The 61,294-nt window shown below is 34.9% G+C and overlaps 1 pseudogene; it reads right to left on the minus strand.

Annotated features, from left to right (window-relative positions):
• Nucleotides 1–56,556: 56,556 nt before the first annotated feature.
• LOC102540692 (importin subunit alpha-1 pseudogene) lies at nucleotides 56,557–58,155 on the minus strand (annotated as a pseudogene).
• Nucleotides 58,156–61,294: the final 3,139 nt, after the last annotated feature.

The following is a 61,294-nucleotide window of genomic DNA, read 5'->3' on the forward strand; positions in this document are numbered from 1 at the left end:
TTTTGTATATTTTCCCAAGAAATGAAGGTTATAACAATAATCACCAAAGCCTCGTTATCAGAATGTCTGCATCTTTGTAAGGAGGCAGAGAATTTGTTGATTGATTGCTCCCAAGTTCAAGACTAGAAAAGAAATACGAAGTTGAGTGGGACAGAAGCAATCTCTAATTTCCCCATTACTGCTAGCAGATCTACTTCTGTTATTTGTGAGTAATATTTAAATACATGTCAGGAGACAGGCATTGAAAATCTTGCCCTAAAAAAGACTATGTAGTCTGTAATATATTTTTAAATATTTTAAGATTAATGTAACAACCATACAGAAAGTAGAAAACATAAATACCTGAATCAAGAAATGTAACATGACTGGTTCCACAGAGGCTCCCCTTTCAATCTCACACTTCATTATTTTTTAATGTGTGTCATAAATTCCTAGAAATTATACTTTCCCTTTTATCTATTTTTGTAATTCATATAAGTAAAACCATAGAATTCATTTTTTTTGTGTTTGGTTTCTTTCTCTTAATATAGTTGGTTGAATACAGCTGTAATTTGCTTGATTTCATTGCTGATGATGTCCTCCCATATGAATATACTATAATTTATCAGTTTCAGGCTATTATAAAAATGCTAAAATGAATATTCTTGTACATAGATCCTGGGTCTTTACATGCCTGTCTCTCTAAAGTATGTGTTTAGGCATGAAATTGCCGGACCATCAGATAGATGCATCTTGAAAATTAATAGATAATGACAAACTATTTTTCAAAATACTTTAAAAATTTAAATTCCATGCAGCATTTCATGAGAATTTTCATTGTTCCACATCATCCCCATCACTTGGGTATGTCATATTTTTAATTATGGTACAGAGATAGCCCATTGTTGAGTTTACCACTTCCCTGGCAACTAAGGTGAGAACTTTTTATGGTTTTATTGGTCATTTGGTTTCTTCTTTCATTAGCTGCTTGTTTAATTTTTTTGCCCACCTTTTTTCCAGCAAGATGTCTGTTTTTTTTCTAATTATTTCGTAGGAGTTCTCTATTTAAGTCACTTGCCAGTTGTGATGCAAGAAAACGGATGTGAGGCGTGAGTACCGAGTCCCAGGTCTCGGTTGAGCCCCTGGGACGTGCCCTGCCAAGTGTGGGTCCTTGGTTTCGTGCAGGAAAGAATTTCAATGCGAGCCACCGTTGAGTTAAGGTAGATTTATTTGGAGAGATACACACTGCATAGAGTGTAAGGCAAGAGAAAGGCAAGTAAGAGGTGTGGGAATTGGGTGCTCAGGTTGAAGTAAAAGTAGGCACACTCTCCATAGACAGAGTGCGGGCCGCCTCCAAAGGGGAGAGAGCGAAAAGGACCACTAGGCATGGTGGTGTCACTTTTTATGGGCTCAGTAGCTTCACACGCCTACAGGTGGGATCAATCCAACTGCCCTGGGGAATGGGATGGGATTACCAGGAATTGGGCCACAGCCCATTCTTTGACCTTTTGCGGTTAGCCTCAGGGCTGTCATGGTGCCTGCGGGCATGTTATTTGATCACACTGTTACAATGAGCATATAATGAAGCTCAAGGTCTACTAGAAGGTAAACCTCTTAATCCTCAAGGCCAACTAAGAGGTGAATCTTCCACCATTTTGTTGTTAAATTGCTGTCATTCCTTGAATGGCTGTGGCCTGCCCCCTTCCCTCCTGTCTCAGTTGTATATATGACAAGTCTATTTTCCTATTCTGTGGCATATCTTTTCATTCTTTGTCTTTTAATAAACAAAAATTCTTATTTTAATATTTTCAAATTTATCTAATCCTATTTCTGAGTGACTGGTGCAATTGTGTCTTATTTAAAATATATTTCTTTTACAGAATTCTGAAAGATATTCTACTATATTTTAAAAGCTTTATTATTTTACACTTTACATTTAGGGCACTAATCTATGTGGAATTGACTTCCGTTTATTATGTGAAGTAGGAGACCAATTAACTTTTATTGAATGAAGATAACCAAATTTCCAAAAAGCTCTTATTGAAATGACCTAACATTCTTTGCTATTTTTATGCAAGTTCTATGTCTGTCATGAATCAAGTGGCTACCCATATGAGTCATTTTTGGTCTTTCTAGTCTGTTCCCTTGGTCTATTATTCTATCATTGTGTCCAAAATTATCATTTAATAACTATATTTCCCAAGTTACTTATCTATATGTGTCCTTTTTTATTTCAAGGATAATGGAGAGACAGCTAAAAAAATTCCATGAAAATTCTATAGGGATTTTGACTGAAACACATTGAATCTATAAATAAATTTGGGGATAATGGGTATCTTTACATTACTGAATCTTCCAATTCATAAAACAGAGTGTATCCTTCCATTTATGTATGTTCCTTTAATGAGCTGTAAAATTATACAGTTTTACATGTACACATATTGGATAGCTTTTGTTTAGATTTATTCCTATGCAGTTTTATTTTTTATTTTTTTAACATTTTTATTGATTTATAATCATTTTACAATGTTGTGTCAAATTCCAGTGTTCAGCACAATTTTTCAGTCACACATGGACATATACACACTCATTGTCATATTTTTTTTCTCTGTGAGCTACCATAAGATTTTGTGTATATTTCCCTGTGCTATACAGTACAATCTTGTTTATCTATTCCACAATTTTGAAATCCCAGTCTATCCCTTCCCACCCTCTGCCCCCCTGGCAACCACAAGTCTGTATTCTCTGTCTATGAGTATATTTCTGTCCTGTATTTACGCTTTGTTTTTGTTTGTTTGTTTGTTTTTGTTTTTATTTTTCAGATTCCACATATGAGCGATCTCATATGGTATTTTTCTTTCTCTTTCTGGCTTACTTCACTTAGAATGATATTCTCCAGGAGCATCCATGTTGCTGCAAATGGCATTATGTTGTCGGTTTTTATGGCTGAGTAGTATTCCATTGTATAAATATATCACTTCTTCTTTATCCAGTCACCTGTTGATGGACATTTAGGCTGTTTCCATGTTTTGGCTATTGTAAACAGTGCTGCTATGAACATTGGGGTGCAGGTGTCATCCTGGAGTAGATTTCCTTCTGGATACAAGCCCAGGAGTGGGATTCCTGGGTCATATGGTAAGTCTATTCCTAGTCTTTTGAGGAATCTCCACACTGTTTTCCACAGTGGCTGCACCAAAGTGCATTCCCACCAGCAGTGTAGGAGGGTTCCCTTTTCTCCACAGCCTCTCCAGCATTTGTCATTTGTGGATTTTTGAATGACGGCCATTCTGACTGGTGTGAGGTGATACCTCATTGTAGTTTTGATTTGCATTTCTCTGATAATTAGTGACATTGAGCATTTTTTCATGTGCTTTTTGATCATTTGTATGTCTTCCTTGGAGAATTGCTTGTTTAGGTCTTCTGCCCATTTTTGGATTGGGTTGTTTATTTTTTTCTTATTGAGTCGTATGAGCTGCTTATATATTCTGGAGATCAAGCCTTTGTCGGTTTCACTTGCAAAAATTTTCTCCCATTCCGTAGGTTTTCTTCTTGTTTTACTTCTGGTTTCCTTTGCTGTGCAGAAGCTTGTAAGTTTCATTAGGTCCCATTTGTTTATTCTTGCTTTTATTTCTTCTAGGAGAAAATTTTTGAAATGTATGTCAGATAATGTTTTGCCTATGTTTTCCTCTAGGAGGTTTATTGTATCTTGTCTTATGTTTAAGTCTTTGATCCATTTAGAGTTGATTTTTGTATATGGTGTAAGGGTGTGTTCTAGCTTCATTGTTTTACATGCTGCTGTCCAGTTTTCCCAACACCCCTATGCAGTTTTATATTTAAATGAAAGTTTTATTTAATTTTTTCAAATTTGTTGGCATTGTAGGGGAGCAACATTTGCCACCCCAAAATGTGTCTCTTTGGCATGAGGATTGTTTTAGGCTGATTATTTTAAGAAACAGAAGACTTAGGAAGTTGTTATTTTTACCTCCCACTTAACTGCTTAAAAGAGATAAGGATCCCTAAAAGAGAAGAAAGCTATTACCAAAGATAAGTTGGGTTTACATGAGAAAGACTTCTCCAAATGGTATGACAAACATTTGTTTTGTACCAAACATTTGCTTTTCTATCTCCGCGTGAATTGCCCTCCTCCTTTTTGAAGTCCCAGATCCTTACTCCTTCTACCTAGCTCAGAATAATATATCCATCCATTGCCTGACTGTCCTTTGGACTTCATATTCTTATGGAGCTCCAGTACATAACTAATTAAATTTGCTTTTTTCCTGTTAATCTTTGTCATATCAATTTAATTATTACACTAGCCAGAAGAACCTAGAAGGTTAGAGGAAAATTTTTTCCTCCCTAATAACAAAAAATTATTCAGATATCCTTTTTTTTCTGTAACTATGGACTTTGTAGAGATACCCCCTTTTCCATTTGTATATTTGTGTTGTCTCACATATAGGATTTATTAGTCTCACTGAATTTTTTCAGTTGTGTTAGTTATTTCAAAGGGTCAACTTTTGGCTTGTTTGTGATCTCTAATATATATTTTATATTTATTAATATATGACATTATTATTATCATTTAATTTCTTCTAAACTACATAGGCTTACTTTGCTAATTTTTCCCTACCATATTGACATGGTTATTTAGTTCACTTAATTTTTAACCTTTCTTTTGTGATATATGTATTTAAGCCTCTAAATTTCTCTCTGACTACAGGTTTAGCAACATTCCAAAGGTTTTCATATGTAGTATATTTTTCCCACACTTTGATAATATTATTATACTCTTTTCTGTCACTGTTGAGAAATCACCTGTGAGTATAACTGCTGTTCATTTGAAGGCAATCTTTCATTCCACGCTATGTTAGTATATCACATTTGCCTTTGTAATTCTGAAGTTTCACTATGACGTAACTATGTGTGTGGGGGGAGGGGTTAAATATTTTTTCTGGTTTAGAATTCATTGGATTTGTTGAATTTATGTATTATAATCTTTTATGAATTCTGTAAAATTCTCAGACATACGCACATGAAATCTTGCTTTGGTCACTTCTCGCCTAACATTTTGGGATTCCAATTAAAGATACACTAGACCTTCTTATTGTATCTTCTCTGATTTTTACTCATTTCCCCCATCTTTTTTGTTTTTCCATGCTAAATTCTTTTTTTATGTTTTCTGTTTTTTACATTTTTTATTGAGTTATAGTCATTTTACAATGTTTGTCAAATTCCAGTGTAGAGCACAATTTTTCAGTTATACATGAACATAACATATATTCATTGTCAATTTTTTTTTTTGCTGTGAGCTACCACAAGATCTTGTATATATTTCCCTGTGCTATACAGTATAATCTTTTTTATCTATTCTGCATATGCCTGTCAGTATCTACAAATTTTGAAATCACAGTCTGTCCCTTCCCACCCCTCACCCCCTTGGCAACCTCAAGTTTGTATTCTGTCTATGAGTCTGTTTCTGTTTTGTATTTATGTCCTTTTTTTTTTTTTTTTAGATTCCACATATGAGCAATCTCATATGGTATTTTTCTTTCTCTTTCTGGCTTACTTCACTTAGAATGACATTCTCCAGGGACATCCATGTTGCTGTAAATGGCGTTATGTTGTCAGTTTTTATGGCTGAATAGTATTCCATTGTATAAATATACCACATCTTCTTTATCCCCATGCTAAATTCTTGATATATTCTGCTGAATTATTTTTTGATTCACTCATTCTCTCCTCAACCATTTCTAATATGCTTTTGGTATTTAATTCTCAGTCAGTTTTAATCTTATTTAATGTTCCCAATAACCTTTGAAGCTGTTTCCTAAGATTATCTGCATTATATGAATACAGAAACCATGGCTCTCAATGATTAGGGGATTTGCCCAAGTTCACACAGCTAAATAACAGCCAAACCAGCATTATCATCAGCTGATAAGATTCTTGAAGTTCACTTGGAAAGAAACAAACAAAATGCTAATTGAAGTGCAAAGAAAAGCATAGGTCATGACTTTGCTAATTCTTTGTTCCTTGATGAAAATATTGCTAATGATAGAACCAACTGATGCTAGTATGTGAAACCAACATATAAGATGTCAGTGTTTATAACTGCTTGACTTTTATATATTGTACATTATGTATATATTTATTTATAGTTTACACATTGTATCTGTATGGATAGGTGAAAATGCACAATTTCTCTGCAGGCCTGATATAAGGAATTGCCAAAGTTTGTGCTAAAATTATGTTGGCTTTATATTAGTTAAAATTGCATCCACTATCTCCAAAAGGGAGAGAAAACCCACTAAAATCCAGAGCTTGATGTATATATACTCTCGAGGAGAAGCTGAGGAGGAAGGGGATGAGGAGGAGGAGGCAAGGAGAGGAAAGAAGGGAAAGAAACAAATGAGAAAACTGAAAAAAAAAAAAACCTAAAAAAAAAAGAACCTAAAAAAAAAGTTTGGCTTAAACTTCCTCTCTTTTTCCACCTTGCAAATAGATAAATAACTCAATATTCCTTGTGATATAATGAATGGAAAGACACAAGCAAACCTAAAATCAGAAGAGGGAAAGAATTTATAAGTCTTTACCTATCTACAGCTCACTGAATTAGAAAATATTGACACTTCAGCTGAAACATGCTAAATAATGGATAAGCAAAGCGCTTTTGTGAATAAACACATCACCATGTTCTTTGCTTTTCTGAAGCTTACTACAGATGTGTATTTTCAGAACTCTCTCCTGAGCATTTTTTCAGCACAGTAAAATCTTGCTGTAAAGCACTTTATTAAAATATCAGTTTACATATTTGGAGAGTTGAAGCTTATATCCCACATTCTTAGTAGTCGTGTGCTCTCACTATAATAGATGAAGCAGGAGTATTTGTCTTTATTTTCCAATATCTGAATTAGGTCAGAGTTTTATAGAACAGCCCTTGTTTAGTGACTGCTATTATCTCTTAGTAGGCAACTTAGTAATATTAATCAATGTCATTGTTTTGTGCCTGTTTTTAATTGAACATTTACTGCTTACAACTGAGTATGATCTAAATAAGAATCAACCATGAATAGATTGCTTACACAGAACAACTTGTAGTAATAAAAACTTTTAGAATTACAAATGTTAGTTTATTAAAATTTTGAATATACAAAAGCTTGCAATAATAGAAAGTTGTGGAGTTCCAATGAAAGAGTGGATGCAACATGCAAAAAAGGAAAAAGAAAGAAAAGTTATAAAGTGAGGTGTTATTAAAATACTAAAAATAAAAATCCAATCTCAATAATTACTTTTCCTAACATTAGTAATAAAATAATAAATTAATGAAAGCAAACATTTCTGTGACTAGTTGGAAAAAATTCCACATTGTGATTTTATAGAATGAAAATTTATCAGTATCAATAATGTATGCCAGTATTTTTTGAATGATTTTAATATGACATGTGTTTATCTTGATTGTCTCTTTCCCTCCTACCAATGAATTTGAAAACAAAGTTTTCAGTGTAAATGTGCATATCTTCCAGATTTGATATTGGTCATGCTTTCATATTAAACTCTGACCTAAAAATGCAAAATCAACTTATGAAAATATAATTAGTTAAAAAACTGTAGAAAAATTCAAGTGAGTCTTTGCACATAAGTCCAAATGAAACATGACTTTAATTTTCTAAGTACAAAAGTTTATTTTTGTTTATTCAAATAAAATTAACTCTACATAGTTTTTTTCGAGATAAAAGCAGAAGTGATCCCTACATCATCCACTTAAAAGACATGTCAAAATTGAAATATGCATTACTGTAACTGGAAGGTGAAGTAGATTTTTCTGTTTCTCATCATGATTGTGTATGGGCTGATAATGGAAGGGGGAAAAATAGCTATTTTAAGGAAAAATAAGATATGCCACATGACACCAAAACATCCAACTGCCTGAATGTCTTAGGCTTTGCTGACATTTTCCATTTGGGAACACTGCATATGTACACTCCATAATAACACTTTACCTGTTGTAACTTGTTGGGGCTTCACACTCAGCTATGGCATAAAGAAAAGCTTTAGTTTTAAATTCCTTGGAGACAGCTACCTGAATTTAAACATAAAAATTTTGAGGAATGACAACAACAACAAAAAATAGCTATATAAACCTTTTAAAAGCGAGACAGAGAAAGAGAGATTCACTTATGAAGCAGCATCTAGATAAAAGTCATTATGGGAAATTCCATAATTTTTTTTTCCTTTTTTTTTTCTTTTTCTTTTTCTTTTTTCTTCTTCTTTTCAGTGGGGGGAGGTAATTAGATTTATTTACTTTTTTTGGTGGATACTGGGTATTGAACCCAGGACCTCATGCATGCTAGGCATGCACTCTACCACTGAGCTATACCCACCCCCAACCATAGGTTTAAAAAAAAATTTTTTTTTAAGTGCACACTCTGAATGCTACAGAATCCTCTCTTTTTTCTATGTATTATTATCAAAGTCTAGGGCAATATACACAAGTCAGTTTGAATAAATAGTAGAATATAGTCAATCGATTACTCACATATTATTTTAAAACTAACCATTGGTTTGAGCAATTTAGTTCATGCTTGATTTTCCAAAAGCTGTATATGAGTAGGCACAGCCAAAAAAGAACTTAAAAGTGTTGTTACTTTCTGATGTCAGAATTTGTTTTGATTACATTCTGTTCAATTTTAATAGCCCACAGCTGTGTGACTATAAGGGCTGCCTTCTCCTTTCCCAAAAAACAAACTCTACATGGTAGAAGATAATTTCCTTTTGTGTCACTTGGAACCACCAAGTAAGAATATAAAATCATAGCATTTAGCCCCAACTTCCTTCCACTCTCTCAGTTCTATAGGAAAAATAAATTCACCAGAGGAACAGTATAAAAAAAAATCTTATGGTTGTCAAAAAGCAGATTACTGAGGTTACTGTGGCAACCAGTTTTTTAAAAAGCATTGCAATACAGTTTAACCTGAAAGAAGATACTCAAGGTGCTAAAGCCTATTGATTGCTTTGGAGCTGTTATACTTTAGCTACCACTTTTGGGCTATTTTCTTAGAATTGTGAAGATACATCCAAGAAGAGTAGCAACCTTCGATGGACAGTTAGGCTAAGCATCCAGCAGTTCAGGTATATATGTTGTGTAGAAAAAAGATTGGAAATGAAATTTAGGTTTTAAAACTGGTTTAACTTTGATAAAAACTTACACTAACTAATTCTTTTTGGCTCATTCATTCCAGCTTCTCTTGGCTGTTGGAAAAAACATCTTTCCTTTTTCTGCTTTGCCTTCCATGTCAGGTTGGGGAAATCATTTCTATAAGAATTATCTTCCAAGATAATAAAGTAATTTATAGGCTGGCCAAGAATAACACTTGAGGAAAGTGGATTTTTTTTCCTTCTGCATGACTAACTGTATTACCTTAGGTAAATGATTTAATCTCTATGTGTTTTTTTTTTTTTAAGAACACCTTATATTCTTTTTTTCCATTTTTATTATGTAGAATTATTACAGTTCGACTGCACATACACGTTATATTGCATGTAAATACATATAAACAGTATACTGCACTTTTTTTAGTTTTCATATAGGTACTAATTATTGTTTCTAAGAACACATTAGATCTTTAGCTTTTTAAACTTACATAGTTATGAAAGGAATAAAGGCAACTACAAAATAAGAATCAACAGAATGTGGTAATCCAATCAGAAGGGACAGTGAAATGTGCTTACACATATTCAAGAAATCAAAATAATAATTAGTTCATTTGTACCCTTATTATTATTGTTATTATTTTTTAGATTCTTCATATAAATGATGTCATATGGCATTTTTCTTTCTCTTTCCAGCCCACTTCACTTTGAATGACAGTTCAGGTCCATGCATATTGCTGCAAGTGGCATTATTTTATTATTTTTTATGGCTGAGTAGTGTTCCATTGTATACATGTATCATATCTTCTTTATCCAGTCATCTGTTGATGGACATTTGCATTGTTTCCATGTCTTGGCTATCGCAAACAGTGCTGCTGTGAACATTGGGGTGCATGTGTCTTTTTGAATTTTATTTTTCTCAGGATATATGCCCAGGAGTGGGATTGCTGGATCACATGGTAAGTCTATTTTCAGTTTTTCAAGGAACCTCCATACTGTCCTCCATAGCAGCTGCACCTATCTACACTCTCATCAACAGTGTAGGAGGGTTCCCTTTTCTCCACACCCTCTCCAGCATCTATCATTTGTAGACTTTTCAATGATGGCCATTCTGGATGGTGTGAAATGATATCTCATTGTAGTTTTGATCTGCATTCCTCTAGCAATTAGCTATGCTGAGCATTTTTTCACATGCCTATTGGCCATTTGTATGTCTTCATTGGAGAATTACTTGTTTAGGTCTTCTTCCCATTTTTGGATTGGGTTACTTGTTTCTTTTATATTAAGGTGTATGAGCTGTTTGTATATTTTGGAGATTAGTCCCTTGTTAGTCACATCATTTGCAAATATTTTCTCCCATTCTGTTAGTTGTCTTTTCATTTTGTTGATGGTATCTTTAGCTGTGCAAAAGCTTTTAAGTTTAATTAGATCCCATTGGTTTATTTTTGCTTTTAATTCCAATACTCCAGAAGCTGGTTCAAAAAATATATTGCTGTAATGTATGTCCGAAGGTGTCCTCCCTACGTTTTCCTCTAGGAGTTTTAGAGTATCTGATCTTACATTTAGGTCTTTAATCCATTTTGAGTTTATTTTTGTACATGGTGGTAGAAAATGTTCTAATTTCAGTCTTTTACAAGTAGCTGTCCAGTTTTCCCAGTACCACTTATTGAAGAAACTGTCTTTTCTCTTGTATATTCTTGCTTGTTTTGTCATAGATTAATTGACCATAGGTGCATAGGTTTATTTCTGGACTTTCCTGTTCCATTGATCTGTGTGTCTGGTTTTGTGCCAGTACCATACTGTTTTGATTACTGTAGCTTTGTAGTATAGTCTGAAGTCAGGGAGCTTGATTCCCCCAGCTCCATTCTTCTTTTTCAAGATTGTTTTGGCTATTTGAGGTCTTTTGTGTTTCCATACAAATTTTAACATTTTTTGTTCCAGCTCTGTGAAGAATGTCTTGGTAACTTGATAGGGATTGCACTGAATCTGTAAATTGCCTGGGGCAGTATGGTCATTTTAACAATATTGATTCTTCCAATCCAAGAACATGGTATATCTTTCCATTTGCTTATGTCGTCTTCAATTTCCTTCTTTAGTGTCTTATAGTTTTTGGCATACAGGTCTTTTGCCTCCTTGGGTAGGTTTATTTCCAGGTATTTTATTCTTTTTGGCATGATGGTAAATGGTATCATTTCTTTAATTTCCCTTTTTGCTATTTCATTGTTGGTGTATAGAAATGCAACTGATTTCTGTATATTAATTTTGTATCCTGCAACCTTACCAAATTCATTGATGAGTTCTAGTAGTATTCTGGTTGCTTCTTTAGGGTTTTTCTATGTATAGTATCATGTCATCTGCAAATAGTGACAGTTTTACTTCTTTGTTTCCAACTTGGATTCCTTCTATTGCTTTTTCTTCTCTGATTGCTATGACTGAGACTTTCAAAACTATGTTGAATAAAAGTGGTGAGAGTGGACATCCTTGTCTTGTTCCTGATCTTGGAATGCTTTCAGCTTCTCCCCATTAAGTATGATGTTAGCGTAGGTTTGTCATATATGGCCTTTATTATGTTGAGGTATGTTCCGTCTATGCCCACTTTCTGGAGACTTTTGATCATCAATGAGTGTTGAATTTTATCAAAAGCTTTTTGTGCATCTATTGAGAATATCATATGATTTTTATTCTTCAATTTGTTAATGTGGTGTATCATGTTGATTGATTTGAGTATGTTGAAAAATCCCTGCATCCCTGGGATAAATCTGACTTGATCATGGTGTAGGATCCTTTTAATGCATTGTTGGAGTTGATTTGCTAGTATTTTGTTGAGGATTTTTGCATCTATATTCATAAGTGATATTGGCCTATAATTTTCTTTTTTTGTGATATCTTTGTCTGGCTTTGGTATCACGGTGATGATGGCCTCATAGAATGAGTTTGGAAGTGTTCCTTCCTCTGCAAGTTTTTGGAATAGTTTCAGAAGGATAGGTGTTAACTCTTCTCTAAATGTTTGGTAGAATTCACCTGTGAAGCCATCTGGTCCTAGACTTTTGCTTGTTGGGAGATTTTTAATTGCTGATTCAATTTCAGTACTGGTAATTGGTCTATTCATATTGTCTACTTCTTCCTGATTTAGTCTTGGCAGATTGTACCTTTCTAAGAAATTGTCCATTTCTTCTGCATTGTCATCTTTTTTTTGCTGTATAGTTGCTCATAGTATCCTCTTATGATTCCTTGTATTTCTGTGGTGTGATCTCTCTGTTCTTTTTTTCCCAGTTTACCAATGGGAGTATTTCAGGACACAAGTATGAAAATAGAACATACTGTAAGTCTTCTGGTTGGATATAATAAAGTTGGAGAATTTTTGATATATATCCTCTTCTCAAATCTCTTCATAAGGTAAATGTAAAGATCAAAATGGAGAATAAAAAATATGACAAATAGTTGCCTCAGCCTCATGTAATCAAGAGTGAGAAGTCAGAACTGAAACAATATTGGGGGTTACCAGAGACACCTGAGACCTCTTAAAAGTTAAGAACCAACATTCTGAAAGGCATAACCAGTAATCCTTTGATTAGAACACAGTGAGATCCAGAATCACAGGAAAGCTTGAGGACGTCCCTGCAGAGGCCCCAGTATGAGAACACAGCACCGCAGGTGAGGGGAGTGAAAGGAAAACATGTTTCCTGACAGACCATAACCAATTTCTCTTTGATGGGGAGCAGAATTTGCCACCCTAAAATATGTCTTTGGCATAAGGATTATCTTGAGCTGGATATTTTTTTAGAAATAGCAGACACAGGAAAATCTTGAAAAACCAAGTAGAAGTTACTCATTTTAAGGGACACTTACATTTATAGGAGGAATCTCCAATCATAAGGGTGTCTCCCTCTCTATACCAGGAAGAGAAGAGGCATTTAGAGTCATATAAATGTCTAGAAACTTTTCAGTGGAGAAGACATGGACTTAAATCTTACCCTTATTTACTATGCTTTACTTGGTTACCTCCCCTAACTAGCTTCCCTCCCTGCCAACATGTTCTGTCTTTAGCTGGAGATGGTATTTCAGGTTGTGGCTTGGGCCATTTCAGAGTTATTCACTTTTCCTGGGTATCTCCCTGGTATTCAGGAGGAATACATGTTGTTAAACTTTTGTGGGTTTTTTTTTTCCTGTTAATCTTTTTATTATAGGAAGTCTCAGCCAAGAACCTAGAAGTGTAGAGAGAAAATCATTTTCCTCCCCCATAGAGCATACAAGATCAGACTATGAAAAGCAATTGTACTTCTTTATATTAGCAATGATCACTCTGAAAATCAAATGAAGAAACAATTTCATTCATAGTAGTATCAAAAAGGATAAAAACTTTAGAAATAAATGTACCAAAAGAAATGTAAGATTTATATACTGAAAACTATAAAATATTTCTGAAATACATTAAAGAATATCTAAATAATGGAGATGGTCATAAATTGGAAGACTCAGTAGTGTCAAGATGGTGATCTTCTTTGAGTTAATTTATTAATTCCTGGCTATTCTTCTTAAAATCCCAGCAGTTTTTGTTGTTGTTGTTGTTGTTGTTGTTGTTGTTGTTGTTTGTGGTTTTTTGGCAGAAACTGGCAAGCTGATCCTACAATTTTAATGGAAAAGTGAAAGATCTAGAATAGCCAAAACAATTGAAAAAGAACAAAATATAGTTTAATTTTAAAACTTACTATAAAGCCATAATAATCAAGGCAGTGTGGTATTAGTTCAGGGATAAGTAAATAGACCAAAGAAACAGAATTAAGAGTCCAGAAAAAAAGTTTACATTTATGGACAATTGATTTTCAACAAAGATATTGTTGCTGAACAAAAGTTTCTGTGCCCAATGCACAGTGAGTCCAAACAAACAGAAATGTTGTTTGGATCAGAGTAAGGTTTATTGCAAGGCCAAGCAAGGAGAACAGGTGGCTTGCACTCAAAACCCTGAACTTCCCAAAGGTTTTTGGGGAAAAGTTTTTATAGGCAAAATTTGGGGTGAGGACAGCAGGGTGTGTGACTTTCTTCTGATTTGTTGGTGTTGAGGTAACAGGGTAGTGTTCCAAGAATCTTGTGCTCAGCCTGAAGTTGCCATCCTTCACCTGATTGGGGCCTTAATTCCTACAGAAGAACTCAAAGATATTATTATGAATATCTCTTGAAGAAGAACCAGGACCCTGTTTTAATTGCTGCACTATTGTTTCTTGATTGTTCCTCCTTTGTTTCTGCATTCCCTCACTTCCCTGATGAGCATATGTTTGAATCTGCCCCTTGGAACTCAGGGAAGGTCTAAGAGGCTGAATGAAGCCTATTTCCTATAAATAAGAGATTTGGGACAGAGAAAGTATTTGTACCTGGGAGAGCCCCACAGGGTCCTGCTCCATTTCAATATGAATGTAATGCAATGAGGAAAGGATAGTGTTTTCAAGAAATGATGCTGACCTGAAACTAATATAATGTTACATGTCAGTTATACTTCAATTAAAAAAAGGAAGGGAGGAGGGAAGGAAGGAAGCGAAAAAAAAAAAAAAACTTAGACTCTTGTAGGGCAGTGAGATTTGCCACAGTATAATGTGTGTCTTTGGCATCAGGATTAATTTAGGCTGAATATTTTTAAGACACAGAAGACTTGGAAAGTTTTCCTTGTTACCTCCCCTTGCACTGCCTAAAAGAATTTAAATAAAAGACCCCTTCCAGGAATAGAGCTTTACCAGAGATATCTACAAAGACTATGGACTAGGTGTGGTGGGGGAGACTGGATAGGGCTTAGAGACTGAGTCCACTCCATGTCCCATCGTCTCTGCCTGACCCAGAAAATATTTATTTACCAAACATTTGATTTCCTATCTCTGTGTGAATTGCCTTCTTCCCCTTTGAAATTCCAAAACACTACTGCCAACATCTTCTTTCATCTTTAGCTGAAGATGGTATGTAACTTGAGGATGTTGACCATTCTGGCAAGTTATTCAATCTTCTTAGGTCTCTCCCATGTTATTAAACTTTGTTTGATTTCCTCCTGTTAATCTATCTCATGTCAATTTTATTATTTTTAGACTAGCCAAAAGAACTTAGAAGGGTAGAGGAAAAACGTCTTCTTCCCCAACACATCCAATGATTGAACAATTTTTGAGCATATATCAATTTTATATTAGTAAACCAATTATTTTAAAAAGGTTTTAAAATAATTTATGTGAAAATCAAGATGTTTTCAATGACATTATTGTTACTAGTAACAAATCTAAGTGGAAAGGCATTTAAAAAAATCAGTTTTGAATCTATGGTATATTGATTTCCCTAAAGTTGTTGCCAAAAGATTGGCTCCTGTACCTGATGAGCCAAACTGAAAGTCAGAGAATGGATCTTAGAGCATAGAAGAAAAGAGACAGCTTTATTACTTTGCCAGGCAAAGGGGACTCACTGCAGACTACTGCCTTCAAAACCATGAACCCATCTTGGGGATGGGGTAGGGTGATTATATAGCCATAGCTCAAATAATAAAACATCGCTAACAATCAACAGAATCATTTTTCCATCATAAGATTTAAAGTGGTGTCATGATGCCTCCAAGCAACCAATTCTACAGAGACTGGTGGTTGTCATTTTGTTGTTTTCAAACTCTTTATCTCATAAGCACTCAAGGAGTGATCTTCTTGGTAATTCAGGTTATTTTCTAATGTTACAGTTCCTTGACTTTCTCCCTGGAGAACAACTCAGAAACCAAGTATGATTATTACTTTCAATTACTGGAATAAAGCAAAAACAGTAAAATTAATAGCTTTATTTTGACAATGCGCCTGGAGCTGTGAGTAGCAACTGGTCACTCAGGTTAGTTGACCATTTTAAGGGCAAGCGTAATAATAACCAATCTGTTAGCTTAAGTGTGGCCATTTTATTAATTCTCCTTCAGTCAGGTAGGTAATATTATTCTTAAAAAGTAGACCGAGAACAAAGAAATCTATCTTATCTTACATTTTTAAGAAAATGTTGCAAAGAGACCTTTTTTTTTTTTAATATTCTTGCATTTGGTGTTGACTACTTATACTAGGACAAGAAATGCCTCAATTTAGGGCTTAATAGTGCCATACACACACATATACACAGACAAATATATGTGTATATAAAATAAGCATTGATTTTATTCAAACTCTATAAATCCAGTATAAATAAGATTTTAAAACTATATATAACAGTATAACTAAGTTCATAAAAACCTTACACATTATTTGATAAATTTTGGTTACTTTCCTTTTCCTGCAGATGGTACCAATAGTTCCAGCTTACAGCTATCTTTTCCCATACCACAGTTATATTCAAATAGCCATGATGGAGTAATCTCATGAACAGTTTTCATCAGTTTCCTTAAAAGGGTCCTTAATCTGCAGCAGTAACTAGCCAAGATTTTCCTGCTAACCAAAATGTTTCCTAACTTCACAAGTAGTTAAAGAACTATGGTTCCCAGATTAGCAGCATCAGCATCACCTGGAAATTTGTTAGGGATAAAAATGCGGGGGCCCCATCTCAGACCTACTAAATTAGAAACTTATGTGTATAAAGTTTAACACTGAGCCCTCTAGTTGATTCTGATGACTCCTTAACTTTGAGAACCCCTGCTCTGGTCTTTAACCGACTCTGTTCCCCAAAGCATTTTCTTACCTCTTTTTCCTTTCTCCTCATATGTCTTATTCTAACCAGCGGGTCCAAAGGGGTTATTATTTGTCCTCATGACAGTACTTAGCACTAAGGCTCTATTTTTAACTCTAGGATTATGGGGTATACCAGTTTACAGTTTCACACATTCAGAAGAAAAGAAACCAATAGACTTCATCAAGATAATAACATTTATTTACACTGGAGTCCAGACCTCTAAATGTCCATGGTCTGTTTTGCCCTCTAAAAGAACATGATTCTGGAGATTTTACTTCTTTGTTTCCACAACACTTTTTTCACTGCTCTCCTTTCTCCTAGAACAGGAGACAGAGGGAATGGAGATTAAAAATCAAAGAAAAATTAATGGTTCTCACAAATGAAAATATCTATGGTTGTATACTTTGAATTTTTTTTCTACGATTTATGTATTTTTAGTAATACAAAACAGCTATCTGAACTATTTGGAAACTTTGAATTTGAAAAAGATATTTGAAATTCTTTCAATTTGAGCATCACCATCACTCGATTAAGCTATATTCCTCACATTGTTTCTAATGAAGCAAGAATTACTGTGGTTAACTTTGCAGCCACATATATTAGCCAGTGCATTATTACCTTTTTTTTTTTTTGCTTTTTTGCTTTTTTGCTTTTTTATATGTATTTTCCCCCTCAAACTATTAAAAAAAGAAATATGGAAGGTGCATCTTGGCATTTCTGTGAAAAAATCAGTTTATAAAATTCCATTCTCTGTACTTATATGACATGCAAATCATTCCCTATTTCCCTGGAAAGATATACTGCTTTCAGGTAAATTAACATTTTCTCTGGAAGAAACTATACTAGTTTTCATCTTCTTAAATTATATTTATATTCTCATTTCTAGAGCTTCAATTTATTGAAAATTTATTGATTTGGGTTAAAAAGTGACCTGAAATATATTTCAAAATTGATGTTTAGAAATCTGTAAGTTTTGAAAGAAAAAAGCACTAAGTAAACAAAATATCTTTTTCTTGTTAAGAAATAAAATTCCTGTTATTTTTTATGCTTTAAAAATATCTAGCTGTATTAGTTATCTATTACTATGTAACAAATTTCTCCAGAATTTAGTAGGTGAAAATAACAAAATTTATAATCTCAGTTTCTGTGAGTTAGGAATGTGGAAGGAGCTTAGCTGGTTGCCTTTGGCTAAAGGTCTCTTATGAGACTGCAGTTAAGCTTTTGTCCCATTGGCTAGGGCTGCTCATCTGCAATGTTAAAAGATGTGAGGATGGGGATCTACACTCATGTGGATGTTGGTAGGCCTCATTCCCTTTGCAGGGAAGCTTCCCCATAGGACTTCCTCACAGCATGGAAGCAGGCTTCCTCCAGGATAAGCAATGCAAAAAAAAAAAAAAAAAAAAAAGTAAGATAGAACACTCAAAACAAAAACCACTATCTTTTTTATAAACTAGTATCAGAAGTCACATTTCATCACTTCTGCTATACTCTATTAGAAGTGATTCCATAAATCCAGCACAGTCTCAAGGGGAGAAGATTGCACAGGAGTGTAAATACCAGGAAGCAGGGATTATTGGGAATCAATTTAGAGGCTACTCACCACATTAGCATACAAACAAAATTATGTCATTCTTTCCTCTCCAGATTCACAAAATTCCCCAGTGAACTAGGAATAGTAGATTCTTCTTCACAAACTCTGGATTTGCTTTGTTGGGAAATTACTTTGTACATAATTTGATATTGTTGAGCTATAACTAAAAGAAGGTGCTACAAAATTCCATGTACTTTTTTGAAGCATGAAGACTGGAATTTTAGGAAGAGATAGAAATAGAGACAATGGTGGAGATGAAGAAAGCAGAGATAGAGATATAGTATGTATATAGCTATCAACATAGATATATAGATATTAAGATAGATAATATATGACTGCATCATTAATATATGTCAGGAAACAGACTGTATACTCAAAAGTGTTTAACTGGAAAATAGATTTTTAAAGGGTCTATTTTTAGAGATGTGAACAGAGTTAGGGGATCTAACAAGGGACTAGTGACAACAGAAAGCCATTATGGTCCCTGGGCCAGAATAGAATGAGGAGGAAAAGGTGTTATCTTAATTTGGTGAAAGCTAGAGCCTTGAAAGAAGGAGTGCATATTAAAGATGATATGCATATGAGACACCTGGGAATCTTATTTAAATGCAGATTCTGATTCAGCAAGCCTGGAGTCAGCCAGAGATTCTGTGTTCCTAACAAGTTGCCCAGTGATGCTGATGCCCCTGGTCCAAGGATCACACTTGGAATAACAAGAGCCTAGCTACTCAATCCTTGCAGAACCTCAAATGGGCAGGGAAGAAATATAAAGAATGAACACACCAGTTACTCTCTCCTCTCTGCCCACTTTCTAGATGTGCCTCTCATTGTCTAAATCTAACCAAAAGCCAAAGGCAAAGACTAGGTGATTTAGTTTATGAGGATAGTCTTCCTGGGGCCCAGAGCAGAGTAAAGAGAGCCACAAAATATATAGCCTTGCACAGTTTCCTCACACGTGCACATCAGTACTGGGCTAAATACCCAAGAAGACCCATCCGTGGAGCTTCAGTCTTCTCTGTCTCTCTGTAGTCTAAGGTAGTCTGTCCTATGAACTCTAGCAGCTTTGGTTTCCCCAGATTCTCACCTGTGTCCTCAATTGAGGGAGTCTGCTGGGCCCACCCAGGTTCCCTTCCCTTAACTATGTTTTTGTTATTTCTGGTTTTGTTATTATTGTTGCTACTTTCAAGATTTTCCATTTTTGTATAATTTCAATACACTGGTTATTTCCAATAGATTGTTATTTTGTTATTTTAGATAAGTCCAGTCTGTTACTACATCTTGACTGGAAGTAGAAGTCCTTTGCATGAGTTATTGTTCGTGATCTATTACCTTATCAGAGGTATTCTTGGTTACAGAATCATATTTTTGATATACGGATTGAATCTAATGGTACTTCTCTTTGAAGGAGGATGAAACCAAGAGGTTGGATAAAATATTGTCTTTTGAAATTTAAAAGGCAAGATTATATTAGTATTTCATATTTATTATTTAAAGTCAGAAGTAGGGGGAAGTGTATCAGTAACTGACCTCCCAGTTTCCTACATTCCCATTCAACTCTCATTTCCTTAGTAGTTTTACAAATTATTCAGCCCTTGTTAGGGATATTTTAAGACCTATCATGGTCCAAGTTAAGAATTCAAGATATCTTATAGGTATAAGTAAAATAAATCAAGAATGTGTAATTTAGAGGTAGGTAAAGAAAAATAAAGTCAAAGCAAAAACAAGAATAATTCATATAATGTGCCACAAATCCCATACAAAATTTCACATTATATACTGATTAGAATAGTGGTTATCTTTTGTGGGGTACTGACAGGGAAAGGATATGGAGACAAAATTTTGGGGTGTTACATTCTCTATTTTGTACTGGGTGGTAAATTTGTGGGCATAAAAACTCACATAACATAAAAATTCATCAGTCTGTACACTTAAGATTTGTGTACTTTATTGTATGGAAATCATATCTCATTGAAAAAGTAATTCAAAGTTACTTGATTCCTGCATATTTACCACAGATGTAACTGAAATTTACCTCTGAGCTCCCTAGCGGTCAATAAATTATAAAGGGACATTTATTTAATTTTACAAATCATAGCACAGAAAAGAAAAGGAAACATATTGTATCATAATTAACTGTAACCTAGTTCTTCAAAATATTTGTCTATAAACAACTGCACACAAATATCTGCTTTTGTTATCTATGTTCTGGTGGAGGGGGAGAAGGAAAGAGGTTACTGAGTGTAGATTGAGTTATATAAACAATATATAAAGTTAATTAACCAAACTTGCTTAATATTATTTCTTGTACCTTTCTTAAATACACTCTAAAACCATGTCCTAATTGTTTCAGGAAATAAAGGGTCATAGCTGTCCTGGGACCAAACAGGAAATGATTCACCCAGCTATTGTGGAATGTATTGAACATTCCACAAAAATTCCTTTCCCCTTTCTGAGAGTGATACCTTGAATCAAAGAGCTCATAAACGGCCGTGTAAGGCTTCCTGCAATTTCCTGTAACATTATATAGTGTGTTACACATTCATGAAAACTCCCTTATCATTTGTAACCTAATAATGTAGAGAAAGTGTTAAGTAATCAGGAATGTCTTAGCCTCAATTGAATCACCTATCCACACAAGCAGAAGAAATGACTTAAAAACTGGAAAGCATAATTGAAATAGGCTGGCCTAGAGAATTTATAGAGCTATAAAAAAGTATAATCTCTTGGAATAAATGTGAAGATTTGTGTGTATTTGTCAGCATTAAAATCACAATCCTCAAAGCAGTACTAATCTGGCACCAATAAAAAATGATGTCAGAACTGTTCCTTTCTCACTCATTTTCTCCTCAGTGTTGAGATGATAAAATAAATTTGTTTTAAATTAAGCCTTTAACTAGTTTTAGACAATATTCAGAACAACAAGGGGCTGGTTGCTCATTAACAAATATTGTGGAATGGGATAGGAAGAAGCAAGTAAAACTCAGAAGGAAATTAGATTTCTTCTAGTACTTTCCCCTCTCCTAAGATAATCTTGCTGTTCCTTGACCTCCTGAACTAAAGTTTCATTAATTTGTTATGAGTTCAGAAAGCAGGAGACCTTTCAACTGTGTTCCTAAAATAATAACTAACAATAATATTTATTTTTCTTTCAACAACAAAGTGATTTTAAGTAAAATTATTATAATTTTAATAATAATTAAAAGCAAACAGAAACTGCTTTCAGTTTCACAGTTAGTAAAAAGTCACTGCTTTTAATATAGTAACATTTATTGTCAGTGAGGATAATTTCCTTTTCTTTCCAAAAGAGCATTTTAACAAAGCTATTCAAAGTGATTGTGATCACTGGAATGTTTTGCTTTTGAGCAATATTTATGACAAGCAGAGATGCAACCATGTAATAATAAAAGGTGTTGTACTACATTACTTCAGGCTAAATTGCAGTGTCCTTCTTATGGAATTACAAACTCTACCTCAAGCAGTGAGTTATCCTTTTGTTCCATTGGCGTTTAATATCATACCCCAACCAGACTGAATTAATCTGTTGTCCGCCATGTAACATAACCTCAAACAATTTCTGTAAAAATTACAACTTAACTTACATCTTTAGATTCATGGACCCAGTTTTAACATAAATTAGAAGAGTACTTGGGATAATTTCTTCCAAAATTTTTCCTCTTTAAAGAAATTTATTTCACACCATCAATTATAACAAAAAGATATATTTTTTAGACTTGAATGGATCTTAATAAGTTCTTCAATTGACCTCCCATTATATCTCTTTTTTGCTCTGAGAGAGGTTGAACGCTTTTTTTCTTTTGCAGACAGTCTAATGTATTTGTGAGTTATATCATCTAAGGTTGATTTTTTTTTCTTTAAAAGAGGATGATAAGTACTCATGAATATATATTTTTTTTCTTTAAAAGAGGATAATAAGTATACATGAATATATACCTGTTTATTCATTCTTTGGGAGTAATCTTCCCTTTGTTCTTCAAATATAATCCCAATTAATTCTACTTGGAGTTTTGCACATGTGTCAGACTGAGAATTTACCCTTCTAAAGGAAGGAACAAGAGTGTTCTAAACAGCTAAGCAGATGATTAATGCTTACCATGCCTTTGAAAAATAAGTGTTGCTGATCAGAAGCATGTAAACAAAAAATTTATTTCTAATAAATTATGTGATTGGTCTGATATCCCTACTTGTTTCTTAAGAGAAACATTTAGAAAATCCTGGGCAATTTATATAATATAGTAGTTTAGAAATATCTAGATTTTTGGGGAGAAAAATTTTTTCTTCTATCCTTCTAGGTTCTCTGTGTGGTCTAATAACCAAATTGACATAAAACAGATTAACAGAAAAAAATTTTAATTACATAGATATAGGGGCTACACAAAGACAATGAGACCCAATAACAAGATTGCCAATTACGGCTTATATGCCATCTTGAGCTAAGGAATGGAATGGGGGCCTGGGACTTTAAAGGAGAGGAGGGTGGTTTACAGGACGATAAGAAGAGCAGATGTTTGGTAATTAGATGTTTGCCCTGTCATACAGATGGGTCATTCAGAAAAAAATTATCTCTTGGTAATTACTCTCTTGCGGCTAGGTCCCTATCTGAATTCTCTTAGGTAGTTAAGACAGAGATAAAGTTTTTCTTGAGTCCTTTGGATCTTGATTGCATTCAGCTCAAAAGAGTCCACATGCCAAAGTGGCACATTGGTGGGGAGGGGGGTCATTCTGAACCCCTTCGTAAACATGTGATTTACTTAGAAGAAGCAAATGATACCTTCCTGCTGTGAGTACAGTTGATTGGCTATCGTCTTTGTGTCACAAGTCGGAAATATTTTAGGCATGAAATCCTGATTGGAAAAAATTGTGTTTTACCTCATCACTTGCCTTTAAGTTTCCGTTGGAAGCATTTGCTACTTCCATCATTACTAGTTTACTATCTGATTTTCCTTCCTTCAATTTCTACTATTTTATTTGTGTATGCCTCCTTGATTATCTCTAAAATATTACTTTTACATTTTTTACCAGATGATTATGTGCTGTGAAATGATAAAACTAAAATAATTTAAGAATGAGTTTGATGTCATTTATTCAAGGGAAAATAATCCATGGATTGAGGGAGTATAGTGCCTTAAAAGTAGTAGAGAACTTTTTCTGAGGGATTTGGGGCAAGAATGAGGTTTATATAGTATGGGAAACATGGAAATAGGGCATGATTGTCTAGAAGGTAAGGGATTTCCTTAGAAGGTGAGCAGGTCCTGTTTTATAGGGTAAGGTGAGCTAGCTAGAGCTGAATTGGAAAATTACAATTGGTGAATGTTAGGTTTCCTTAACAGATGCTTCCCAGAAATGCAGGCTGATTTCAGTTTAAATTTGTGAAGTGGGCTAGGCCATTGGGGCAGCATCCATTTTGTGGTTCCTGATGTTACCAAACATAAGTTTTTGTGCCTGATACAGAGTGAGGTCAAGCAAACTGAAACAAGAGTTTGGATCAGAGAAAGGTTTATTGCAAGCAAAGCAAGGAGAATGGGTGGCTTGAACTCAAAAACTCTGAACTCCCCAATGGTTTTTGAGAAGTTTTTATATGCAAAATGTGGGGAGAGGGCAGCAGAGTGTATGACTTTCTTCTGATTGGTTAGTGGTGAGGTAACAGGGTAATGTTCCAGGAATCTTGTGCTCAGCCTGAAGTTGCCATCCTCCACCTGGGTGGGGGCCTTAGTTCCTGCAGTACAACTCAGGAGTGTACTGCTGGGACATGTAGGAGATCTCTTACAGAGGCACCTCTCCAAGGTCGAGAAACATAACTAACCCACCTGAAAATAAAAATAGAAAGTTAGACAGTATGAGGTGGCAGAGGAATATCTCCCAGGCCAAGGCACAAGATAAAATCCCAGAAGAAGAAGTAAGTGATGAGGAGTTAGGAAATTTATCTGAAAGAGTTTGAAGTAATGATGGCCAAGATATTCAGAGAACTCAAGAGGAGTATAGATGCACAGAGTGAAGTTTTTAGCAAAGAGTTGGAAACTATAAAGAATACCCAAACAGAGTTGAAGAATAAAATCACTGAAATGAACAACACACTAGAAAGAACCAAGAATAGACTAAATGAGGTAGAAGAATGGATCAGTGAGCTAGAAGACAGATTAGTTGAAATCACTACTGCAGAACAGAAAAAAGGAATGAAAAGAGGATAGTTTAAGAGAACTCTGGGACAACATGAAGCACACTAATACTCACATTATAGGGGTCCCAGGAAGAGAAGAGAGAGAGAGAAAGGACCTGAGAAACTTTTTGGAGAGATAATAACTGAAAACTTCCCCAACTTGGGAAAGGAAACAGTCACCCAAGTCCTGGGAGCACAGAGAGTACCACACAGGATCAACCCAAAGAGGAACACACCAAGGCACATAGTCATCAAATTGACAACAATTAAGGATAAGGAGAAAATATTAAATTTAACAAGGGAAAAGCAACAAATAATTTACAAGAGAACTCCCATAAGGTTATCAGCTGATTTTTCAGCAGAAACTCTACAGGCCAGAAGGGAGTAGCATGATATATTTAAAGTGATGCAAGGGGGAAACTTACAAAATACTCTATCCAGCAAGGCTCTCGTTCAGACTTGATGGAGAAATCAAAAGCTTCACAGATAAATAAAAGCTAAAAAATTTCAGCACCACCAAACCAGCTTTACAACAAATGTTAAAAGACCTTCTGTAGTCATCAAACCATAAGAGAAGAGAACAAAAAGAAGAAAGTAAAAAAAAAAAAAAAAACCTACACAAGATTGCTTAGGCTGTTCAGGGTCTTTTGTGTTTCCTTATAAATTTTGGAATTGTTTGTTCTAGTTCTGTGAGGAACGTCATGAGTGTTTTGATGGGGGTTGCACTGGATCTGTGGATTGCTTTGGGCAGTGTGGCCATTTTGATAGTGTTGAATCTTCCGATCCAAGAGCACAAGAAATCTCTCCATTTCTTTGTGTCATTTTGGTTTTCAGAGTATAGGTAACCTCCTTGGTTAAGTTTATTTCTAGGTATTTTGTTGTTCTTGGTGTAATGGAAATGTCTCTGCCAGTTATAAAATTGTGGTTTTTGAAGTGGAAAAAAAAGTGAATGAAGGGCCACAAATGGCAAAATATCTTTCTTTCTTATGGGTGAGTTGTATTCCATTACATACATATATGCTGCATCTTCTTTATCTATTCAACCTTCGATGTGTACTTAGGATGCCTCTATATCTTGGCAATTTAAAAAATGCTGCTGTTAATTACAGGGTGTATGTATCTTTTTAAATTAATTCTTATTTTGTGGTTGGCTTTATTCCTTTGATAACTATGTAAGTTTAAAAAGCTAAAGCTCTAAACGTTCTTAGAAACAATGAACAGTACATATATGTAAATTTAAAAACATATATGCAGTAAAAAAAAAAGAAAGAAAGAAAGAAAGAAATGAGCTATCAAGCCATGAAAGACATGGAAGAAATTTAAAAGACATATTACTAAATGAAAGAAGCCAGTCGAAAAGACTACAAACTATGATTCCAAACAAATGACATTCTGGAAAAGGCACAACTACAGAAACAATAAAAATATAGTGATTTCCAGGGGTTTGGGGAGAGGGAGGAGGGAGGAATGAATAGATGGAGCAGAAGGGATTTTTAGGGCAGTGGAATAATTCTGTATGATACTATAGTGGTGGCTACCATGTCATTATGCATTTGTCAAAACTCATAGAATGTACAACATCAAGAGTGAACCCTAATGTAAACCATGGACTTTGATTGATAATAATGTGTCCATGTGGGTTCATCGATTGTACCAAATACACCACACTGATGAAGGATGTTGAGGATAGGGGAGTATATATGTGTGGGTGGGGAGGGCTATGTGCCAACTCTGTATTTTCTGCTCACTTCTGCTATGAACCTGAAACTGCTCTAAAAAATAAAGTCTATTAATTTTTTAAAAAGATATTTTTATGTATATTCTTTGAGGAAGAACCAGGACCCTGCTTTAATAGCTGCATTATTGTTTCTTGATTGCTTCTCCTTTGTTTCTGCATTCCGTCACTTCCATGATTAGCAACTGTTTGAATCTGCCTTTTGGAACTTGGAGAAGGTCAAGGAGGCTGAATGAAGCCTATTTCCTACAAACAAGAAATAGAGGACACAGAAAGTATTTGTACCAGAGAGGACCCCATAGGTTTCTGCTCCGTTTCACTGATATGCAGGTTGACTTCATCAGTCCAGACTTCTAAAACTATATTTCAGGACCCTGACAACCTGATTTTTAGACTTTCCTCTCATTCCTTGCCAGCAGTGGCAGCCCTCAGCTACATTTATGCAAATGTTCTCCTAATACTTTTCCTATTCCCTTGTAAGATTAATTACCTTTAAAATACTTGAACTCTGCTTGTTATATGAAGCTCTTTCTGGCCTCTCTACCCTATATTGTTTTTGTTACACTTCAAAGTGATACAGGAAAAATGAATGTAGGGTGAGAGGAGGGCCATGTCCCAGGTCTCAGTTGAGTCTCTGGAATGTGCCTCACCAAGTGTGGGTCCTTGGCTTCACACAGGAAAGAATTCAAGAGCGAGCCACAGTTAAGTAAAGATAGATTTGTTTAGAGAGATACATACTACATAGTGTAGGCTGTTTCAGAAGGCAAGAAAGGCCATGAGGTGTGGGGGTTGGGTGCTCAGGTTACAGTAAAAGTACATACACATTCCATAGACAGAGTACAGGTTGTCTCTGAAGATGAGGGAACAAGAGAGCCATGAGATGCAGTGTTGCCAGTTTTTATGGGCTCAGTAGCTTCACATACCTACAAGTGGGAGGACCATTCCAACTACCTTGGGGAAGGGGCTGGCATTTCCAGGCATTGGGCTGTCAACCATTCTTTGACCTTTTATGATCAGCTTTGAAGCTGTCATGGTGCCTGTGGGAGTGTCATTTACCATGTTAATATTACAATGAGCATATAATGAAACTCAAGTTTTATTAGAAGTCAAATCTCCCGCCATCTTGAGCCTCAATGCCTACTGGGAGTTGAATCTTCCACCATTTTGGTGTTAATTGCTGTGTCATTCCTTGAATGGTTGTGCCCTGCTCCCTTCCCTCCTGTCTCAAAAGAATATATGCTAAATATTTGTCATCTAATCTCATACTATTTGTAATAACTTAACATTAACAAACTTGAGTGCCTATCATGTATCAGACTCCTTACCTTTATGTTGCTTTGACCTGTTATTTAAATTCTCCTATTGTCCTTTCTTTTCCTCATATTTTTATTCCATATAAGAATAAATCTCTAGATTCCTTGAGAGTTAGCAATAGAGATGTTGTGGTTTCCAAACCATTTAGCCCATGTGCAATGAACAAGAAAGATACAATTCATGTCCTATGGATTTTATATTTCAGTGGGAGAGTGGATAAAAGTATACAGAATTAACTCCACATTTATTATTTAATTGCATTTGTAATGAATGCTCTGGGGCATAAATTGCAATATGAGTATTCTTTCAATCAACATGTTTTTATTGTAAGAGATAAAAAATAATTTTCCCTCTACCCTTCTTAAGTTCTTGGCTAAAACACCTCCTCCCACCACCAATAATAAAAAAAGACATATTAACAGGAGGAAAAAAACCAGAAGTTTAATAATATGTATACCTCTCATATACTTAGGAGATACCCAGGAAAAATGACTAACGCACCAAAATGGCCCAAGCCAAAAGCTTAGGTAACATACATCTTCACCTAAAGACAAAATAAGATGGTGGAGGAGGCCAGTTATGGGAGATTACCAGGGAAAGTTTAGTAAACAAGGATAAGGTTGTTAAGTAGATTTACGTCTCTGCCTTCTCCATTGATAAGTTTCTAGAAAGTTAGTCATCCTTCTCTTTCTGGTACAGAGAGGGAGATAAAAAAGGAGATTTTCCTTGTAAATGTAAATATTCCTTAGTTTCTAGGTTTTCAGAGCATTTCCTATATCTGTTGTGTCTTAAAAATAACCAGATCAAGATAGTCCTTATGTCAAAGAGGCATATTTTGGGGTGGCAAATTCTGCTCCCCTTCACTGTTGAATTCTTACTATGTACCAGGCACTGTTCTAAATGCTGGGTACACAACCAGAAAAAAAATCTTTACCTCATGGAACTGATATTCTAGTAAGGAAGTCTTAAAGTAATTAATTACCAAATAATTAAATAAGTAACATCCTTTTAGGAAGTGATAGATGGTGTTCAGGAAATTAACCTAGATAGATTGGGGGCAGGAAGGGAGAGTGTGTTGGATCTTTTTGATAAGGAATTCAACCAAGGCCTTTCTGAGAAGATGACATTTGAGCAAGGACCCAAGTGATGAGAAGGAAAGATAAAGCACTAAGATTGGGGAAGAGCATTCTAGAAGGAGGAAACAGCAATAGTCTATACAGCAACAAGCGTATTTTCTTATGCTTATTAGGTATGCAATAAGCATTGATTGCTATGCAGATGTGCATTTCTTTAAAGGATGAATTTAAAAAATATTCTCAGGCAATGAGTGAAAAAATTCATGAGCTCCCCAGAAATAGATTTCTGCAACTGACTGAAGGATCCTTGAAGAAAGCCATGAAATACTTAATGTCCAGTGAATCTAAAATATTAGATCAAATTCAATAACATGGGTGTATATCATAAGTTTTATTTAATTCATCTGTCAAACTCTGGAAACAGCCTATGAAGGAATCTTAGCCAAGGAAAAAACTTCTTATCCTGATTCTGCCTCCTAGTAATGGTATGACTTTAAACCAGTCATTTCCCCTTTCAGTTTGTTTCCTATTTAATTCCTACTCTACCTAACTTACCAGGTGACTGCGAGGATCAAATGAGATAATAAATATGAAAGATATTTATTCAACAACAGGCAATATCCAAAGAGAAGATAGCATTATTTAAAACAAAATGGTACTAAGACTGTTCTTTGCATTATGGATATAGCAACACATCAAATGGGCAAAATTCCTGCCATTGGGGAACTTTTCTTCTAGTGAAAAATCATACAAGAAATAAGTAAAATAAGAAGTAGAATAAGAAGGAGGAGGGGGAGAATGAGAAGGAGAGGGAGTGGTAAGTGCTATAGAGAAAATTAAAACAGCATAAAAGGATAAAATGTGCTCAGGCAGGAATGAGTTTTTCAATTTTAAATAAATTGGCCTGGGAAGGAGTCACAGAAGGAAGATGATGGAGGAGCCCTGTGGACAGCTAGGGGAAGATTATGTCAGGCAGATGGGACATGAAGGACAAAGACTTTGAGTTAAGAATTTTCCTGGCACACTTAGAAAGCATTGATTAGGCCAGTGGTACTAAATTGGAGTGAGTTCTGGGGAGAGTAAGTAGGAGACGAGATCAAAACTAACAGCAAGCCAGAAGTTAGAGGACATTATAGGCCCCACTAAAGATTTGGCTTTTACTCTGATTAAGATGGAAACCCATTGAAGAGTTTGAACAGATGAACTGAAATCATCTGATTTAATTTTAAAGGAAATATTCAATTTATATATTATTGTTTTATCCTATATATTAATTGTTGCCATTCCAAATCCTTTGTGAAATAAAGCAGAATACATAAAAATAGAACAGGATAATTAATGATAATAGTTAACATATGTTGAATATTTACTATGTTTCTACAGAGTACATGTCTATATTTTACAAAGAATTTACTCAGAAACTCTTAGAATAAGTTCTAGATATTATCCCCATTTTATAGATGGAGATTCACCTTTCCAAGATCACATATTTGTTAAACTCCAGAGCCAGGATTTAAAGAAAGATCTAACTCCACAGCCAATTATTTGACCACTAAAATATAGTCTGATAATATTTTTTTAAAAAGACACAATTTACAAACGGTCCATTTGTATTTTTATAATGTTTATTGAAAGTCTATACATACATCCAGTTTTCCAAGATAAATAATTTCATTGGTATTTATACTGCTCATTGGTGTAGGAGAGGAAAAATAGTTTTCCATCTACTTTTCTAGGTTTTTGCTGAGATCCACCTCCTCATAATGAAAAATAAATTAACAGAAGAAAAACAGACAGAAATTTAATATCATGTGTACCTCCTGTATATATGGAAGACACCCAGGAAAATTGAGTAACTCTCTGAAATGGCCCAAGCCAACAGCTAAATACCATCTCAAGTTAAAGACAAAAAAGACATTAGCAGAGTGTGGGAGGTTATCAGGAAAAGCACACTAAACAATGGTAAGGTTTTGCAAATTTATGTCTTGCCTTCTCCATTGATAAGAGTTCCTAGAGATTTAGTCATCCCCCTCTTCCTGGTACAATGAGAGAGACACTCTTACAAATGGAGATTCCCCTTATAAATGTAAATGTCTCTTACACAAGGATAATTTCTCAGTTTTCAGAGTTTCTTCTTTGACTGCTGTTTCTTAAAAATAATCAGCTTAAGGTAATCTTGATATGCAAAAAAGGCATATTTTGGGGTGGCAAATTCTGCTCCCCTTCATTAACAATCTAATATTTTTTTTTCTAATGAAGAAAAAGACATTTTATTTTAGATGAAAACCTAGAGTATAGTGATAGTCTCTTTAATGGCTAAATCCTAGTCATTCTGCAAATTCAGTGTGATCCTCAAGTCCCCCTGGAGACTTTTCCATAAATGTCAGCTTTTAATGATCTTCTTTTATAAACTATTAAGCTTAGAGTAGTGCCATACATATTTATACTTAATACTTTTCTAGTAGAATTATTTCTGTTCAATGTATCTCCTCAAATGTACTGACCTGAACGTGAGTCTGCTCACCCACTACACAATAAAGCCAATCTACTGACACTGGGTTGTGGTGAAGCAAAGTGAAACATTTATTCACAGGACACAAAGCAAGGAGAATAGGCAGCTCATATTTAAAAGACCTGAGCTCCCTGATGGCTTTCAGAGAAGAGTTTTTAACGTCAACATTTGAGGTAGAGTTGCAGTTTGTGGACTTTATTCTGATTAGTTGGTGGTGAGGTAACAAGGTGATGCTTTGGAAATCTTAGTCATCAGCCTTCTTGTTCCAACCAGTCTGGAGTCTGCATGATTATAGTCAACATGTAGTCACCATCCTCCACCTCTGCGGGGGGGGGGGGGGGTGTGCTTAGTTTCTGCAGAACAACTTAAAGAGATGTATCACATTGTTATGTATATCCCTTGAGGAGGAGCTAGGATTCTATTTTATTGCTGAGCTATTTGCTTTTCCTTTGTTTCTGCATTCTTTCACTTCCCTAATTAGTAATTGCTTGAGTCTGCTCTTTGGAATTCTGGGGAGGCCTAGGAGACTAAAGCCTTTTTCTACAAATAGGAAACAGGGGACACGGAGGGACTTTTGTACCCAGGAGGGCCCCACAGGGTGCTGCTTGGTTTTGATCCCACGTTTTCTTTGATACTCCTCAATCCTGAGGGGAACGGGAGTGAGACAAGAAAGGAAGTGAAGTTTTGAACAGAAAGGTTAATCATAAACTCTGCAGGGGAGCTCAGTTTCACTGTTTCCTAAAAGTAAAAACTGTATCTTATTTATTTTACACTGTATACAACTTAGAGAAATTTTGAGTCCAGTAAATATCTGTTGAGAAGAGTGTTTGATAGTATAAGAAATTATTCAGTAGAGTTGCAAAAATTGATAGCTCTTGAGGACAAAATTCAATAAAGTACCTAAGCATTGCAATATAATTTCATATAACACTTTTCCAAGAATTCCAAGAGTAATTTTGGTGATATTTTAACTTTGTTAAAAATATTACTTGAATTACAAAGCTTTTTCAATGTTCAAAGACTATTTTAGAGCCTTTCAATGTAAATTAGAAATTCATGAACTTCTGACATTCATGATTCAGATTTTGCAATTCTACTTGCAAAGGGAGGTAGTTTTCACAATAGCAAGGAAGGCTATCTTTGCTGGAACCAAATGAAAAAATATTGATTTGAAGACCCTTAAAGAAAACTTTCAAAGTAGTATGTGAAAAGTATTGGAAACTTGTCAGAGCTATTTTTCAAGCTTATACTAAAAAACAAACACCATTTCCTAGACTACAGTGAAGAGCTGAATAACAGTGGTATATATTGTATATCACTTTTATTTTGGAATAGCTAAGTGCATAAAAGTAGTATAAAATACAAAACCTGATTTTAATTATATTATTTCAACTGTAAATACAAAGAAATGAGTTGAGAAAAAGTTAAATTCCCAGGTTTAATAACCTTTTTTTTCTTTTGATGCCTTTATTATATCTGAAGTATAGGTGTCAAGGAGCATATGATATTTCATAGTTAAATATTTATGCAGGTTTTACTTAACCAAGCAATGAGAAATGACAGGCCTCACTGGACCTGGTATTCACATTATCTTTTTAAAATTCCCAGTGTTTTCCACCAGTTATTATATGCAGAAAATTATACTGAAGTGGTTGGCAAGTGACTGATATATCAGTTATCCCAAATAACATAAAATAAATGCCCAGTCCACGTATTTAACTGTAAATTCTTAAGTAAATAAGTGTTATGAGGCCCTAATTTCCATTTAAAAATTTAGACATTTTAACCAGTAATTAATTGAAATGTATTAAGTGAGGAATTACATTTCTTGAGAAAATTACTAATGGGATAGCCATAACTGATTTCTCATTTCAAATAAAATAAGCTGAGTGATGATTTTTAGCATTACAAAACAGAATTAGGTAAGCAAAGTGCACATGTTCCGATTTTAAAATTAAAAACATCTAATCTTCCCTAATTGGCATACAATGGCTGATGTAACAACATCTAAGTATTTATCAAGTGATTAACTGAATATTTGTAAAGTTGTTTTCCTACTATGTAAAAGGCATTTGTATTTCCTTGCTTGCTAGGGGAGAAGTTTCAGCACACAATAGTGCCTTTGGTTGCACTGAAAATCTACATAGTCATTCACTAAATGGAAGCTAACCATTACATATGAATTTGTCTTGCCAAGTAGAGCTAATCATTTGCTTTTAAGGTGAATGAGGAAACTAAGCATTCTGTAGCTGATTGCTATGTCAAGGATTCTGTAAATGTATGCTGTAATCATCCATCCTTCTTAATCTTTCAGAAGAATGGAACAAAACAAGTTGGACTCTATAGCAAAAAAAAAAGAAGTCAGAATCTATGCAAATTTGGTGTATGACAGAATAATGGAGACAACCACGGCCATAATGCTGACACTAGTGGCAGTTAACACTCATTAAGTACTTATTGTATGCCAGGAACTGTGATTTGAATTTTCCATGCGTTAACTCATACACTCTTTACAGCACTCTGTAAGGTAGGCACTGTGTTTATTCTCATGGCTGTAAATAATTTGCTCAAATTCACATAACTAGCAGCTGAGTGTGTATTCAAACCCAAATTCTAAATCCTAAATTCCTAATGACTATGATTTATAATCAGAACATTGCAGGATGCCTGAAACTCAATAGCGACTTTAGAATATTAAGTGAAATTTATTAAGTGCTACTTTTATGAATTAGTACATTAAAAAAAGAAAGAACATCTTAGTCTATTACATATCTTCCTATTACAGTTGACCTTTGAACAATGCGGGAATAAGGGGTGCTGACCATCTGTGTAGTCTGAAATCCCCATTTGATTTATAGTCAGCCTCCATATCTGGGGTTCTGCATCCACAGATTTAACCAACCTTAGATCTTGTAGTATTTACTATTGAAAAAAATCCCACTTATAAGTGGATCTGCACAATTCAAATCCACATTGTTCAAGGGTCAACTGTATATGCAATGACTAGGTAATTTAAATCACTCCCATTGTTACCAAACGGAAGTTCGTGTGCCAGACTCACAGTGAGGCCAAGCAAACTGAATGTTGGAGTTTGGAGCAGAGAGAGATTTATTACAGGGCCAAGCAAGGAGAATAGATGGCTTGTGCTCAGGAATCCTGAACTCTGATGATTTTCATTGAAAAGTTTTTATATAGGTGAAATTTGGGGTAAGAGCAGCAGAGTGTGTGACTTTCTTCTGATTGGTTGGTGGGGGGCTGTGTTCCAGGAATCTTGTGCTCAGCCTGAAGTTACCATTCTCCACCTGGGTGAGGGCCTTAGTTCCTACAGAAGAACTCAAAGATATTGTTAATGTATATTCCTTGAGGAAGAACCAGGACCCTGTTTAATAGCTGCACTATTGTTTCTTGACTGCTCCTCCTTTGTTTCTGCCTGCCCTCACATCCCTGATTAGCAACTGTTTGAATCTTCCCCTTGGAATTCAGGGAAGGTGTTAGAAGGCTGCATGAAGCCCATTTCCTACAAACAAGAAACCAGAGGCATGGAAAGTATTTGTACCTGGGAGGGTCCCACAGGGTCCTGCTCAGTTTTGCCATGATTATTTTTATGGTTTAAGGATTCTCTTGCAATTATTGTTAAACTTGGGGAAGATGGCAGAAAATGGAGAAAGGCCAGAATACATCCTGGAAATGTATTCACTTGTCAAAAAATATTTAAACACTGTCTTAAGTCCTATACTAGATGATATAACCTATGTAATTCAGAAAGGATCCTTCCCTTCTCAGAGTTTACAGTGGAGCTCTTCTTCCAGAACAAAATGAAATGTACAAAATCCCTTTCCCAGGAAAATATTTTCAAAGTGGAATCTGTTTCCTTTGCTTAAAATGCCCTTCATTTCTTTTCATCCTAGTTGATACCTACTCATTCATTTATATTTCAAGAATTTGCTTAAATTTTACTTTATCTGAGGAGAATGGCTAATGATAACCACTCCCTTCATAGTAGTATCATTTCATAATATACATCGGCAAAGCTATAGCATAAAATACTGTGACTCTTTGGCAAGAGTCACGGTTATTGTTTAACATTGCTAAATTTAGTTGATGCTTTTCTTAGGTTTAGAAACAGACTTTGAGATGAGGCCTCTTATGTAAGTGATTTATTAAGGTATCCTTTTCAACCTGGAGGAAATTGGTAAAGGAGTGGGGCAAGTAGTCCAGGCAAAGGGAGGAAGTCAAGCAAGGATGTGATTTCAGGGAAATTCCTGTGAAAGGTGAGGCTTCACCCTGATCCCCTAGAGTAACTCCGGAGTAAAAATTAAGCCTCAAGGTTATCTTGACCCAGGAAAAGGAAACTGGGTTTTCATGCCCTGGCAGTCAAACAGACTGTAAATCCTCAGGAACTGCAAGCTCTGTGTGTGAACTCAAGCTAAGATGCACCAGAAGCCCAAGGGCAATCCTCTGGAAAAGACCCAGAGTTGCTGGCAGTTGGAAGCAAAAGCACACCGATGGGTACAGATGTACACATGTACACAGTAAAATGGAATCTGAGGGACATGGGCACACGAATGATATTATCAGCTAGAGTGCACCATACTTATTTCATGAATTAAAGAATGAATGATCCATTCTTGACTCAGGCCAACGCTGTCCACCGGAATAGGTTGCATGAAGAATCAGTTAGCTAGGTATGGATGAGAAACTAGGTAATGGCAATTAGACTCTTGACATTGATCTCTGAACCTGCTGCTTCCTTATTCAATTTCCATTTCATAATCATCAACTCTCTCCACTGTCCACTGCCAGCTAGAATAGGTGCTGCAAAGTAGAAATAGTATCTGCCACAGCAGTTCCTGATCTAGAGAGCTGAGAGCCAATCTGGGTCTTTGGCCAGGCATTCTCAGATTCTTTTTACCCCCAAAAAAGTAAAAATTACTCCGAATACAAGTTAAATTTAGAGCCATTTATTTTCTCTCTTTTTTTTCTATTTTATTGTACAGTTCTCAGATTTATGTTAACCTTAGAATTCCCTCTCCAAGGAGATACATACCCAAATTTGTGACTATCAATTTTAGCCCAACAGGGGCTTGGCATAATAATGGGAACAGCATGCATAAAATGTTATACTCACAGTGTAATACTTACAAAGCCTCTTATACCTCTCAATTCCTTCCTACCATAAAGCAGACTCCAAATATCATACCTCCTTCCCCATAGTCAGCAAACCTGTATAATAGTAATTTATCAACTAAGATTTTGACTGAGTAAATTGCTAGCTTAGAATATGACAGATCTGTGCCTGATTCTTTGCCGCTGCTATGTATTGGAAGGATCATCTTACACAAGTCACTTTACCTCAGCTTTGATTTCTTCATATATTAAGTGCAAATAATCATAATATCTAACTGGCAACATTATATAAGCATGAAATGAGACAATCCATGTAAACTCCTATCTGCAGTGCTTAACAAACAGGAAACAGCCCATAGATGGCAGCATATTACCAGCACTCAGACCTCTAATTTTTTTTTTTCTTTAACTGCGGAAACTTTATCCTTCAAGCCATAGTAATCTAGCCATAAAGGTCTACATGTTTTACTGCAAAACAGGGTACTGATCAGATTTCCCAGTTCACCTAGTGTGTCAATTCAGGGCCTCCAGGAAGTCGGTTCCAAGATGGAATAAGAAGTATAAGAGATTTATTGGGATGTGACAAAGACTCTCCTTGACCAAACTTTAGATTTAGGCTCCTCTGAGCCCTTTTTCCAACTAAGCCTTGTCCTTGGGCCTTGTCTTTAGCCTTCCTACCTGTTTTCATAAAAGTCCTTTTAAGTCACTTTAGTGAGATTTCCCCACCCTTAACATCTGATCACCCTGGACTGCCTTCAGCAAGAATCCTGTTAAATCAGTCTATCAAGAAAACCCCCTACCCTTAGTGTTTCCTCTTAGTCATTTTTCATTCACTGACTCTTCTCATTCTGCTCATTGGCTCTAAATCCCCAGCTGTCTTTGCTGTGTTCAAAGTAGAGCCTGATCTCTCTCCCTTATTGTGGTAGTGTTGACATCTATCACAGAGGTCCTAAAAAAAGTCTTTCTTACCATTTTAACAAGTGTCAGGATAAATTTTGTTTCAAAGGTGAAACCTTTGTAAGATAAAGGGTGAGGGTACAGGAGTAGGCAGAGAAAGCCTTTAGACCATGGTACAGGTGTGACACCCATGAAGGCAGAGAAAGTAAGTAGGAGGGGATTGGAAGAGCCTCAGACCAGCTGAGCCTCAGTGCAGCTCTGGGAAATTCTCAGCATTCTAACAGGGAGCTCCAGAATAAAGATTATCCATAGAAGAGCCATTGCGTTGGGCAGAAATGGCCAGACCCAAAACCCTACCATGCCCAGTCTTTAGCAGGGACTAGGTGGAGGGGAGGCTTCCTGGGGAGAAAGTATCGTTGGCTCAAATGCCTGTAGCAAAGTTGAAATCCTGAAGTTACTGCAGGTGGCAGCTGGAAGCTAACTGCACTCTCCACAGATGATTGTCTCTTTAAGGGCTATATGAGGAGCTGCCGCACCTAGCCAGGTATTCATGTTCTGTGTTCAGGTGACAGTGTAATATAATTGAAGGTAACACATTTTGAGCCTATCCCTTACTAGTGTGTGACCACGAGAAAGCAACTGAAACTCTAAGCTTAGAGAAAATACGTAACAGTGGCTGCTTGAGGATAGCATGAGAGCTATGATGGCTTACTGCAGTCCTAGGCAATGCTAGGCAATGGATTCTAACAGGGTTATTACCAAGGTTTTCTTTCCTCCTTTCACCAGTTCAAAGGCCTATGTTTTTCACCTGCTTTAATATACCCATTATGAAAGCAATTACTTTTTTTATTCTTCTTTCTCCATTTCCACACATTTAGTTTATGCTAATACTAACAGCTAATAACTTGCATTGGTCAATATGGGTTAGGTTTACTGCAGTGAAAAACACCCTGAATATCTCAAGTGTCTCAGTAATTCCACATGCCCATCAAGTGTTAGATAAGGCTCTTCCCTACACTAAAGGGAGCAGTCTCAGCCTGGAATAGTGTTGGTCATCATGGCAGAGGGAAGAAGAATATTTGATAAACCACATATTCAATTGTAAAATTTGTACAAAAAAGTGACAAACACAATTTGGCCAAAGCAAATCATATGACTAAGCTTTATGTTAGCGTAATAGAATACATAATCCTTTTATAGAATTATTCAATAATAAAATCTACTACATAGCCCCAGTTTCACACCTTCAACCTAGAATCTGAATGTTGTTTTTTCCCTTACAGCAAGTATTCTGATATTAGTACTTCAGTTTGTATAGTCAATAGATACTAAGAAATTAACTGCATGTGTCTCTGTTAAGAACTCCTTCTGAAACTCCTTATTTGAGCTCTATCATTTGCCTTTTTATCATTGCAGCACCTTAGCAAATATATTCTGAGGATATGGTGGGCTTTGTATGAAATGTATTAATCATTCATGTCATTTTGAGTGGCTTCTCTTCTTTTTGCAGTATATAGCAGCCAAACAAGGTCATATTGTAAGATTTATTACAAAGTATCTTACTGACAATTGATTTTTCTCCTAAAATCCTACTGTGATACATTAGCCTATGAATTTTTACTGCTCTTGTTTTAGGAGGCAAAAAAAAGTAAACACTCTATCTGTTCTAATTCTGTGACAATGAGCCATTGTAAAAGGAGACCCAGAAGGGATGAATTTTTTATGTTCTAATATCTCCCTAGTCATAAATGTGAGATAAGTTGATAAGGCCAATAGGTTAGTTCAGAACATTGACTGATCCCAGCAATTATTGGTATTGGTACTGGTACTGTTTTAGCTAGAAATGTACTAAAATTTCAAATCTACAATAATGTGAAGCTGTATCTCTCCCTGGACTAGCCTCTTCTCATCTTTCATTAGAATGTAATGAGATTTGTAATTGCATGATAATCTTGGGTATAGAATGCTCATTTATTGAAATAGTACACAGTTTTAAAAATTTCAAAGATTATATAATGCACTTTTTTCTCTGAATGTGCCTTTGAGGATAAAGTATAAATAAGAACTTTGTTATAGAAATCAAATATTTAACTTACTAAGAAAATATTTGAAAGATATATATGGTGATTCCCTTTTTAAAATAATATCTGTTATCTCCTGGTACTTTTCATTGGAAATCTGGCTTTCTAGTTCTGACTTTTATTTTGTCTTCTGTTACAACTAGAACCTCAATTCCCAAACTGTGCACCGAGATACCCTAAGACGCTAAGAGATGTGTTAAATTTTCAAAAGAAGTCCAGCAATATCTGTCAGACATGGTTCAAACTACTAGGACAAAGTATTTCGCAGTTTCATCATTAGATCACATGAAATTCCCTTTCATTATATTATATCTTTGTAAAGCTGGATTTTAGCAGTTGCTGTGATAAAAAGCAAGTATTGTTCAAAAATCAGTGTGGGATAAGAAATGAAGGTGATAGTATCCAAACTAATTCCAGGGTCTCAGGTGTGCTCTGCCCAGCAGGCAAATACATCCTGTGGTTATTTAAGAATGAAATAAAAGTTCTTTTATTTTTTCTTTCAATTTATATGTATTATTTTTTCCAAATGACTACTAAATCATTAGCCCCAAAATATCTATTAAGTTGTCTGGACCTAACAACTCAATAAATAGAACTCTTACATATTTATTTTGGCCTAGGATCTCACACAAAAATATTACTGAAGCACTAAGAGCATCCTGGTGTGAGAAAGTTTAGGAACCTCTGAACTATGTGTATTATCTCCAGTGTAATATTTGAATAAGACAGGGGATATTACAGTGGCAAAATTGTTTTCACTTTACTCAAAATGATAGATGTGGGTTTATAAATCTATATAGAATAGTGGCTGGATAGCTTACGTCTTCTATGAATCTATAAAAGGAAGCTTTTGTTGCATATTAATCCCATCTAGTAATATAACCATACATGCTGGACAACAAAAACATTTATACACGTTAATGAGTTCTGGTTTATTAATAATTAATTGATCAGCTGTTTAAAATATTTCATTTTTATCAGTGTAGTAGACATTGATGATTGCTTTTCCTGGAATCTATTCCCCTTACCATCACCCCCACCCCCAATATACACACATAAACACACAAAAGGCAACCATGTCATTTGGGTGGAACTGGCCATCCCCACCCTACCCATCCCCCTAGCTCTTGGATAGGCTGGGCCTACCCAAGCCAATCAACTTACCCTCATCCTTTTTGCTTCAATTATTGGTTAAGGATGAGCCTGTGATGTGACCTAGTTGGTCTAAAAGTGTTGCCCAGGACATTGTTTTATAGTTAGAAGAAGAGAAGTTCTCACTTGCTCACTGAATAAGAACTAAGAAGCCTGTGGTCCAGGTTGTGTTGACAGCCATTTTGAAAGAGCTAGGGAAGGTAGGCCTACAAATAGGACAACCTCATGAAAGGCAGAGTATAGATACAAAAAGAAATTTGCTTTTGGTGGCATTTTTACTCTACTGAATCAATTCTAACTTGAAGCCATCCATACCAACCCACAACATAGACACCTTCAGAATTTTTAGAAAATTGAATGAATAAGTGTTATCTTTGTTACAGCTTTTTTTTTTTGTTATTTGCAACAATATTCTGATACAGATGTCTTACTCTTTGTAACTACAAATAAGAAAGTCTAGAAAAGACTGTTAAAATTCAAATTAGAACTTTTTCTTTGTGGGAAACAACTGATTGTCATCCAAATAATTATAAAAATTGACATTGATTCCATATTTCCATGGGAAAAAAAGTCACTTATTTAGTGTCATGTAAATACTATCTATATGTGTTTGAGTGTATGTGTCTATAAACACATAGACTTCTAAAAAAAACAAAAAAGAAACTAACATTTATTGAGTTTACATCATGTGCCAGACAAGATGATCATACTTAAAATATGTTTTAGCATAGTATGGTTCTATTAAATGAATACCCTCAAATTGTTCAAATCCTCTTTGAGTAAATATTTTAAAGTAATTAATTAAATATTCTCAATTTAAAATTTCCCTATCACAAGTACATGCTAACAAATGTTATAATTATTTAAATCAGTGATTCTTAACCATGGCTGTACATGCCCATGACCATCCCTGGATATATGGGTTTATATGTATCAAGGTTCAGACTGTTAACAACTCTCCAGGTGATTCTAAATGTGAAGTTAGGATTGAGTAATTCCATTTCATGTGATGTTACTCAGAGAGTTTAACTTTGTTCCCACTACCTACTTTTTCTTTAACCTTCTCTGCCAGCTGCTGTTATCCTGTTTTGATTCAGTGTAGAGAAAGTCAAAATGCAGCTACATGTTGGTCTCTGTCAAGAACTAACAGTAAAATATATACCCTATTTTTTTCTTTCTACATCTTCTTTGAATAATTCACTAAGCATCTATTGTGGATTTTCTAGCTTTTAAGAATCAGCGCTTAAAAAAAAACCAGTATCTTACTTCCTTAGCTGGGTCGAAGGGCCTCAGTAAGAAATCATTTGGTAGGTGTGAGAAATGGACTTGGGCATAGACCTTAATTTATATAATTTTCCTTGCTATGTCTATGTAGTAATAGTGATTGAATGATTGTTTCCTCCTCTGTTTCTCCCAAACTTTTAAAATGCTAAGCATTACTAATCAAAAGCAGGTAAATTAGTTTCTGAGAAACTGCTGGTGTTTATTCTCAAACACATTACCACAGAAGGTCTGTTGTAAATGTAACATCTGCATTTCACTAAAAGAGAAAGTAGGAGAACCATGACTGTTTATAGCTCAGATCATTGCCGTGTTGTTTTGTTTTTGTCTTAATAATACTTTCTCACTAGCTTTCCTAAATTGCAGGAATCTCCAGAAGTGAAATAAATTTCAGTGTCTTCAGTGTTATATCTCATTACAATAAGAAGAAACTAAAAGCTTTCAAAATAATTTGATTCCTAATTTTGTGAGATTCAATAGAGATTTTCTGGATAAGGCGGAAACAGGATATACTCTCATTTTCTTGTGATCTGAAGCATACACAATAGTACCAGCTGCTTCCGTTTTCTTACACTGAACAATGTCTTCACATAATGCCGATAGAGAACAGCACTCTCGGGCATATTAAAGTCATTTGTAAATTGTTGAAGGCAAAGATCACAGTTGACTGTACATTTTCCAGAATGTATTGTCATTAGGAGTTAGGCTTGTTAAATCACTTCCTGTTACATCAATGAGATTCCTGGGTCTTATATACAAGTATTGTGGAAACATAACATAAAACACTGAACCATATTCTTCCTGACTCCTTCAGTAATTGGCTGAACAAAACTTTATCCAGAATTGTGAAATGTAAATAAAATGTAGACTTTTATAGCACCAATATCTAGAATATTGGCTAAATTTATTTAGTTCTCAATTAAATTGTAAAAAGTCCAGCTAAAACTCTACTTCATGTAACATAGAGTACTACTAGATCCAATTTAGAACTTTTCCTTATTATTTTGTGGCATTAATGCAGCCATGTGATATAAGTGGTGATGAAAATAAATTAAAAAGCCTTCCCTCATCATTTTCTACTTTCTGAAAGGCATTATCTGATTTAAAGAGAAAAACACATCTTGGAGAAAGAACTACAGACAAATAGAAAAATCTACACTTGAAAGACTCAACGTTAAAATGGCATTTGCAGCCAGCAAGGTTATTCTTCCCATATGACAGAATTCAGCTCTTTTCATCAGCATTCAGTTTTAATGTATTTGCAGCAATGCAAAGGACAGTAAAAAAAGGGAACAGCAAAGAAAACATTTCGCTTAGAACCAGACGTCTGATTCAATTATCATGTAATCAGAGGAGTCAAAAGTCAGTTTCACTCAATAAGGAAAAAGTGGATATGTAACTTTTATAGCCTATGATTCTTTCACTGGAGAAGAGATTGTTAATGCGATTATACATGTGAAGATTACTGTTGTTTTTAACACAAGCTTGCAGTATGTTCAGTGTTCAGAGAAACTAATGGAAAAGACTAATTTTTTCTTTTATAAAGTCAGTAGCACTTTAAATAAAGCAATAAACTGAAGGTGATTATGAGCTACACTTTCTGCCAAGGATTTAGAAGGACCTCTAAATTGGCCTTCAGCTACTGATGTTATTATTGGTTGTAGGAAAAACATGTAATTCTCAAAAAGTACAAAGGATTTTGAATATCCAAAGGCATTACTGATATTGTTAAGATATCCAATTAAGAAGATTCACATTTTATGTTCTTAAATTGGTACCAAAGTTATCATGAAACTTTTGAGCTCAGGCAGATCAACTCTCCCCATTTCACAGATAAAGAAACTCAACTCAGAGAGGTCATGTGACTTTCATAAATCATACAGCAGTCAGCAAGAGTAATAAGAACTAGAACTCAGATCTCTCAGTTGAGTGATATATTTGCCACAGTGCACCTTACAGAAAAGAATCTGAAATGTCACACATTATTATCATCTACAAAATAAAATACTGTGTCTTTAAACATAAGCATAAACTTATCTTAAATACTAAGATTTTTCTCATTAGGTGAAAGGTATTAAATTTAGGAAAGTATAAAAGTGAACATAAGAAGCAGCCAGTCACCAACGTGATTCTTTTTTTGTATTTCCTTTCAAAAATTTTTCCTTGAGTAAACTTTCTCTTCACCTTTTTTTTTTAACATTTTTTATTGATTTATAATCACTTTACAATGTTGTGTCAAATTTCAGTGTAGAGCACAATTTTTCAGTTATACATGAACATATATATAATTCATTGTCACATTTTTTTCTCATCCCTTCACCTTTTAAAATAAACTTTAGTGAGGTAAAATTTAGGCACAATAGAATACACTTATTTTTTATAAACAGTATCATATATTTGTACAATATATACATGCACATAACCACAGCTCTTTCGAGATAGAGTATTTCCAGCACACCAGAACTATTCTTTTATGCACTTTGCAGTCAAGTCCCACTATTTCTGCCCCAGGCAATACTCATTTGCTTCCTAGCTCCATAAACTAGTTTTGCCTATTCTCAAATTTCATATAAATTAAATCATCCAGTGTGTACTCTTTTATGCCTGGCTTCTTTCATTCAGCAAAATGCTTTTGAGATTCACCCATATTGTTTGAAAATATCAGAAGATTGTTCCTTTTTACCACTGAGTAATATTCCATTGTATGAGTATACCACACTCTGTGCATTCACTGTTGATGAACATTTTGATTGATGAACATTTTAGTTATATCCAGTTAACAGCCATTATGAATAAGATTATGGAAATTCATATGCATGCATCTTTTTGTATGAACTGTTCCTCACCTGGGGATTGTCTGGTACCTTCTCATGGTTAGATTCCAATTTGCAGCCTTCATAGGATATCACTCTCATCTTACCCATCTGTCCTACATTGGTAATGTTAATTTTTTTTAATGGAGGTACTGAAGATTGAACCCAGACCTTGTACATGCTAAGCACGCACTCTACCACAGTTATACCCTCCCCCATTAATGTTAATTTTGATCACTTTGTCAAATGTTTTTCAATTTCTCTAATATATAATTGCTACTTTTTCTTCCCTTGAAACTCATAAGCAATCTGTGAATAGACACTTTAAAGCCATGAAGAAATCCTGCTCCTCATCAAAACTTCCCCCTACATTTTACATCTATTAATGATTCTTGAATGACCCAATTTTTATCATTATGGTTGCAAAATAATGATTTTCCAGCTCCAGTGTTCCCTTCACATTTACCAGTGAGTCCTCAGAATTCTACTGTAAGCAAGGGCTCTCCTACCCCATCCTATATCCACTTATTTATTTATTTATTATGATTGTGAACTCATGAATTTCTTTTTTATTAATGGCTCATTATGGTTCTTAATTATTTTTGATGCTTACATTGTCCTAGATTTGGCCAGTAGGAGCCCAGTCAAGTTAGTTTCTGTGCTCACATGAACTGTCTCATCAGTTTTCTTTTTTTCTTTACTCTTTCTTATTTCAGCATAACAAGGTGCTCCAGGTTCATCTTATATCTACCTTACCTTGTTTCTGGAATCAGCCATTTCTCCAAGAAGTCTTGACTCTTTCATGAGAAATGGTATTGGAGACCTAGATGTGGGTGCTATGTGTGCTCATTGTTCCTGGAGTGGCTTTGCTCTTTGACCTTCTTACTGAGTAGAACTAAGAAAATATGCCTGTATATACACATACCTAAATATTCATCCAAACATACATACACACCTGCATATACATGTGCATATAAACAAGTACATATACATATTTTAGAAATCATGGATTTGCAGTGACACCTCCAATTTTAATCCATTTCCACAGGATTCTCTGTTGCCTTCTCTACTTTCCATATTTTTATGTTCCTTCTTCCACTATGAGTACATTGGCTCCCAACAACAGTTTCAGTTTCACTCACATGCACAATTCTATAATATATATAAAATAGTTTAATTGCTTCTATACCACTTCTATACCACTATAATAAATAAATCATTTAAAAAGAAATCAACATTTGTTTGCAAATCTCCTTCCCTCCTCACAACCCTACCCAAGACTGAGAACATATAGTCAAATGTGTCATTCCTAAGCTAATTTGATTAGCCCTTCCTTCCCTCCTCCTTTCTTCCTTCCTTCCCTCTTCTTCAGCATGAATATGATATTCATTTTAAATAAAATTAAGTTCACTTATGTCCATTGGCTTTTACTTTTAGATTTTTCTCCTCCTCATTCTTAGTTATTTAATTTTATTTAATAAATAAATTTTATTTTTTAATTTAATTTAATTTTATTTTTTGAATATATAAAACAACATACATTAAAAAGTCAAAAATATTCAGAAAGTTACCCTCAAAGAAGTGTCATTCCTTTCTATACCCTCTTCATCCTATTCCTCCATTATGTATAACAAATTCATTGTTTTCTGTGTTTCTTTTGTAAAGATAGGCAGACATATGTATGCTTTCTTATTTCCCTGTTTCATATACACATATATTATACATTTATACTATTCTCTACTTTGCCTTTTTTACTTAATGTCATCCCCCTAGAAGTCACTCCATATCAGTTCACAGAAATCTTCCTCCTTCTGTTTTACATTTACATAATATTCACTTGTGCATATGTTACATAGTTTATTCAACCTCTCAGCTTCATCATCTAGGGTAACTTCCAATATTTTATAATGATACATACTGCTCCAATGAAGAACTTGGATCATATTTATTTTCACATTATTGGAGTAATATCTTTAGAGTAAATTGTGAAAAGTGGAACTGCTAAGTTGAAGTGTAAATGCCTATGAAGTTTTGTTAGACATCATCAAATTTTCCTCCATTTGCTATTGTATAATTTTGCTTTGTCACCAGCAGTCTATGAGAGTACCTATTTCCCCCAGTCTCTGCATGAAATTTATACAAAAGTTAAGATGATGCTGTTCACATAATACTATTTTCCAATTTTGAAAAATCATACTGTGTCCAGGCACTTTCACATGTCATTAAAGCTCTTTGTAAATGTCATTGTATATGGTTGCATTATAGTCCCTTGAACAACTAACTATACCATAACTAATTTATTAATTTTGAGACATTTAGATTATTTCTAAATAGTAATATTTTACATTAAGTGACAGTGAACATTTTTAGTGTTTAATCATTTGCCCATGTGTAAGACATATATCACTAGAAGAGATTTCTGATTTTTCACTTAATATCCTCATTTTGCACATGAAAGACCTCGAAGCTCGGACAGAGAGCAAAAAGCTTTGCTCACATGTTTGAGAAGTTTATGCATTCTGTGAAACAACTTTAGCAGAAATATTTTCGTAAAATTAAATCATTCACACAAATCTATGGGCAATAAAATTTTTGTCAAGTATAATCAATGCAGTGGAGAAGAGTGAAAAACTTTAAAAGTATCAAATGAAGCAATCCCTGTGCCCTCCACAAATAATTCAAAATGTCTTTTCTTTTTTATCTGAGAGTGCTGGGTTTAGTGAGCTTTCGGAGTTTAATAAAGAGCTTTAGAATGATTGCCAAGTACTTCAAGTGCTCTCTGAGTGCACTTGGTGTTTGCAAGGATTTTCATTTCACAGATTACTTTGTGCAGTAATTTGAGAAGCTAAGTGCTTTCCTTTAAGCACCCAAAGTTATGATACAATCTGCATTGAAAAGTGGTGGCCTGGTATTGCCTTCCTATCTTATCATGGGTCATTCTTCTAAGAAGCAAGTTGAATTTTTTATAGAATTTGCCTTTTCTCTAGAAACAGCAGGCTGAGTCGAATGCCTGCTTCCGTTAAAACTGCAACAAAGCTGTGGGGATTGGAGTTTTTCCCTGTGGACACAATCATCTTATAAGCTACAAAATACTTGGATTTACACTGACAATATTGTGTCACTCCTGTTCAATGACATGCCTGTCCATCCCTTTGCTTTTGACACATCAGACCTCCAGCCTCCCTTAGTGTCATGCTCAATAAGGCAACCTTCATTTAAAACCTGCCAGTGTTTCTGCCTCAAACCTTGTGCCTGGCTACTATGTTTGCCTTGGATTTTTCTGGTCTTAAGCCTGGGTTTGTTTGACAAAGCACATGCCAACTTCAGCTCATGCTGCTTCACCAATCTCACTCCAAAGTGCATATTCCTTGGTATGTGGCACCATCCGCATCATGTCACTAAACTGTTTGCATTTGGCCATGCCTGGACTTAAATTAGGAAATTTATGTCAATCACTCACTGCCATGATGGAGGAGCTCTCATGTCAAACTGCAGACTGAATCCAACTAGCAGAGAGATTCATAACCTCTAGATCCAGAACTTCAGAACAATTGTTCCAATCAATATTTTAGGCTCAAATGTTGACCCGAAGAGGTTTTGTCAAGGTTTTGTGCTCAGCCCACATATTTTTTAAACCAGAGTCAGTTAGTGTGCATTTACCACCAAGATAGAGAAAACATTCCTACCTAACCAGACCCCCAAACACCCTGTGCAATCACACACACAAACACACAAAATTGCACTGTAATTTCATTACATTCGCATAATTTGTTGATGTGATCTTCTCCCAGGCTTAACTGTGAAATCCTTATGGATGAAAAATGAGTCTTATGCATGTTTTTGCCCTGCCCCCTTGGGTCTAGCTCATAACCAGGAATAAAGTAGTTTCCTAATTACTCTCTTTGAATGAGTAAAGCCATAAACTCAGGTGTTAATTTCTTTGAAATTTTTGTCACCAAGGTCAAACAGATTTTCAAGGATTATTTCCAAACTCAAAGAGTTTTACAAAGACTAAAGCAGGGGGCACACAAGTATCAACAAACCCTGGAGCTGCTTTTATCAAGACTTCCACCTAATAGCAAATAAGCATATCCCCTCTGTTGATGTTTGTGAACTAGGGAATGGTCCAACTGGTCAGTTTCACACAAGTCTGATTATACACATTTGGGTTGAATTTGCTTCAAAGAAGATGACTATGAAGGTGTTCAATCATACTGACTAGTGGATCTATATTAAGAACTCATGCATTTAATTGTTCCATAATTAGAGAGATAAACTTTGAAATTATTACTGTGGGAAATGGATGAGAGTTTCAATTGGGGATAATAAAAGGTAATACTGAGCAACAACAAGACATTAATTATGGAGTTCGTCAGCCCATGACTGTGGAAATCTTGACATATTTGAGTTGCAAAAACAATTTATAAAAATTATTGAATACTTTCTGTCCTTCTGTTTTCTCCTTCAATATAAGCCTACAAAATTATAAGCTAGTTAAGGTTAGGACTATGTATTTGAATCTTTAATGGCAAAAATTTTCTTAGTAGGTATCCAAAACTATACTATTGGTTGCTTTATATGTAGGTTGGAGAAATAAGAGAAGAGATATTAAATGCTTGAATTCTTCATACTCCATGATGGAGTGACTGATACTGACCTCTTACCAGGAACAATGGATGCCATAACATTATAGAACAATATCTTTAAAATGATGGAAGAAAAAGAGAAGGAAATAACCCTGCCAATTCAGAATTATATATATCCACTGAAAATATCCTTCAAAAAAGAGGGTGACAAAAGAAAACATAAGAAAAATATTTGTTGGATTAGACAAAGATTTCTCAGAAGCCACACCAAAAGCATGATACAAAAAAGAAAACTGATAACTTGAACTTTATTAAAATTAGGAATGCTTGCCGTTTGAAGACTTTGTTAAGACAATAAAATAACAAACCAAAGACTGGAAAAAATATATGCAAGTCACATATCTGAGAAAGAACTTACATCCAGAATATATTAATTGTTAATCATTAGGGATTAATCCAAACTAAAATCATGATGAGATACCACTTCTCAAAAAAAAATGCTGATAAATACTAGAAATGACATGGAGCAACTGGAAATACATTGCTAGTGTGAATGCTAAATGGTACAACCAATTTGGGAAATTGTTTAATGATTTCTTATAAAAAATATACAAGTCAAGTATCTATACAAGTGAAGTGAAAATGTATGTTCACATCAAAATCCATTTACATTTTTTAAATTGAAGTATAGTCAGTTACAGTGTTTTAATTTCTGGTGTACAGCATAATGTCTCAGTCATGCATATATATACATATACTTATTTTAATATTCTTTTTCACTAAAGGTTATTACAAGATATTGAACATAGTTCCCCATGCTATACAGAATAAATTTGTTTTTTATCTAATTTTATATATAATTGTTAACATTTGTAGATCTCAAACTCCCAAATTTATCTCTTCCCAACCCTCTTCCCCCAGTAGCCATAAAATTGCTTACTATGCCTGCGAGTCTTTCTGTTTTGTAGATGAGTTCATTGGTGTCTTCTTTTTTTCTTTTCCTTTCTGTTTTTTTTTTTTTTTTTAAGATCCCACATATGAGTGATATATGGTATTTTTCTTTCTCTGCCTGGCTTATTTCACTTAGAATGACAATCTCCAGGTCCAACCAAATGGCCTTATTTTATTCTTTTTTGAATCAATGAATAGTATTCCATTGTGTGAATATACCACAATTTCTTTATCCAGTCATCTGTTGATGGACATTTAAGTTGCTTCCATGTCTTGGCTATTGTATATAGTGCTGCTATGGACATTTGGATGCATGTATCTTTTCAAATTAGAGTTCCCTCCTGATATATGCCCAGGAATGGGATTGCTGGATTGTATGGTAAGTCTATTTTCAGTTTTTTGAGGAATCTCCATACTGTTTTCCATAATGGCTGCATGTTTACATTTTATAGTGACTTTATGCATAATAACCAAAATTTGAAACAACACAAATGTTTCTCAAATATGGAATGGATAAATAAATTGTGGTATATCCATAGCACAAATAAATACTACTTAGCATAAAAAAGAATGAATTATTAACATATGCAAAGATTTGGATGTATTTTAAATGTATTATGCTCTGCCAAGAAAGCTAGACTCAAAAGCCCACATAGAACGTGATTTCATTTTGTGATCTTCTGGAAAAGGCAAAACTATAGGAACAGAAACTAGATTAGTGGTTGCTGGTAACTGGTAGTAGCAGGATGAATTGACTCTAAAGGATCACATTGGAATATGTTTTGGGGAATGGCAATGTTCTGTATCTTGATTAAGGAGATATTTGACTGTGTAAGTTTGTCAAAGCTAGCAAAACTTTACATTTAAAATGATAAATTTTGCTTGTGTAATTTAAAATTTATTTTAAAATGAGAAATAAGGTGTAATAGCCATTTTGAGATAAACAAAAGCTGAAGGAATTTGTTATCAGCCGACCTGACTTCTGAAAGAAGATAAAGAAAGTTCTTTAGGCTAAAGAGAAATGATATTAGAGAAAAACTCAAATCTACAGCAAAGAAATGAAAAGTAATAGAAATTATAAAAATGTGGGTAAATACAAAGGCTGTCATTTTTTCTTTTAGTGTCTGTATTTCTTTAAGAAAATATTGATTTTTAAAACATAAATAATCACATTTTATTGTGAAATTTTTGTACATATGTAGAAGCTCAGTGTATGACAAAATAGCCCAAGGCATAGAAGGGAAAATAGAATTATACTCTTTTAAATATTTTCAATTTTACACTAAGTGGTATGATACTAATTCTAAGTAGACTATGATGAATTGGAGATACATATTATAATCCTAAGAAAAATAATAAAAGTAGGCATAAGAAAAATGAAAACAAAAGAAACAATGTATGGAAGAAATGGATAACAAACAGCTTAGAAGGTAGACTTGAGTTAAACCATTCCAAAAATGGTCATTTCATTAGGAAGACATCACAATCCTAAAAGTGCATGCACCAAATAACAAGAGTTGCAAAATAGATGAAGTAAAAACTGACAGAATTAAATAAGAAACAACAACAAAAAAACCACAGTCACAGTTGGTAATTTTATTACCTCTCTCCCAGTAATTGATAAAACAAGTATACAAAAAATTCATAAGGCTGCAGAATATGTGAACAACAAGATAGCAAGTTGTGGTAATTTCACGTAATGAAATAATATTTACCAATAAAAAAGAACTGTTGATACACACACCATGTATATATCTCATAGATATAACATTGACTAAAAAATGACAGACACAAAACACTACATATTTTATGATTCCATTTAGATGAAGTTCTAGAGCATACAAATTTAACCCTTGGGGACAGAAATCTGGGAGTGGGATATGATTGGAATAAGGATGCACTAGAATCTTTTGATTTCGAGTGTCTAGATTACAGGTGCTTATATTACATTTGAGTGTGTGTGCATACAATCAAGTATCATTGAATTGTACAGTTAGAATAGTGTTTATTTCACTGTATGTAAAGCTAACTTCAGTGATTAAAAAATTTACAAGTTAATTCTTTGAGAAAAGATATTTAAGCTGAATAATACAAGGGAAAATTTGCTCAATATGTAAAATTATTTTGCTTTTCTGATCTAGTTTGACCTACAAATATTTTATGATATGTACTTCTGAAACCTCAGTAAAAACAACCTTTTGTCACTCTATTCTTTAAAGTTATTCAGGGTCACCAAAGCACATTTATTGATTTCATAGTCAAAATTAGCTTTTAAATAATTATACAGAAACCATATAACTACTGTTATTCCTGAGAATCTAAGTTATTGGGGGGTTTGGGGAGGGGTGGAAGAGTCTTTATTTTAATCAGGTATATTGGAGAATAGACCATGCAGATTGTCGAATAGATGTTCCCTATAATACCTAGTAATCTGCAGAGTTGGCTGAAAATAAGAGGAATATCCTTCAACTACATTAGTGATTTGTTTAAAATGAATTCAAACTTACTTTTAAATTACTTGGAGAATTATCCCACTACCCTGCATTTAACATCTCTTGAAGGAAATGTGACAATTTGCAGGTGTGGCTGTTTCTGGAGAAAATATCAACTATTCAAAACTCTTTGCAGCATTTAGATGCAGAAGATTTTGACACAATTAATATGACTAGGCATGACATCAGTAATTTAGCATGGCAGGTTGCTGAAAATTTAAAGGGGACACCCTTTTTCGTCCTGATTAGAATGCCATCATTCATCTGTTCCAGCTAATCTCAACAAGGAAAGGTATGGGGAAACTTAGAGGTTTGTAGCTTTCAGAAATTTGTTCATCTGTTTCCAGACTAAGTAAATTATTTATCAGTGACTCAACACATCTCTGGTGTTTGAAGGCATATTGCACAAATTTAAAAGGAGTGTTTTTTTTACTTCTGCAGCCAAGAAACAAATCAAATTAAAATAAACAATCTGGAAAGATTTTTATTTCTGAAAGTTATGAATAATTTCTTCAGTATAAAAATTGTGTCTGCATTTTATAAACCACTTAAACTCCAGTGCATTTTCAGTACTCACCTTTTCACATGTTAAATGGCATGAACTACTATTAAATGCCCAGCTGTTGTAAATAAAATCTCTGTGACATTAGAATAGAAAATAGAACAAAATGGAAAACAGCTGAAGCCACACTTTCTCTTTCCTAACAGAACCTCAATTTTGTTTAAGTATCTACCCAATTTCCACCTGCAGAAGAAGTTTTTTCTTATTTGCCAATGGAATAAGAACACAGACTTTCTCTTGGTTATTGTTCTTGCTCCACATAGGTCATGTGACCTAAATTGGATTAATCAAAATAAATTTAACTCCTTGTTTTGAGGAGAAGTTACTCTATTTTGTTTTAGTGAACAACAAAGTAAATACTCCTGGTTGCCATTGGCATTTTATTCTCTCTCTGTCTTTTTATTGAAGTATAGTTGATTTGCAATGTTTCAGGCATACAGCAAAGTGATTCAGTTATACATATATATAATATTTTTTCAGGTTCTATTCCACTATAGGTTATTAAAGATATTGAATATAGTTCCTTGTGCTATACAGTAGGCCCTTGTTGTTTATCTATTTTATATACAGTAGTATGTATTGATCTGTTAATCCCAAATTCCAAATTTATCTCTCCACTCTCCTTTTCCCATTTGGTAACCATAGTTTTCCATGTCTGTGAGTCTGTTTCTGTTTTGTAAATAAATTCATTTGTCTCATTTTTTTTAAGATTCCACATATAAGTAATACTATATGATATTTGTCTTTCTTGATCTGATTTACTTAACTTAGTATGATAATCTCTAGGTCCATTCATGTTGCTGCAAATGGCATTATTTCATCTTTTTTATGGCTAATATTCATATATATATATATATATATATATACACACACACCCCACATCTTTATCCAGTCATCTGTTGATGGGCATTTAGCTTGCTTCCATGTCTTGGCTATTGTTAATAGTGCTGCTGTGAACACTGGGGTGCATGTATCTTTTTGAATTAGAATTTTCATCTTTTCTGGATATATGCCCAGGAATGAAATTGCTGGATCATATCATAACTCTATTTTTAGGGGTGGGCTATGTGGGAACTCTGTATTTTCTGTTCAATTCTGCTGTAAACCTGAAACTTCCCTAAAAAATATAAAGTCTATAAAAAAAAAAAAGGTCAAAAAAGAGAAAAAAAATTGGATGGATTTAAATTAAAAAAAAAAAAAACCTTGACGAAATGTATCCCTAAAAAAAAACAAACTCTATTTTTTTTTTAAGGAACCTCCATGCTGTTCTCCATAGTGGCTGCACCAATTTAATATTTTTGGGGGTCATCTCCTAGAGTAATGGAAACAAAAGCAAAAATAAATGGGACCTAATTAAACTTAAAAGCTTTTGCACAGCAATGGAAACCATAAACAAAACAAAAAGAAAACCTACAGAATGGAAGAAAATATTTGCAAACGATGCAACGGACAAGGGATTAACTTCCAAAATGTACACACAGCTCATATAACTCAATATCAAAAAAAACCCAAACAATCCAATCAAAAAATGGGCAGAAGACCTAAATAGACATTTCTTCAAAGAAGAGATACAGATGGCCAACAGACACATGAAAAGACGCTCAACATCACTAATTATTAGAGAAATGCAAATCAAAACTACAATGAAATATCACCTCACAGAAGTCAGAATGGCCATCATCCGAAAGTCTACAAATAATAAATGTTGGAGAGGGTGTGGAGAAAAGCCACTGGCATTCTTGTGAAAATAAGTTGTTGTTAACGACAGAAAAGCAGAAAGATGGATATTTTGTTGAATCATTACATCACTGATGTTTCTATACTTAACTCTGCACTCCCTCTAGTCTTCCTGGTATGCAAGGAAATACATTTCCTTATTGCTAAGCAAAGTTTAATTCAGTTTTTCTTATCAAAAAATTGTTTTTCCAAACAACGTGGAAGCATCTCGTTATCTATACATAGGCCTTGATTTATACTAAAAGGCCTTCAACAACAAAGTTTCAGACTAAAATAAGATATGCATAGTTCATGGTTCTTGTCTACCTCACAAGCAACAAAAATAAGTGAATATGTCTTGGTTCATATGCTGTAATCTAATTCTGAAGTGGTTTACCAAACCATCTCCAGAAATATCAGAGGATAGCATTTTTTGTAGCTCAGAGACTAAAAATTCTTTTAAATTATGGAAAACTTCAGGACTTTAAAATTAAAAAGCCTCATATATTAAAATTTCTCACAAGAAACACAGAAGCAAACAATTATGTATTGAACCCAAGAGGACCAGACTGAAGTATAGCAATTTTACAATGTTGAGATTCAAGGAGAAGTAATTTCTATTATATCTGCTTTGTGATTTTTGAATGGTCATAGATAGTAATGGTCTTATTGAGGTTTATGTATTGTTAGGAGATTGTGATTCAATTTCATTGCGGAGTGTGAGATACTGATAAAAACCAGAATGGAGATTATTTCTCTTAAGTTTGAAAAGTAGGAAAAATATAACCTGTGCTTAAAGTATCATTGATACAGAGATAATTTAACCTTCACAAGTGAGGAAAATGAAAATCAATCATTGTTAAATGGGAAAGGATTTAGACTACTATGAGATGAACAGAAGAAAAGAAGGTGGGAAAGAAACAAAATCCTGAAGAAAAAAAAGCACAGTCTTTCTGATCCATGTAGGAAGATATCAAGATTATTATACCCCAAAAAAAAAAAGATTATTATAAAGCCACAAGAAGGGTTCCAATACAAGAGCTAGACACAGGAGGCACCTGAACTCACTTCCTCCCATGGACATTGGACATACCCAATCTACAGCTACACACAGAGCAAATCTCTCTGAAAGAAATCCAGAAACTAGTTGAGCAACTCTTACACACTGGGTGAACGAGAAATTACCACATCACCCACATTGAAACGTATAGCAAAGGCTGAGACACTCTCTCACTATAAACTTCAGCCCCAGCACAGAGCCATACAATCTGGATGGAACTTCTAACTCCCAACTTCTCCTTGAGGAGCGAAAGGTTTGGATCCCACATCTAGTGCCCCAGCTTTTAAGACTCACACCTGTGGAACAAGCCCCTAAAATACCTAGGCTTGAAAGCCAGTAGGGCTTGCACCCACAAGACCCACAAGACTATAGCCAAAAAAAGAAACATCTTTTTAAAATAAAAGGGTGGAATTTAATCTTCTTTACAGGGCACTGAAAGATATGAAATACCACATAGAAATTAGAAACACATTAAGAGGAGAAGCTTCATATAGTGTATACAGTTTGGAACTGTTCAAGTATAGTTTTGTTGTAAAAAGTGCTACAATTACAAACCACATTTAAAAAGAGTTCTTAGTAGAGAAACAGTAAGACAAACTTATATGAAACAGTACAAAACAAACAACTTTACCCCTAAACTGTACAATCTAAAAGTTAAAGGTTGCAGCAGTGCCATCTGGAACTTGGAATATATATAGCCTTCAAAGGTAGTTTCTGGCACAACATTTTGATCTTCTTCTTCCTCTACAGAGAAGTACTTCTCAATCGAATTTAATGAAGCTTTGTACACAGATTCATTTTCATGGTTTTGTAGAGTTTCAATTTTGTCCAAACCTCCATATTCTTTAATCGCTATACTAAGTTTCTCAATTTCATCTACTTTCTCAGCAGCCTGAAAGAAATGGCATTTGAAATGGCATCTAGAATAACCAGAATAATCTTGGTATCTTTACCAATTAAGAGGTTCATAACAGTTCTATTATGCCACAGTGAATCAGGTATATGATCTGTTCAACTGTTCAACCACTTGTATAGTTGGTCACAGCCCATACAGCTTCCTTCTGCATCTTAAAGTCTGCCTTAGGGGAGAACACCAACAAGGAATGGGACTAATCCATGATTTACAACTTAATGTATCTGGTCCTGGCGGCCAGCCGTGATGTTTAACATTGTCCACATAGCTTCCTTCTGAGTATTAGTTTTAGAGTTCGTTAGCAGGCTGGAAAAGATGGCAAGTGCTCCTGCATCTATTATAGCCTGAGTCAGTTCATCTGTCCCAGTGATAATATTTCCTATGGCTCTTAGTGTGCGAGTCACAATTGGCAAATCAGTAGCTCCTGAAAGCTTCACAAGTTGGGGTACAACCCTGGTCTTCACAACCATTTCAGTCCGTTCATTTGGACCACCATTAAGATAGGAAATGGCTCAGTAGGTACCCGTTAATACTTCTGGATCATCATGATACAGGAGACGATCTAGAGTGGGAAGAATCAGCTCAACAGCATCTAAGAGGGGTACAGGATTCTTGTTGCAACAAAAGTTTGAAAGTGTCTAGGTTAAGATTACATAACTAACCACATGCTAAAGATGACATATCAGGAAACGGAAGAAGCCAACAGCAGGTCAACTGCACCATACTTGATAACCAAGTCTCCAAGCACTGAACCATCACCTGCAATGTCTCCTAGAGCCCATACAGCTTGTTCACTGATGTGAGCATGGGGAGAAGCCAGCCCAGAAATGAATGTTGGGACATTACTACCATCTACCAACACCTTGGTCTGTTCTAATGTCCCGGAAGCAATGTTAGTGAGGGCCCAAGCAGATTCAAACTGAATGGGACTATAATCAGTTCTGTCCAAGAAGGACGCAAATTTTGGAATCAAACCAGCCCGGATTATGTTGTCTATGGGGGGCTGTTTTTCCCTGGAAAGCACTTTCCTAGCAGCTTGAGTAGCTTGGAGCTGGCTTCCCAAATTGTTGCTATTTATGCCTTTGACAATGTCATCAACAGACCAATTCACAGTGCCCTGGTTATTGCGGTTTTCCTGCAGTGGAGAAGTAGCGTCATCAGGAAAAGAGCTGACATTTCTCCTTTTCAGCATCTGTTCATCCTCCTTCTTAGCTTTCTTCAGCTTCACATTAACTTCTATTCGGCGCTGCCTCATTTCTGTACTGTCTTTCCCCTTGTTCTTGAATCTGTTAAGGCAGGCAGCTGGTGAATTAGCATTCTTATTGGTGGACATGGTTATGAGACAAAAGGAGAAAGCTACACAGCTGGCTCAGGCTTCCACCAGAGGCGATGTGGTGTGCACAGACTGCGAGTGAGCTGCCCTCAAAACGTCCACCATGGTCAGCCAGAAGCCGGTGTCAAAAGAAACATTTCTCGATAGGCTTCTGTGAACTTGCCATTGCTATTTCCCAGGACTTAGCACAGAGGGAGCAGGCAAAGAAATGCCCATTTCCTAGTTTTTCCCTGAGAGTGACCTATATGCATACTTTAAAAACTGCTCCCTGAGACTCAGGATTCAAATTTAGCACACATCTATGGGCTAACTGTGATTCTCAATGTTGAACAGGGAGGCCAGCAGACACCGTCTTTGCTTTCTCACTTGAGCCAACCACAAATTGCCATTATCTCCCTGGGGGGGAGCTTGTACACACATCTGGCACACCAGCTTTTGTGGCTGCTGCTCCAGGGACAGGCCCCTGTATCTCTTGGCCCTGATAGCCAATGGGGCTTGTCTTCACAACTCCCACAGAACCGCAGCATACAAAATAAACACCCACCTCCGACAGCTATACACCCGAGCCTATTACATAGTAGGGGAGGCAAAAAAGCCTATCTCCCAATCTCTCCTTTGACTTTCCAGTGGAGAAACTTGACAAACACTAGCTCAGCCAGGTGTACAAGGTTAACCTCAACAGTGATAAGTCATGTTGACAGTATGTACCCTGGATATGATGCGATGACAATGGCACTTTACCTCTATGGCTATCCTTCCCAAAACATATAACCCTAGCGCTGTGTCCTTTTATTTTAAAACATGCTGAACATTTGCATTTAAATGACTTTAGGTATCAAAAACGATGTTACTTGTTTAAATTCAAACTTTAAATCATGGATTCATTCATCAGCTATTTTCTTCACTTCTTTAGTCACATCTGTGTCCCTCTTACACCCAAATTCTTAAAAACCTTGAAAGGTGTACCAAAGAATTCCTTTGCTTTCTTCTGCTTTCCAGTTATTTTATTTGCACTGTTTCACATTGTCTTATTTTAACACTCTAGTAGCACAGTGATCATTCTCCCATCTTTTCTGCATTTAAGATTCTTTGCCTTCACACGTTATCTTCTCTTTAATCCAGAAATAACCAAACATTTTCCTGCAGGTCAAGTGTATCTTAAGACTTGGTCCACATTGTGCTTTAAAATGAATTGAATCTAATACTTCTAAGCAATTCAAAGTAACAAACTACTGATAAATATAACAACATGGATGAATCTCAAAAACATTATATTGAGCAAAAAGAGCCAAAACAAAATTGGTGGTGTCATTCCATATATTAAGTGTTTGCAAAGGCCAATCTAAGCTACGGTAACAGAAATCAAAGCCATGTTACCACTGGGGGAGGGGAACTAACTGCAGAATAAGAGAACTTTTGGGGGATAGTAGAAACATTCTATAGCTTGTTTGGGGTAAAGCTTACATGAGTATATACATTTATCAAAATGTATTAAATTACGTATTTAATATCTGCATAATTTGTTTTATGTAAATTATACCTTTAAATTTGGAAGAATGATGACTCTAAGGTAAAAATTAACAAAAGTTATTATAAATTAATGTTTAAGTGATTTTTTTAAACAACAGCCAACATTTTCAATTTACAAATCTGTATTTCTGACTTTTTATAGAAAATGGGAAAATCTAGAAACATTGAACCCACATTCTCACATAAGCCTAGCAGTTGAGTTTAGGACCAAATAAATCCTTACCATCTCAGTTGGTCATAAACCTCACCACTCTTCCAATGTGTCTTGCATCCAACCAGTTTCATTCATTAATATTATCTCTGCAGATGCACAGATACTGGATTCCATGACTTTGGGCATATCCCTTTCATCCATTTAGGGCTTTTTTGTTGTTGTTAAGACCTTTGGTTTAAATTTTAATCCTTAGTCCCAGTGAGACTATTGTCCTTGTATTTGGACAAACTGGGAGTATCCCAAGATTACACATACATACCAATAACACATTTGCAATCTCATTGAAATAACAGACCCCAAAGTTTATCTGATAAAGTGTGCAGTGGACCTAAGCAGAGGCAGGCCATTACCATTTATTCAGAGACCCTGAAAGTAGATACCTTCTATAAAGGTGTAAAGATGTAATAAAACAGTTTTAAAAACACAATGCCTATACGTAATGAAGATACTACTTTATGAATCATTAACCTTTCCTGGCTATTTCTGAGTTTAAATTTGTAAAGATATCAAATCCTAAAATGTATATCATTAAAATGTCTGAATATATCTCATTCCACAGTGACATTTTTTTTCCAAAGAGCTCACAATTAACAGATCACGTAAGTGATTTTATTAATGAGATTTCCTGCTAGTTTAAGGTTATTCCATTTTTAAGACTGCCTGAACATTTTATAGGTCACAAAAATATTTTTAAAAATTCCTTAATGGAAAAGTGACTGAAATAGGTTAGATCAAAATAAACTTCACCTTCCATAGGAGACTAGGCATGAGATATTTCCATCCAGAAAGAGGATGTTGGGGGTTCAGATTCACCTGAGTGAGATATGAAAATCAGATTTCTACCTTAGCTAGGAAATTTTATTTAGGAGACTATATTCCTCTCATTTCTATTCAGTAGCAAATTCACTGAAAACAGAAACACTGCAATTAAGTAATCATCTCGTTTCCTCATAAAAATACATTATGTTTCAGATGATATCAATAGAATATGATAAGCAACCACAGGACATAGAAACGTAACATACCAGCAGAATGTTTTGAAATCCATTGTCAACAATATTTACTACACATGGCAAAAAACAGGTAGAAAAGAAAAGCAGTAATGACTGAAAAGTTCTTTTAACAAACACCTGTAGATCGCAATTTGAAAAGAAATTTCTTTTACTATTAAAAAGGAATAAATTTTAAGTAAGAAAATTATTTTCTTCCTTGTAAACATTTCCACTGATTCCCTTATCTAGTTTACTAGCCAACAGAGTCCCAGTTGCATTGTGCAATGTAGCATCTATAGTGCAGAAGATAATAATTTGCATTGCTAAATTAGGGAGAAGATACAAATTAAATTAAGTTAAATTTCTGCTTCTCACATTAGTAGTAAACAGAGGGAGTTCTAGT

The sequence above is a fragment of the Vicugna pacos genome, chromosome X (assembly GCF_048564905.1).
Source record: "Vicugna pacos chromosome X, VicPac4, whole genome shotgun sequence".
In the NCBI taxonomy this organism is placed as follows: Eukaryota; Metazoa; Chordata; class Mammalia; order Artiodactyla; family Camelidae; genus Vicugna; species Vicugna pacos.